General features: G+C 40.5%; 2 protein-coding genes across 3 annotated transcripts in view; both read left to right on the plus strand.

Annotated features, from left to right (window-relative positions):
* Window positions 1-14,265: 14,265 nt before the first annotated feature.
* Window positions 14,266-48,410, plus strand: LOC105883440 (interferon-induced very large GTPase 1-like). Of its 2 annotated transcripts, XM_076002218.1 has the most exons (3): window positions 14,266-14,481; window positions 38,625-38,706; window positions 40,392-48,410. In XM_076002218.1, the coding sequence occupies exon 3, from the start codon at window positions 40,394-40,396 to the stop codon at window positions 47,669-47,671; it is 7,278 nt and encodes a 2,425-aa protein (XP_075858333.1). In that variant the 5' UTR covers window positions 14,266-14,481; window positions 38,625-38,706; window positions 40,392-40,393; the 3' UTR covers window positions 47,672-48,410. The 2 variants fall into 2 exon arrangements, with proteins under 2 accessions (XP_075858333.1, XP_012641964.3); XM_012786510.3 differs by lacking the exon at window positions 38,625-38,706 and having other exon boundaries at window positions 14,267-14,481.
* Window positions 48,411-71,130: 22,720 nt separating this feature from the next.
* MRPL17 (mitochondrial ribosomal protein L17) overlaps window positions 71,131-72,089 on the plus strand; it is a 1,493-nt gene continuing 534 nt past the window's right edge. The window contains exons 1-3 of the mRNA XM_012786511.2: window positions 71,131-71,367; window positions 71,657-71,725; window positions 72,070-72,089. The exon at window positions 72,070-72,089 is cut by the window's right edge and continues 534 nt beyond it. Coding sequence (XP_012641965.1) covers window positions 71,194-71,367; window positions 71,657-71,725; window positions 72,070-72,089 — 263 coding nt within the window. The 5' untranslated portion in view covers window positions 71,131-71,193. The remainder of the gene's footprint in view (window positions 71,368-71,656; window positions 71,726-72,069) is intronic.

The following is a 72,089-nucleotide window of genomic DNA, read 5'->3' on the forward strand; positions in this document are numbered from 1 at the left end:
CTCACATTAGGGGAAAAGCTTTCAACTTTCCCCATTGAGTATGGTATTAGTGGGGGTTTATTACAGATGGCCCTTTCAAACCCACTTAATCATGGTGAATGACCCTTCCAATGTGCTGTTGAATTAAGTTTGCTAGTATTTTGCTGAGAATTTTTCCATCTATGTTCATCAGGATTATTGGCCTATAATTTTCTTCTCTTGTAGTATTCTTCTCTGGCTTTGATATCAGTGTAATACTTCCCTCTTCCTCAATTGTTTAGGAAAGTTTGACAAGGACAGTTATTACTTCTTAAATGTCTGGTAGAATTCAGCAGTGAAGCCATCTGTTTTGGGGCTTATTTTTGATGGGAGACCTTTCATTATTAATTCAATCTTCTTGCTTGTTATTGTTCAGATTTTCCATATCTCATGATTCAGGCTTCAAAGTCTTGGTAGGTTATAGGTGCCTGGGAATTTATCCATTTCTTCTAGGTTATCCAACTGTTGGTGAATAATTATTCGTAGTAATCTCTATGACCCTTTTTTTTTTATATTAGTTATAATGTGTCCTTTACCATTTCTGACTGTGTTTTATCTCCTTTTTCTTATTCTAGCTAAAGTTTTGCCTATTTAGTTTATCTTTTTAAACAGTTAACTCTTAATTTCATTGATATTTTCTATTGTTTTTCTAGGCTCTTTCATTTATTTCTGCTCTGATATTTGGTATTTCCTTCCTTCTACTAAATTTTGGCTTAGTTTGTTCTTTTTCCAGTTTCTTGAGATGTAAAATTAGGTTGTCTTCTTGAGATCTTTCTCTTTTCTGATGTAGGTATTTTGTTTTGTTTTGTTTTTGTTTTCATATTTCAGCATGTATATTAATGGGATACAAATATTTAAAGTTACATATATTGACTTTGCCCCACCTGAATTACAGCTTCAAGCGTGTCCAACCCCCAGACAGTGCACACTGCACCCATTAGGGGTGTATATACCCATCCCTTCCCCCCCTTCCATCTGCCTGACACCCAATAAATGTTATTACTATATGTGCACTTATGGGTTGATCAGTTAATATCAATCTGATGGTGAGTACATGTGGTGCTTGTTTTTCCATTCTTGGGATACTTCACTTAGTAGAATGGGCTCCAGCACTATCAGGATAATATGAGAGGTGTTGTAAACTTCCCTCTTAGCGTTTGCTGCATGCCATAAGTTTATGTATGTTGTGTGTCCATTTTTATTTGTCTCTAAATAATTTTCAATTTCCCTCTTAATTCTTTAAGAATCGTGTTGTTTAGCTTTCATGTATTTGTGAATTTTTTTTGTTCAACTCATGTATGTGTTACTTCACATAGTTATCATTTTTTGTGATGAGAGCACTTAAAATCTATTCCGTTAGCATTTTTAAAGAATACTATGTATTGTTATGAACTACAGTCACCATGTCTAACTGAAATTTTGTATTCTTTGGGGTTCGCTCACCATCCTGGAATAGCTCAGCTAGCTTCAGGTCCTGCGTGCCGGCAGAGGCTCAGGAGAAACTGTGGAATAGGGGAGGGTGGAAAGAAGTGAGGCCTGCTCCAGACTGCCAGTCTGCGGGTCTCAGACAGCCCCACCTCCACACGCAGGCTTTTGTTGAATGGGGCCACTTCAGGCCCTCCCTGGCAGCTTGACCCACAGGTAGGGAACAAACCTTTGACCCCTGCTAAAAGCACTTGTGACCTTTAAGGCAGGCTCACACAACCTACCCATGCACAGCCTCATATTCCATCAACCCCTGCTTGGTAGAGAATAAGGACTCAACTTCAAAGTCCCAGCGCCCCCCCCAAAAAAAACCTGGAGCATTAGAGTGCTTCCCTGAGGAACTAGAGCTGGTCACAGGACCAAAAAACAACATTGCAGCCTCTTCCTCCTGGCAAGGGCCACCTACTGACTAGGAGGTCAATTTGCATGCCCTTTAGCAGCATTTACTGACTCATCATACAGGATGAGGTCCATTCTCACCCACAAGCACCTACTGCCTCAGAGATCAAGCTGGTTGTGGTATTATCTAACAAAAGAAAATGCAAAGGTAAGAAGCAACAGCTGCTTCAGATGACAAGGAATCAGCAAAAGCGCTCCAAAAGAATAAAGAATTAAAGTGAAAGGATACCCCCAAAAGGGAACACCTGCTCTCTAGCAAGGGACACCAACCAAAATCAGAATATTGAAATGACACGTGAAGAATTCAGAACATGGATTATGAGGAAGCTCAATAAAATGCAAGATAATATTTAAATCCAACACAAAGAAACCACAAAAAACAATGCAGGGAATGAATGAAAAACTCACTAAATAAATACAAATACTCAAGAAAAACCAAACAGAAACTCTGCAAATGAAATATTCATTAAAGTAATTATAAAACACAGAGGGAAGCTTTAGAATAGGTTACATCAGGCAGAAGAAAGAATCTTACAGCTTGAAGTCAACACCTTTTAATTAAATAAGTTATTCACAGAGATAAATCAGAGAATAAGAGAATCAAGATAAGCCTACAAGAACTACAGAACTATTGGTTTCACCCTGTAGGTGATCCGAGAGACTGCCCTCTGCAAAGTCGGAAATCAAATACAGCAATGAACATGATTTAGGATGACAAACCCAGTAGCTAGAAAAATTAACAAAAGAGGTGATAGCCCAGAGAAAACCTCACTAAGGAATTGTCTCTCCATCCTATAGACAGAAGAAATAATCAAAGAAAGGTTAGCAAAAACATCAACATTTTCATTTTTCACTTTTCCTTAAACAGATTCTTTAGATCACCTAAAGGCTGGCCCCTCCACTGGGGGCTTGGGTTCTCTTCTTCTCGAGACACCTCTTTACTTTCGCATCATAAACCCAAGGTTTTCATTTCCAACAATTTAAATGAGGTGTGAGCTGTAGAGGCACTTCATGGGGTCTCCTTTGCTTCTTTGTTTCCACCTGAGGCAGAGGCCTGAAAGAGGCAAACTCATGCATAGTGGTTCGCACCTGACCACTCATTTGACATATTGCTTTACTCTGCTTTCTTTACTCAGTCTTATATTATCATACTCACCGCAGAGTGCTAAGAAGGATCTCTCAGAAACTATTTCTTATGGGCTTAACATATGGCCTGCATCCAAGGGCCACCTTTATCCAAAGGAGGGCAACGGGCAATACCCTATCCCACTTTCCTGCATCAATTCTAGGATGCATGCAATTTCCATTCTAGGTGTAGGACTTTGCTTACTTCCTGAGTTATCTGCAATACAAAGAGGGTCCCTTATCACTCTTGTTGGAGGAAGGGAGCCTATAAACATCTTAAGGACCTACAGGAGGATTGCCTAAGCCCAGGAGTTCAAGGTTGTAATGTGGTATGCTCATGACACTGCACTCCAGCCTGGGCAAGACAGCAAGACTCTGTCTTAAAAAAAAAAAAATTTAGGGGGGTGGAGCAAGATGGCAGACATGAAACACTGCCAGACAGAGTGTCTCTGCAGAAAAGACAGATTCTAGCAGAAATTAGAAAAAAGAAGCAAGAAGACGAGCTGGAGGAGGGGTACCTGAGACCCCAGGAGACTCCACGGGAGGAGGCTTCGGAGCAGAACTGGAAGCTGAGACCGCTGGAGCAGCCCGGAGACCAGCGGGAAGGGTAGGTGGATAAATCACCTTTCCCCTCCCCTGCATTTGGGACTGCTGGTGGGCTCCCCAGCGGGTGGAGAGACCTGCGGACACCAGCCCAGAGACAGCCGTCGCCAGCTAGCGGTGAGCCTGTAGTGGACGCAGTACCAGACTCCCAAATCCCTGTGCAACTCCGTGTGCACAGACCCAAGCCGCGCGGCAGACGCCATATTGCCTCCTTCTCCCCTCCGCCAACCCTACCTGCGGCTGCCCAGAGAGACAATGCAGCCACCAGCCGGAGGCACCTCCAGGGAACGGGACCTTCCCTTTTGGGACCCTACAGCTGACTAAGGGGAACTCAGATTGTGAGCTCCCTACCCGCCAGCCCTCCCAGGTGCTGCTGGCACGGTGTTCCCAGGAGAACGGTGCTGACTCAGAGGCTGAGAGACACAGACACAGCTTGGGCTCCCTGTGGGTGAATTGGGACCGGAACTCCTTTCCCTGGTGGGGATACCGTTTGAACTCTGGGACCCAGAGGTCGGCCCTGCAGACCAGATCCCGTGCACTGAGCTCTAGCATTGCCCGGGGCACAGAAGGGATATTTGTGAACAGCCTGCGGAGGTGTGTGTGCCTCCAGGGGCAGATCAGCGTCCTAGAGGGCAACCCTCCCACCAAAGGGAGGCTGTGTGCCCAGCCCAGGCAGCGTTTCTGCGCAGGGAACATCCCTACAGGCATCACAATCCGGGGAGGCCTGGTGACGTGTGGTCTGGCCTGCTGGCAGAGGCCCAGGAGTAGCTGTGGAGTTGGGGAGGGTGGAAAGAAGCGAGGCCCGCTCCAGACTGCTGGTCTCAGACAGCCCCACCCCCACAAGCAGACTTTCTGGCTGAGCGGGACCATTCCAGCCCCGCCCTGACAGCTTTTCCTGGAAGCAGAGAACAGAACTTTGACCCCTGCTAATGGCATTGGTGGTGCCTGAGGGCAGGCTTACCCAACCCAGCTCCACCCAGAACAAGAGCTGATAACAGGACACAAAATCAACAGCATAGCCTGTTCCTGCAAGCAAGCGCCACCTACTGACAGGGTCGGCATCCTGCACAGCTTTATCACGGCACCCACTGACTCATTATACAGGGAGTGGTCGAATCTCACCCACAGACACCACCTAACGGCTCAGAAACTAAACAAGGCGTGTGAATATCCAAACAAAAACCTAAAGGAAAGAAACAACAACTGATTGACATGGGAAGAAATCAGCGAAAGAACTCAGGAAATATGAAGAACCAAATGGAAAACACACCCCCAAAGAGGAGCACCAGCCCCCTAGAAACGGACACCAACCCAAATCAGGCAGCCAAAATGACAGAAGAGGAATTCCGTATGTGGATCATAAGAACACTCACCGAGCTGCAACAACAACTCAATAACCAACACAAAGAAACCACAAAAAGCCTCCAGGATCTGGAAAAAGAAATGGACACAATGAAGAAAAGTTTAACCGAACTCCTGGAAATGAAGAATCAATTCAAGGAACTACAAAATACAGTGGAAAGTCTCAAGAACAGGGTAGATCAAACAGAAGAAAGAATCTAAGAGCTTGAAGATAACACCCTCCAACTAAATAAAACAGACACAGAGATAGAGCAGAGAAACAAGAGAAAAGAGCAAAGCCTACAAGAGATATGGGATTATGTGAAGAAACCTAATGTGAGGGTCATAGATTTAACAGAAGGGGAAGAGGACAACACCCAAGGGTTGGACAAGCTATTTGAAGATATAATAGAGGAAAATTTCCCAGGCCTTGCTCAAAATCTCAATATACAAGTTCAAGAAGCTCAGAGGACCCCTGAGAGATTCAATGCCAACAGGAAGACGTCACGACATGCAGTCATCAGACTGACCAAAATATCAACTAAAGAGGCCCTTCTAAGAGCTGTAAGATGAAAGAAGCAAGTGACATACAAGGGAAAGCCAATTCGAATAACACCAGACTTCTCTAATGAGACTTTACAAGCAAGGAGAGACTGGGGCCCCATTCTCACTCTTCTGAAACAAAACAGTGTCCAGCCTAGAATCTTATTCCCTGCAAAACTAAGCTTAATATATGAAGGAGAAATACAGACATTCTCAGACAAGCAAAGTCTCAGAGAATTCACCAAGACAAGACCAGCCCTACGAGAAGTACTCAAAACAGTGTTACTCACTGAACAACATAATAAAAACTCACGAATATAAAAACAACCAAAACCCAAAGATTAAAGGCCAGATAATACAATGGCTCAAGAGAGAAATCATAGCAACAACATCCAACCCAACAGAATGAACAGTAATCTACCTTACCTATCAGTTCTCTCAATAAACATGAATGGCTTAAACTCTCCACTCAAGGGACATAGGCTGGCTGAATGGATAAGAAAATACAGGCCAAGTATATGCTGTCTTCAGGAAACACATCTCACCTGCAAGGATGCATATAGACTAAAAGTAAAAGGGTAGAGATCAGTATTCCAGGCAAGTGGAAGCCAAAAGAAGGCTGGCATGGCAGTTCTAATTTTAGATGATTTCGTTTTTAAACCAACAAAAGTAGTGAAAGACAAAGAGGGTCATTATATAATGGTGAAGGGCACACTTCAACAAGAAGAGATAACAATTTTAAATATATATGCACCCAACTTAGGTGCACCCAGATTCATAAAGCAAACCTTACTGGATCTAAGCAAATGGATTAACAGCAACTCCATAATCACCGGAGATTTCAACACTCAACTGACGGCACAAGATAGATCCTCCAAACAGAAAATTTATAAAGAAATAATGGACTTAAACAAAACCTTGGAACAACTGGGTCTGACTGACATCTACAGGACATTCTACCCCAAATCCACTGAATATACGTTCTTCTCATCAGCTCACGGGACATTCTCTAAGATTGAACATATCCTAGGACACAAAGTAAATCTCAAGAAATTTTTAAAAAATAGAAATCATACCATGTACCTTCTCAGATCACAGTGGAATAAAAGTAGAAATCAACCCTAACAGAAACTCACATTTCTACACAAAAACATGGAAATTAAACAACCTCCTACTAAATGATTACTTCATTAATGAAGAAATCAAGATGGAAATAAAACAATTCTAGACTCCTACACTGCTGGTGGGACTGCAAATTAATTCAACCTCTGTGGAAAGCAATATGGAGATATCTTAAAGCGATACAAGTGAATCTACCATTTGATCCAGCAATCCCATTGCTGGGCATCTACCCAAAAGATCCAATGACACTCTACAAAAATGACACCTGCACTTGAATGTTTATAGCAGCACAATTCATAATTGCAAGGCTGTGGAAACAGCCCAAGTGCCCATCAATCCAAGAATGGATTCATAAAATGTGGTATATGTATACCATGGAGTACTATTTAGCTCTAAGAAACAATGGTGATATAGCACATCTTATATTTTCCTGGTTAGAGCTGGAACCCATACTATTAAGTGAAGTTTCCCAAGAATGGAAAAACAAGCACCACATATACTCACCAGCAAATTGGTATTAACTGAACAGCACCTAAGTGGTCACATAGGTACTACAGTAATAGGGTATTGGGCAGTGGGGAGGGGAGTTGGTATATACATATATAATGAGTGAGATGTGCACATCTGGGGGATGGTCATGCTGGAGACTCAGACTTGTTGGGGGAGGGGAGGAAATGGGCATTTATTGAAACCTTAAAATCTGTACCCCCATAATATGCCGAAATAAAAAAAAAAAGAAAAAAAAATAGGAGAATAGATGATTTCTGATATTTCCATACTATGGAATATTATACAGCCCTTAAAAAGAGTGTTACAACTATGTATATTGACTTGGGAAGATTTCCATGGTGTATATTTATATTAAAGACAGATGTGGAGTGGGGTAAAAAAAAAAAAAAAAAAAAAAAGTGGAAATCCTTAAGAACAGGTTAGATCAGGCACAAAAAGAATCTCAGAGCTTGAAGAAAACACCTACCAATTAAACAAACCAGTCACAGAGACAGAGCAGAAAAATAAGAGGAACAAGCAAAGTCTTAGAGAAATATTGGATTATGTAAAGAGGCATAACATAAGAATCATAAACATCCCTGAGGGTAAAGAAGAAAATAAACAAAGGTTTGGCAATTTATTTGAGGAAATAATTCAGGAAAATTTCCCTGGCCTCTCTAGAATTCTAGAAGAACAGGTAAAAGAACCTCATTGGACCAGTGGGAGATTCATCACAAAGAGAAATACACCATGACACATAGTCATCAGAATCACCAAAATAAACAGGAAAGAGGTGCTCCTATGAGCAGTAAGGAGGTAAAACCAGCCAGTAACACACAAATGCAAACCCATCACACCAACTTCAGACTGCTCAACTGAGACCCTACAAGCTGGAAGGCATTTGGACCCGACTCTCAATCTTCTCAAACACAATAATGCCCAGCATAGAATTTTGTGCCCTGCAAAACTAAGTTTCATATAGGAGGCGGAAATAAAGTCTTTCTCAGATGACCAAACACTGAGGGAATTTGTCAATACAAGACCTACCCAACAGGAAAGACTCATAACTGCATTATTTATGGTTCTAAACCATAAACACTTACCAATATAAAATTACCCAAAAGCTAATGGTTGAATGCCAGATACCAAAATGTCTCAAGAGATAAAACAAAACAACAAAGTTCATCCCAAAGGCATAAACAGAAATCCACCCTACTTAATAATTCTTTCAATAAATGTGAATGGCTTGAACTGCCCATTGAAGACAAATAGGCTGGGCAAATGGAGAAATATACACAAGCCAAGTCACCAGGAAATACATCTAACCCACAAGGATGCATGCAGACTCAAGGTAAAAGGATGGAAAAAGATATTCCATGCTAATGGAAAACAAAAGTAGGCAGACATAGAAGTACTCATATCAAAAAACTTAGTCTTCAAATCAGTGAAAGTAATAAAAGACAAAAATGTTCATTAATAAATGGTAAAGGGAAAAATTCAAGAAGAAGACATAACAATCTTAAATATTTACACAACAAACACAAGAGCACTAAGATTTGTAAAGCTAATCCCACTTGATCTCAACAAAATGATAGAAAGCACTGCCATAATACCTAGGGACATCAATATCTCACTGACAGAACTGGAGAGATCCTCCAAATAGAAAATGAACAAAGAAATACAGTACTCAAATAGAACTCTAGAACATATGAGTCTAGCAGACATTTACAGAACATTCTACCCCAAAACCACCAAATATATATCCTTATCATCAGCTCATGGAATATTCCATAATATTGATCACATCTGGGGCCAAAAAACATGTCTCAAAAATCTTTTTTAAAAAGAAACTATATCATATGTCTTTTCAGACCACAGTGGAAAAATGAGAAAAGAAATCAAAGAGAAACACTCACCTCTATACAAAGACATGGAAACTAAATAACCTACTGCTAACAGAGACTGAGGACAAGAAGGAAATTAAGATGAAAATCAAAAGAAGCTTTGAACAAGATGATAACAGCAATACAAGTTATCAAAATCTGTGGAACACAGCTAAAGCAGTCCTGAGAGGAAAATACATAGCCATAAATACCTACATCCAAAAGAAAGATCACACACAAACAATCGAATAAATGATCTCAAAGATCTGGAAATGGGTGAGCAAACCACTACCAAACCCAGCAAAAGAAAGAAACAACCAAGATCAGAGCAGAACTAAATGAAATCAATAATAAAAGAACAATACAGAAGATTAATGAAACAAAAAGTTGGTTCTTTGGAAAGATAAACAAAATTGACATGCCTAGCACTAGATTACCCACAAAAACAGAAGAAAAGATTCCAATTAGCTCAATCAGAAATGAAAAAGGAGAAATTAAAACTGATGTGATGGAAATACAAAATATCATCTATGAATACTAAAAAAACCTTTATGCACATAAACTGCAAAATGTGGAGGAAATGGACAAATTCTCATAAACACACAGTCTCCTTAGGCTCAATCAGAAAAAAATACAATTCCTGAACAGACCAATACCAATTACTGAAATTAAAACAGCAATAAAAAACCTTCCTAAAAAGAAAAGTCCCGGACCAGATGGTTTCACACCTGAATTCTACTAGACTTAAGAGCAAGAACTGGTGCCTATCCTGCAGAAATTCTTCCATAGCATCAAGAAGGAAGCAATTCTCAACAACATATTTTACTAAGCCAACATCACCCTGATACAAAAGCCAGGAAAAGACTCAACAAGAAAAGAAAATTATAAACTGAAATCACTTAGAATACAGATGTAAAAGTTCTCAGTAAAACCCCAGCAAATCAAATTCAGCTGCTCATCAAAAAATAAATAAATAATCCATCATAACCAAGTGGGCTTCATCCCAGATATGCAGGGATAGTTCAACATATGCAAGTCTATTAATGTAATTCATCACATAAATAGAAGTACAAACAAAGACCATATGATCCTCTCAATAGACACAGAAACAATATTCAACAAAATTCAGCACCCATTTATGATAAAAATCCTTAACAAAATAGGTGTACATAGAACTTACCTCAAAATGACAAAAGCTATCTATGACAAATCCATAGTCAACATCACATTGAATGCAGAAAAATTGAAAGCATTTCTGCTGAAGACTGTACCAGACAAGGTTGCCATCTATCACCACTTCTCTTCAACATAGTTTTAGAATTCCTTAGCCATAGCAATCAGATAAAGGAAGGAAACCAAGGGCATCCAAAAGGGGGCAGAAGAGGCCAAACTTTTGCTTTTGGCAAACAATATGATCTTATATCTAGAAATCCCCAAAGATTCTACCAAGAGACTAATGGAATTAATAAGCAAGTTCAGCAAAAACATTACAAAATCAATGTACACAAATCAGTAGCATTCATAAATGCCAACAACAGTCAAACTGAGAAACAAATCAAAGACTCAATAATGTTCACAATAGCAACAAAGAAAATAAAACTCCTAGGGATACATTGAACTAAGAAGGTAAAGAACTGCTACAGGGAGAACTATGAAACACTGAAGAAGGAAATAGCAGAGGCTATAAACAGATGGAAAACCATACCACGCTCAAAGATTGGCAGAATCAACATTGTTAAAATGTCTATACTACCCATAATGATCTAAAGATTCAATACCCTCCCTATTAAAATACCAACATCATTTTTTGCACATCTGGAAAAATAATTCTATGCTTTGTATGGAAAAAGAGAAGCACTGGTATAGCCAAAACAACGTTAAGCAAAAAGAACAAATTGGGAAGTATCAATTTCCCAGACTTCAAGCTGTACCACAAGGCTATTAAAACCAAAACAGCATGGCACTGGCACAAGAATAGAAGCATACACCAAGGGAACAGGACTGAGAACCCAGATATAAAACCATTCTCATATAACCATATGATCTCATATAACCATATGCTTTTATATGCAGATAAAAGCATACACTGGGAAAAAGAATCCCTATTCAATAAATGGTGCGGGGGAAATTGGGTAGCAATATGTAGAACACTGAAATATAATCCACACCTCTCACAAAAATCAACTCATGATGGATAACAGACTTAAACCTAAGGCATAAAACCTAACAATCCTGAAAGAAAATATTGGGAAAACTCTTACAGACATCGACCTAGGCAAAGAATTTATGAATAAGACCCAAAAAGCAATCACAGCAACAACAAAAATGAGTAAATGAGACTTGATCAAATTAAAAAGCTTCTGCACAGACAAATAAACTATCATTAGAGTGAATACACAAACTACAGAATGGGATAAAATGTTTACATTTTATATATCCAACAAAGAGCTAATAACTAGAATCTATAAAGGACTCTGGAAAATCAGCAGGAAAAAAAATCTAAAAACCCCATTAAAAGCTGGCAAAGAACATGAACAGAAACTTTTCCAAAGAAGATAGACTTAAGGCCAAGAAACATATTTTTTAAATGCTCAATATCTCTAATCATCAGGGAAATGCAAATCAAAAACACAATGAGATATCACTTCAGTTTAGTGAGAATGGCTTTTATCAAAAAGTCTCAAAAGAACAAATATTGGTATGGATGTGGAGATATAGAAACACTTATACACTGCTAGTTCCACTAAACTAATACAACCTCGATGGATAGTAATATGGAGATACCTCAAAGAACTAAAAGTAGAACTATCATTCGTTCCAGCAATCCCAATAATGGGTATCTACCCAAAGGAAAAAGGACATTCTATAATAAAGACATCTACATCTAATGTTTATAGCAGCACAATTCACAATTACAAAGATGTGGAAACAACCCCCAAGTGCCCATCAATACATCAGTGGATTAACAATCGGTGGTATGTGTATGCCATGGAGTTCTACTCAGCCACAAAAAACAATGGTGAACTAACACCTTTTGTATTATCCCGGTTGCAGCTGGAGCCCATTCTACTAAGTGAACTACCACAAGAATGGAAAAGCAATCACCACATGTATGCATCATCAAATTGTTACTAACTGATCAACACTTATATGCATATATGGAAGTAACATTCATCAGGTGTCCAACAAGTCGGAGGTGTGAGAAGGGAATGGGTATATTCACATGCATTGAATGAGGTGCACAGCATCTGAGGGATGGGCACACTTATAGCTATGACTCAGATGGTGCAAAGGCAATATATGTAACCTAAACATTTGTACCCTTCTATTATTTTGAAATAAATAAATAAATATATAAACTCAATTTGTTGTAGGTTTGTCTTTTGACAAATCTGGTGATTACTTAAGGGACATGAAGGAGACTTTGGATGATCCTGAGAAGCCTTGAGTGAGAAACAGAGGAGAAGCACAGTAACTTCCTTTTGATGGTGGTGGGTGTCTTCTGTCCTCCTCAAAAAGCTTCAAGAGTCTTAAGTCCCTCTTAGGTCTGACATCTGCTCTTTTTTGGATTCAAGCTCCCCAATCCCTTTGGCTCTTTGGGATACCAAGGATTAATTTCTGCTTTGAGAGAATCATTGATTGTGAGTCACGGGTTAGTCTGTGATGTGGCAGCGTGCATGACCTGGATAAAACAAACACCACTTGTAGTCAATACTAAATTGGAACTACTTAATCAACACTTATGTGCATATATGGATGTTAAATTTAAAGGAAATCAAGTGGGTGATAAAGGAGAGGAGGAGATGGGTAAATTCACACAGAATGGGTATAATGCACACTAACTGGCTGAAGGGCACACTTATAACTTTGATTCATACTGTACAAAAGCAAATTATGTAAACAAAATCTATGTACGCCTGTAATAATCTGAAATAAAAATCTGTAATAATAAAACTACAAATCTAACTGAATAGTAAGAAAAGAAATTAATAAAGTCCTATTTTCTTTTCCTCAAATCACTTGTCCTTGTTATTCTGATGCAGCCTCAGGGACAAGGGCTAAACTTTCAGTAACATAATGAGCAATTCAAGCATGATCGTTCAGAATGAGTAAATTAGGTGAATGTAGATGGGATAAAAGTTTCTAAATGAACTTTTCATTGTTTCAAAAATCTTTGGGGGTAATATAGTCCTAAAATTGTATTTATGTCAGTCATTCATGTTTCAGTCATTTATAAGTAAGATATAATGATGAAACATTAATTGTGGAACTTAAGATAAATTTTATTTCTGGATTCTTAAATTTTATAGAAAGACAAAATAAACTCTGAATTATTTGATTCTGAACACTTCATTTTGTGGAGACTACTGTTAAGGAGTGTACTTCAGTTTCTTGGCAACTTGTAAATCCAGGCATCATGTTAAAACAGCAACATGTTAGGATGGAAAAGCATAGTTAGTGGTTACTCACGGCATGGGTAGAGAAAGATTTATTACACAGAGTTTAAGATATAAAGTAAAAATGTTTGTTTCTTCTGTTCCTGGAGGTTTAGGTATCTCTGAAACTTATAGCAGGGCATGTGTTTTGTCCCTGAGATGTGCTTTGGGCAGGAAACGAAGGCCTGGAGTTGCCCCCCTGCTCTGTACAGGAGCTTTTCAGGAACACCTGGGAAGCTATGGAACAAAATTCTAAAGGTTGTGAGCTGGGGAAATGTGAAGAGGAAGATTTACATTTCCTTCAGGCTCTTTTGTGTAAACACAGTCCCAGTAGGTTGCCTGGCAGCAGAGAGAGCAAAGAGCTCATAGCATTGATCTTTTCTGTTATTTATAATTATGAGATTAGATAGTTTCCTGTTATATCAACAAGGCTATCCATACAAAACAGGCTTCCTTTCTTTTTTTCTTTTATTTTTTTTGAGACACAGTCTCACTTTGTTGCCCAGGGTAGAGTGAGTGCTGTGGCGTCAGCCTAGCTCTCAGCATCCTCAAACTCCTGGGCTCAAGCGATCCTTCTGCCTCAGGCTGCCGAGTAGCTGGGACTACAGGCATGCGCCACTATGCCCGACTAATTTTTTCTATATATATCAGATGGCCAATTATGTTCTTTCTATTTATAGTAGAGATGGGGTCTCGCTCTTGCTCAGGCTGGTTTCGAACTCCTGACCTTGAGCGATCTGCCCACCTCAGCCTCCCAGAGTGCTAGGATTACTGGCGTGAGCTACTGAGCCCAGCCAACAGGCTTCCTTTCAATCAGCTGATTTTTTTAAAAAAGGAGAGAAAAAAAAAAGACAAAAGTGAAACCAGTTTTCTGCTTCCTGCTTTGACTGCCAATTCGGTTCTCTCTCACACATACTAAGCCAAAGCCTGGGCCGGAGCTGTGAGTCAGCAGCTGACCAGTCTCAGAGAAAGATCCTACTCCCCAAGCAGATCTCTCCACAGCAATCTGAAGACGGGAACTCAGCCTTAGGACACAGGTAGGTGAAGGAAAACTTGGGAAATGGAGAAGACAGAGAGATAATATAACAAACCCAGAAACTAAAACAGACTGATATAAATAGTCATAGGAAGCAGTCAGACAAGGTATTAAGACATGCTGAGAACACAAATATTGAAAGGTTGACTGAGCCAAAGGACAGATTTCACACTCAAGCTTTGTGGCAGCAACAAGGCTGGTTTATTCTCCATGGTGCCAGTGGGCTGAATCCAAAAAGAAAGTCAGCACAGAAGGGGGTTTTGTGAGACTTTTTATAAACAAGGATAACTGATCACCTCTCACCTGCCCCGTTCACTTCTTTGTTTCTGGGCCAACTCCTGATCCCTATTGTTGTTGTGTTCAGGCAGGTGAAGAATTGCTTCCTGCTATATCCAGTTCTTGTATGGCAGGACAGTGGATGGGCATGGGGACAGAAATATCCAAACTCTGAAGTATTTGAAAGAAGTTTATTCTGAGCAAAATTTGAGGACCATGACCCGGAGCCACTCCCAAGAACCCTTGGGCAAGAGGACTCCATGTGGTTAGTTTACAGTTTGGCTTCATACGTTTCATGGAGACAAGGTTTATAGGTAAAGTCATAAATTAATACATGGGAGGCATACATTGGTTTGGCCCCAAAATTGGGCCATCTTGAGGGGGGGGGGCTTACAGGTTATAGGTGGGTTTAAAGATTCTTTGGCTTGTAATTGGTTAAAGACATGAAGCTTTGTTTAAAGGCTTCGAATGTTTCAACATAAGGAGCTATTAACAGAGATAAGTCACTGGACATAGATTTGTTCTATAAATTGAGGAGCTGTAGGTTTGTCTTGCATGCCCCTAGGCCTGTTAATGGTTTACAAAGAATGTCCCCAAGAAGGGAGGGGAGCATAAAGCATGTCTGACCTTCTTCCTCCTGGCAGGCAATTTAGTTTTAGGATATTCCTTTGGCCGCGAGGGCGTCCATTTAGTCAGCCCATAGGGGGGTGAGCCTTAAAATTTTATTTTAATTCACAGGCAGAACAGCTGTTTGTAATAAATTCTTTTTCAAACAACCAACTCCTACAACTCTTTTGTCCCAGTCACATCCATCCTTCAGCTCTGCCCTCCTTCTTGTCGGGAGAGCTAGGGCGGGATAACCTTCTTCTCTACCAGAGAGGGAGGAGGATGGAATGCTGGCTGCTGCTCTCTGTTAGATCTACAATGTCCAGGGATTCTCCAGACTCCTGCAGCTATTATTTTACAAGCCTAAGTTTTGTGCTAACCACATTCTGTCCTATATATACTTTTCAGGTTCTCACCTGGAACAAACCTAACAAATATGAATGTGGTATCATCATTGTTCCAAAAAATGGCTGTAATCTGGGAGAAGATGGAGTTGTCAACGGAAAAAAGCCAAACTCTGTAAAATAATTTTAAAGAGATTTATTCTGAGCCAAATTTGAGGACCATGACCGGGAGCCACTGCCAAGAGGCCTTGGGCAAGTGGACTCGCTGTGGCTGGGTTACAGTTCAGTTTTATACATTTTCAGAGAGACAGTGGTTACAGGCAAAGTCACAAATCAATACATGAGAGGCATACATTGGTTTGGCCCAAAAAGGTGGGACTTCTCCAAGCGAAGGCTTACAGGTTATAGGTGAGTTTAAAGATTCTTTGGCTGGCAATTTGCTGAGAGAGTTAGACTTTATCTAGAAGACCAGAAAGGATATGCTTACTTTAAGATAAGGGTATGAGCACTCTGGGAGGTCCAGACAGGAGGACATTTTAAATTTACAATAGGCGCCTGCTAGGATGCTTGAGTTAAGATATTTTGAATTTATGATAGGCATTTGTTAGGATGTTTGAGTTAAGACAGGGGCTTCTTACCTTTTAGGTGATGTTAATGCCATACCAGAATCAGGTTGGGAAGTAAACCACCGCTTTATTTGGTTAACAAAAGCCACTTAGTAGGAATTTACTGTTTGTCAGCCTGACCCAGCTGGCCTCCTTAGGAAAGAGTTTTTAGCAAAAGAAAAAGATCAGAGTTCAGTCCTCAGAGTACATAATCTAAACAGACAAGAAACGATTTGGCAATTTGTACTTGTTAGTGTGGAAAGGACAGTAGGTGTTCATAGCCTGGGTGGAGAATGATTACTCATGCAGAAATTAAGATATAGGGGTTAAAAAGGGTTTATTTTGTCCTTATAGAGGAGGGGGGAGAGAGAGATGGAGAGAAAGAGGGACAAAGAGAAAGAGAAAAGGCAAACGGGGAAATAGAGCAAGGACCTGAGTAGCATCCCAAAGAGGAGAAGACCAAGTTGCAGCAAATAGATAACAAAAACTGCAAGGATGTCAAAGTCCCAGAGTTGATTTCCTGCATTTCTTTGGAGAAAAGATTATCACAGGAGATGTGATTCTGTGCTTAAGATATGGTTGAGGCCATAGTTCATATTCTGCTGTTGAAAATGAACTGTCTTAAAAGTTAGATTAGGTCTGAATTTGGTTTTGTATTAATGTTATTAGATAGTGGAGAACATAGGGTCCAGAAATGAGAGTTAAAAGTAGGGCCACTAGGGGCATTAGTCTAAGATCACACGTTGGAAGAAGAGTTAACAGATTTGAGTTGAGAAGGTAGAGGGACGGTAGGCAGATAGAAATGTAATAGAGTGCCCATAGTGGGGGATGGAAAGCAAGATTCTTATTATCAGGGTTTTCAGCATGGGCAAAGGACAAATCACCCACAATATAAGTTGGGCTGTGGCAGTATTTACAGATTGATACAAGAAGTATAAAGAGAAGGCGAAGGGCAATAATGAGTCATACATACCACAGCATATTATTGGAGCCTGGCGTCCATGATGGCCTGGACTTTCAGGGGGTTTGTTGTGGCTAGAAGCAGGTTTTGGAGGGTCTGTAGCTTTGAGTCCAAAGAGATGACACTAGGACAGGATTTGAAGCACAGCTGTAGTAGTGGAAGCAATGATAATTATTTATCTTTACAAGTTGAAGGGGACCCAGTTTGTCCTGGGTCCTGGGAAAGTTCTTGAGGAAAATTTAGTCTCTAGCCTGTAAGTGCTGCAGTCCCTTTCAGAAGTTGTCCAGTGAGTTTTACTGTCAGATGGGGATAAAGAAAGACTACAAGGGAACCAAATGCTTACTAGTTTCATCCCTTGAAAATGGCCCTTACAGCAGTGAATAAGGTTGGGCCAGGCAGAATTTAACAGTTTAAATTCTGGGGCTAGTAGATAAACTTTGTTATTTATTTAATATAGTTTAATATACCAGCAAGCTTAATAAATTTTTTTGGACTTCTGGTGTCTCTATTCTTAAAAGCTAGTTTGAGATTAAAAATAAACTTAGAATATTTTTTCTTGGAAAACCTGTCAAACATAATAAGTCTAAAATATTTGTTTAAATAAAATCACAGGTCACTTATAAAATAATGGCTTTTATTTCCCCAACAGTGTTAATCTTTGGAAGACTGAAAAGGCAAAGGCAATGTAAAAGCTATATTGGTGTAAACTTCTGCCCTCAAAGTTTAGTTCCATTCCAGTTAGTCAGAAACCCAACAAAGAAAATACGGGGATTATTTTGACAAAGCATAAAATTTTTGCTTCTTTTAGGCCAGTTACTGGAAAAGTAAAGAAAAACCTTCTATAGTGAGATAGTTTTAATTACAACTAAAACTTGTTATAGAATCAAAATGAGTATTCATGTAATTTTATGAGGAGTGAATTAATATTTTAGGAAAACTTTGTTTTCACCAAAGTTTTTTTAAAAATTATAGACAACTGGATCACATATAAAATTTCTTCATAAATTTTCTTTGATAAACTTTATCCCAACTTTCACATACCATCTACAAAACATGTCTAAAACTTTCTGTTATGTTCTAACTTTCCCTTTACCTAAATAATTAGTCACTTTAGGACAAAAATATTATATAAGATCCTTTTTTTGGAATATTGTTCTTCTTTTGTTTAAGCTTTCTTACCAAAAATATAGTTCCACACTCATTGTCTCTTTTTCATACTCATAAGTTATTTTCCATTCTGTTTTCAATAAAATATTTAATGTAAGTGCTTACTTGTTCTTTAAGCCAATTAATTAGAGCTCTTTTGTATATTTTGGTAGTGAAACATTACATGCATAAAACATATATGGATGCACAAAACATATATGGACACACAAACATATAGACACATAGATATTTTTAGGTGAAACAACATGTAAAGTTTTACAGTTTGAAAGTTCAGAGAATACCAAGGAAAGGAAAAAGTTACATGTAAAGTTCCAGTTAAGCGTTTTTCAGAAGTCAGAGAAAAGAAGCCATAAGATCTTTTCCTAGTGGGAAAGCTGCTGTCCTCCATGAAGATTTTCTGGCTATAGAATTATTGGTTGGCAATAGTTGGTTCCCATGCCCTTACCCCCAGCACTTACATATGTTGTCCCACTGGCTCCTGGCTTAAATGGCTTCTGGTAAGAAGTCTAGTGTCAAATGAATCATAGCTCCTTTGTGTGTTATTTATTTCTTTTCTTCTGCTGCTTTTGGAATCCTCTCTTTGTCCTTCATCTTTGAGTGCTTATTATGTGCCTTTGGATAACATTAATTGGGTTGAATGTGTTTGGTGATCCCTGATCTTCCCGTACTTGGATATCTACATCATTCTACAGGTTTGGAAAGGTTTTTTTATTACAATATTTGCTTGAATAAGCATTTTACACTTGCTGTTTTTTAACCTCCTCTGAATGCAAATAAGTCTTAGATTTGCTCTTTGAGGTCATTTTTTATATCTTATAGGCATTCTTAATTCCCTTTCATCCTTTTTCTTTTCTCTCCTGTCTATTTAATTGGGTAGGTATCTCATTGTGGGTTTTAATTTGCATTTACCTGCCGATTAGTGATGTTATGCATTTTTTTCATATTTTTTAGTCACTTATATCTTCCTCTAAGAGATGCCCTTTCATGTCATTTGCCCACATTTTAATGGGGTTTTTTTCTCTTGATAAGTTGCTTGAGTTCCTTGTAGATACTGCACATTAGTTATTTGTCAAACTCACAGTTTGCAAATATTTTCTCCCATTCTGTAGGTTGTCCACTTGCTCTGTTGATTATTTCTTTTACTGTGCAGAGATTTTAGCTCAATTAAGTTTCTTTTATCTATTTTTGTTTTTATTACATTAGGTTTTAGAGTCTTAATTATAAATTCTTTGCCTAGGCCTATGTCCAGAAGAGTTGTTCCTAGGTAGTCTTCTAGGATTTTTATTGTTTCTGGCCTTACATTTAAGTCTTTAATCCATCCTGAGTTAATTTTTGTATATGGTAAGAGATGGGGATCCAGTTTCATTCTTCAACATGTGGCTATCCAAGTTTCTCAGCTGTTAGAGCCGGAAACCGCAGGGCCGAGGGACAGAGAGACAGAGTCACCGAGGCTATAATTATCAAAAGGAGTTTTATTGTCTAGCTCAAGCTAGGGTCTAAGCCCCTAGAGCGCCAGCACAGTGGCCTCTTCTTTGGGTAGGGTCATTCCTGCCCCCCCCCCCCGTGTGCCAGTAACATCTGACCCCCACAGCGATTGGTGGGCTTCTACTGATCATGCATCTGCTCCCCACAACGATTGGTGGGCTTCTGCTGATCACGCATCTGCCCAGTCTCTTACTTTATCCTGCCCCTGATAGGCTCTAACCTGTTCCGGGTCCTAGCTGAGAGACTCTGGTTTTAGTATTTTTTGTCTTTTCTTTTTGAATCTCATAATGCCCTACAGTTAGCAAATAAGTAGCAAATAGAAGCTGAAAAATAGCTGTTAGCCTAATAGCCTAGCATCTTATATTTTCTCCTGTCTCTTGGTTTTTATGAGCATTTTTGCTCGTGTTTTGGGTCTTTTGTTTTTTTTTATTTTTAAACTGTTTTCTTTAAGACTCAACCTTTGGTACTGCTGCTGCAGTACCATTAACTGCACAGTATTTATTTGCTCCTTTATGAAGGTGACTAACCTGTTTAGAATATATGGTCTAAAGGTGAGGATGAGCATGAACACTATTAAAGGTCTTAATAAGGTAGATAGCAAGGGTAGTTAGCCACGGAGAACTGTTGAACGACAACTTAAACCATCTTTGTTGTTGCTCACTCTCTCGTTTTTGCTGTTTAACTTTCTCTCTGACCTTTGCCATGGACTCTCTAACTACCCCAGTATGGTCTGCATAGAAGCAGCACTCTTCTCTTAGGGCTGTACATAGTCCCCCTGCTGGAGGAATATTAAATCTAGCCCCCTTTGGTTCTGCAGCACTACTTTGGACAGCGAAGTTAGGGATTTTTTTTTAAACTGGGAGATGGATTATTTATTTTGGCTACATTTTGATCTATAGCGGCCCTTAAGCTGTTCAATCTCCTGTGTTACATTGCCAACGATGAGATATCTGTTTTTGCCCCTATTGCCCCCAGGCCAAAAAGAGTAGCTAGGGTTATGGCTGTGAAAGGCTTTTTTTCTTAGCTAACTTGGCATCTTCTGTGCCTTTTGTGTATGCATCATATATTGTATTTTTTTGGTGGTAAATAACCTTAGGGAATGCTAGTTCCATAATGCAGTATTCTTCTGATTTATCAAAAACAGACAGGCTAAGACATGGAGTCAGACCTGTTTTAGAGCAAATCTACCATCCATTGAGCGTCGGAACTATCTATTTTGCTCTTTTAGTCTGGTTTGCAGCCGGGTGGATTTTGGCACCTGCGCATGACTAGAGGGCACCTTTTTTATGCAGGTTTTATTGTCAGAGACTGCCTGAAGTGTTAGCCCCGGGCCTTTACAGTCTCATGTACTGGACTGGGGGGGTCTCTTCTGCTGAACGGTTAAAGGGGGCAGCTACCCCTACTGCTTTATAAAAAGGGAGTCTAATATTATAACATAACCAGCAGGCTTCTGTGTCATTGGGGTCAGTATGGTTTAATGCCTCATATGCTGCAGTCAGCATCTTCTACAAGGAATTTCTTGGGCTTTTTTCTATTTGTTGGTTTATAGGGGACTGAATAGCTAAGGAAACTTTTGTGGATGTATTATTTTTAGGGCTTGTGGTAGGCTGCCCTAAGTCTGCTCTTGCTTTTTTCCCCAGCACCTGGTTGGGTCTTACTGCTACTTGGGGAACAGGGCTAACCTTAAACTTAATCTGAAGCTTAGTGCCATGATATGGTCATTGGTAGAGATGAATTCTCTAGTATAATTTAGCGGCCTACCGAGACTCTTTTTTTCTGGCTTTAGTGAATGTTACCCTTACTAGGGTGCAGTTGGTTTGGTAAGTATTGTCGTTGGACTTATTTGGTCTTTTTTTTTTAACTGCCATATGTGCAAGGAGGCATCCCTGGCCACACAAAAGACATGTCAATGAGCCCTGGGTTTATTGATTATTTTTAGTTGCTGTCGTTAGTATCAACACAACTCTATTTAGCACAGTACAAGCTTTTTATACCACCACAAACATAAGCCTAAAATACTTAAGCTGCTAAAAGCCATTTTATTGCCAAAAGCAGTGGCAGTAGTCCACATTCCAGGACACCAGAAGGGGGACTCTCTTGAAGTCCGAGGCAACCAGGCTGCAGACGCTGAGCCAAAAAGGGCTGCGGAGAAACCCACACTAACGGATGTTCTATATTTGAGCCCCCCTGAGTGGTATGGAAAGCGAGGTACTTCACCTGTCGCCTGCAGATCTGTGCCTTTTTCCAGGAGACTTTGTATATTTTGTCAGTGAGCAATTGGAGTAGGAACCAGGTCCCCTGTTGGCATTCTCCTCTGGTTGGGCTTGCTAGAAGAAGGTTATCAATGTACTGTAGAAGTGTGAAGCAGTTTCTTCTTGTGGAAAGGAGATAAGGTTAGTGGCTAGACCTTCCCCGAATAGAGTTGGTGAATTTTTAAATCCCTGTAGTAGTCATGTCCAGGTCAGCTGGGTTTCCCTTCTAGTCTGAGGATCCTCCCACTTGAAGGCGAACAGAGGCTAGCTCTTCAGTGCGAGCCACATGCAGAAGAAAGCATCCTTTAAGTCCAGGCAGGAGAACCAGGAAGCATCAGGAGAATGAGGCCCATGAGGATCTATGGATTCAGTACCACAGGGTGGAAACTCACCTAGCCTCATTAATCAGTTGCAGGTATTGGATGGGCCAGTATCACCTCCATTGGGCTTTTTCACTGGCAGGAGGGAGAGTTCCACAGGGATTGGCACTCCACCAAAATCCCCTCCCGCTTAAGCCTATTGATGTGTTCCTGAATTCCCTCTCAAGCCTCCTTGGGGATGGGGTACTGTCGTCTCCTGGTAGGTTGGGCTCCCGGGTTCATCTCGATCAGCAGAGGTGCATATTTGTGTGCAAGACTGGGGGGGTGGGAGAGGCTGTCCTCTACCCAAATGAACGGAAAATCCTGCCAGAAGTCAGGCGGGTTCTGTTCCTCTTTGGCCTTGTTATGTAGCTTCCATTCCAATTCCCAGGACAGGATGACCACCATTATGAGAGTCTCTGGGGCGCCAAGCGTGAGGCTCACGATCCCTTTAGGGTGGAAGGTAATCGCGGCTTACAGTGTGCTCAGGAGATCTCGACTTAGGAGGGGAATGGGGCAGTCCGGTATGTATAGGAATTCATGTCTTATCTGGTGGCCTGCCATAGGGCATATTCAGGATTGGCAGAAGGGTCAAGCTACGGTAGTTCCTGTGGCTCTCACAATGGTGATTTCCCACTTTAAAGGGGAGCCACTGGAGTTGTTACCACTAAGTGTTCTGCCCCAGTGTCCACCATGAACGTTATTGGTCAGTCCCCCACTTCCATTACAACCACAGGCTCCTGGGGGCCAAGAGTCTGGGAACCCAGTGGGTCCTATCCCAAGTTGACCCCAGTGAGAACGATGAGGTCCTGGGTCTCTGGCTTCTGCTGGAAGCCCCTGGGCTGGTTCCTGTTTGGCGGTGGGTGGTTTCTTTTGTTGTTTCACGCTTCCAGTGACCCTACAATAGGTGCACTAGTCAGGCTTCAGGGTCCCCTGTCTCCTGGGTCCTCCTTCCCGTAGCAGGCCAAGTCTCTTGGCTAGGTCAGGTCTTCCGAGGGCAGAATCCAGGAGAGCAGCGCTCTGTTTCATTTTCTTGTCATTCTCCCTTTGGGGAGTCCGGTCTCAATTAACATAGACCTTCTGGGCCACTTTGATCAGCTGCATGATGTTCATTCTTACAAACCCATCACGTTTCTGGAGTTTCCGTCAGATGTCAGTATGGGACTGCCCAACAAATGTGGCATTCACCATCCACTGATTTTTGGCCGCCTCTGGGTCAAAGAGTGTGTAGACTCGGTAGGCCTCACAAAGGTGCTCATAGAATTCGCTTGGTGATTCCTCCAGCTTCTGGGTGATCAGAGCGACTTTGTTCCTGTTGGTTGGTTTTCTGCCTCCCTCATGGACCCCATGGAGGAGAGCTTCCCTATACCTTCTGTGTGCCTCTCATCCGCTGGGGTAGTTGAAATCTCAATACGGGTTGGTCTCGGGTGCTGCTCTCTATGCCCACTGTCCAAGGTACCTGCTGGAGCCTGGTCCTGGAGCCACCTCTGCATCCCAGCTATAATCCAGCATCATTCTTCCATTTTAAAAAGGGTTGAAAGGAGCTGGCGGCAGTCTTCCCAAGTGGGATGGTGGATCTGAAAGGTAGATTCCAGGAGGTCAACGAGGGCCTGAGGTTTCTCAGAGTATGGCAGGGTGTGGTGCTTCCAGTTCAGGTCAGTGGTGGACAAGGGCTGGTAGTATAGGACTGGCTGACCTGGCTGAATGGACCCATCGTCTGTTACCTGCATCGGACCTCGCACCTCATACAGGGACATCTGGAGGGCTGAAGTTGGGGCCTGAGCTGACTGTAGCTGGCGAGAGATAGGAGCATCAGCACCCAGTTAGTCTGGAACTGGCGGGGGGGGGAGACTGGCAGTGGCGGGGTGTCTGGTGGATTCAGGTTTACTTCAGGAGGTGTCACAGTAGTGTTGTAGGGTGGTGGTGGTGGATCCTCTTCAGGAGCTTCCTGATAGATGGGTTTGGACACTTTGGAGTCTCTGGTCCTTTGGGCCACAAAAATCCTGCTCTGTCCCTTATTAACACAGAACCAGACCCAAGGGAGCATGGTCTGAGCAATCTCTAGCCATGAGTCTATGTAAGGGAATTGGTCGGGGTGGTGGGAGTCCCAGTCACAATTTTACAAACTACTCGCACTGTGGGGAGGTCTAAGGTACCTGTTGTTGGCCAGTCAACCCTGAATGTGAGCCATTTGCATTCACAGAGGGTCCTAAGTCTCCTGGAGCTCAGTGTGATGCCATAGTCTCCTGTGAAACTCTTCTTTAAGTTCCCTTACATGCATTTAAGGACTGTAGGCTTAGATTCTATGCTACCCATCCTAGTCCCTTGAATGGTGTCACAACTTAATAGAAAAGGGAGGGGTTTCTCTCAGGTGTTAACCTGGCTGCATCTGCCATGGAAACTTATGTGCATATTGGTGAAGATGTACCCAAATAAAGCCTAGGCCTGGTCACTCCCTTTAGGGGAGTGAATCACCGTTGTGCTGTAGGACCTCACCACAGAACCGCAAGAGAGGACCCACTCAAGTTCCCTAGCTGTAGCCGTAGAACCACAGTCACTCTTCACTCACTCATTCAGACAGGCAGAGGTTACACATTCCCACCCTGGGAATTCCCTGCACTCAGGAGGTGATCAAGCTCCTCTTCCAACATCTGACGGGCCTGACTCACACAGGTCCCGGGACACTACCTGGTCTGATGCCTCCAGACCTGATTTGACTTATCCGTCCCTCCAGCCTGTCCGGGTGAGTTCCGGACCCCACAAATGACGGGAGCTCCTGAGAAGCAAAGATATTCTGCAAAATGGCTGTTGGTGCCAGTTTGATTCTGTCGCTGATGTCCCGCCGGTCACTGCACCTGTCCCCAAACCAGTAGCTTTAAGGGTCTAGCACAGTCAGTTTTCCCGGTCAGGGAACCAAAATATTAGAGTAAGTGTTACAGCAGGTGGTCCTGAGGACAAACCAAGCGGCACACGGAGAGTGGGAGAATCAAAGTTTATTCTCTGGCGGGCTCAGAGGGGTTTTGCCAACAAATTCTGAGCCCCATCTATCTGATTTTTTCCACTTTTATTAATTTAGGATGGTCAAAGGGGTGGAATATCAGGTGACTAATGCCTGCCAGGTAATAGGTTAGTATTATGTTGATGCACCAGGTAATAGGTTCAATGTTATGCTGATATGGTTCTTCCATGAGGGGTGAGGGTCTCTGGTGGCTGATGCACCGCAAGTAATAGATGGGGGTTTTCCTGAACAGTATGTCTATGGTTTTATTTCTGGGTAGTTCTCTATACTGTTCCATTGATCTATGTGTCAACTTTTATTCCAGTACCATACGGTTTGGGTTACTATTGCCTTATAGTATAATTTGAAGTCACGTAATGTGGTGCCTCCAGTTTTGTTCTTTTGCTTGGGATTGCTTTGGTTATTTGTGTTATTTTTCATTCCATATGAATTTTAGAATAGTTTTTTTCTGATTCTGTGAGAAATGGAATTTGTATTTTAATAGGAATTGCATTAAATCTGCAGATTACTTTGGAAATTATGGCCATTTTAACAATATTGATTCTTGAGCATGAGCATGATTGAGCAATATTGATCCATGAGCATGGGATATTTTTCCATTTGTAGCATCTATGATAGCTTTTAGCAACGATTTGTAGTTCTCCTTCTGGAGATATTTTACCTCCTTGGTTAAATGTATTCCCAGGTATATTTTTTTTGCAGCTATTGTAAATGAGATTGAGTTCTTGATTTTGCTTCTCAACTTGGTCATTGTTGGTGTATAGAAATGCTATTGATTTTTGTGAATTAATTTTATATCCTAAGACTTTTGCTGAATTCATTTGTCAAATCTAGAATTTCTTTTAGAGGAGTCCTTAGGGTTTTGTAGGTATAAAAATCATATCATCAGTAAATAGAAATAATGTAATTTCTTCTTTTTCAATTTGGATGACTTTTATTTCTTTTCCTTGCCTAATCGCTCTGGCTAGGACTTACAGTAGTACTATGTTGATTAGAAGTGATGAAAGTGGGCATCCTTGCCTTGTTTGCATTCTCAGGGAGAATGCTTTCAACTTTTCCCCATTCAATATGATGTTGGCTGTAGGGTTTTTATATGCAGCATTTATTATTTTGAGGTATGTTTCTTCTATGCCAAGTCTCTTGAGGGTTTTCAGCATGAAGTGATGCTGTATTTTGTCAAATTGTTTTTCTGCATCTATTGAGATGATCATTTGGTTTGTGTTTTTAATTTGATTTATGTGGTGAATCACATTTATTGACTTCCATATGTTGAACCATCCTTGCATCTCTAGGATAAAACCACTGGATCATAGTGTAGTATCCTTTTGATGTGCCGTTGGATTCAGTTTACTAAGTATTTTCTTGCATATTTTTACATCTAAGTTCATCAATGATTTTGGTCTGTAGTTTCATTTTTTTGTACATCTTTTCCCGGCTTTGGTGTAGGGGTGATACTGGCATCATAGAATGAGTTAGGGAGTATTCCAGCCTTCTTAGTCTTTTGGAACACTTCTGATAGGAATGGAAACAGTTCTTTGTGCATCTGGTAGAATTCAGCTGCAAATCCATCTGGGCCTGACTATATATATATATATATATATATATATATATATATATAAAAATATATGATATATATGTATATATAAAAATATAATATATATTATATATAAATATATAATATATATTTATATAAATAAATATATTTATTTAAATATATTTAAATATACTTAATAAATATATTTATAATATTTAATATTATATAATTAAATATATGATATTTATAATATTTATTAAATATATTTAATAAACAAATAAATATTAAATATATTTAAATATATATTTATATATCATATAAATATATATTTATATATCATATAAATATATATTTATATATCATATAAATATATATTTATATATCATATAAATATATATTTATATATGTAATTCTCCTATTCTGTAAAAGGTAACAAAATATACAGAACAAAACTTTCCCTTTTAAAACTAATGTTCCAAGCCCACGTTATCACTTATAAACACTACACTCTAGAGCTGATCATTAATTAGGTTTAAGTCCAACAATTTATTCTTCTGTTAAGCAAAACTCAAGAAACATTTGTAAAAGTTTGTCCAAGCATGTCCTCCTGCAGAGCTCACGCGCTGTGCACACTGGCTCTGCCACCCCCGACACAGGCTGATGGAGGAGGGAAATAATTTGTGTGTGTGAGTGCTTCACATGCAATCTTAAATATATAAAGATGGATCCTTCATAGAAATCAAAAAATCAATTTGAATTCATTTCAAATACAGAAAAAGTATGGCACAGATTTAAGCCACGATGTGGTTTTCTTTAATGATACTGGATCTTGTATCACACAGGCCAGCGTGAAGTTTGTTACCCATACTTCATAGGCACTTTCCTTAATTTGAGGAGTCCTACTCGAAGCACAATACAGAAAGTCATTCAATAATAATCATAAAAATCAGGCCTGCTTGGCACTATGATACAATTGTAGAAAATACACCAGGGAAGCTTCCCCTGGATCCCAGCTCAGAATATTTCTGCCAGGATAAATGCTTTCTTTTTAAAAGAGGTGGGATGTGATAGAGGGGGTCCGCTAGATTTGCAGTACTAAAGATACAAACATGACAAGGCTGGCAGTGGCCCTCAAAGCAGCGTGCTGTGAAGTGCCCCACTGCCCTTGGTCCTGGCCGTTACATGGGCCTGACCTTTTATGTTGTTTTTCTTGGGAGATTTTTTATTACAGATTCAACCTTGCTACTTACTATTGATCTATTCAAGAGTTTATTTCTTCCTGGTTCAATGTTGGGAGATTGTATGTTTTCAGGAATTCATTTATTTCCTCTGGATTTCTAATTAATGGTTTGTGAGCAGACAGTCTCTGATGATATTTTGTATTTCTCTGGTCTAAGTTGTAATGTCTGCTTTTTCATTTCTGATGGTGATTTTTTGGATCTTCTCTCCTCTTACCCTGGTTAGTCTAACTAGGGATCATCAATTTTGGTTTACTTTTTGAAAAACCAACTTTTCATTTTGTTAATCCTTTGTGTTTTTGTCTCTATTTCATTTAGTTCTGCACTGATCTTTCCTATTTCTTTTCTTCTGCTAACTGTGCATATGATATATTCTTGTTTTTTGAGTTACTCGAGGTGCAACGTTAGTTGTTAATTTGTGATCTTTCTTCTTTTTTGGCATTTAATGCTATAAAATTGTCTCTTAACAGTTAACAATGGCCTCTTAACCGTTTTAAAGGAGACTAGCATGGATAGAAGGGAAAGAGATGCTTTTCATCAAGGCAATGGAAGAATGACCCCAAATCATTTCAAGATTATGGGTGCTACTCCTTTCATCACAGGCCCAGAGTGCCAAGGCCTGGGAAACAGAACAATGTCAAAAGAGGGGCCTCGGCATTTGCTGCCCTGTGCTGCCTCAAGTCTCTGCTCCCACATTCTAGTACAGTGTTCCTCAGTCATCCCAGCTGTGGCTCAAGCAGGCCCAGGTGGGGCTTAGACAGTTGATCTGAGAAGTACAGGCTGTTAACCTAGGCAGCATCCACACAGTGCCGATTCTACAGGCGCTCAGAGTGCAAGACCTTCAGAGGCATAGCTACCTCCACCTAGATGTTAAAATATGCCCTGAAGAGCCTCAGGACCCAGGCAGTGAACTGCCACTGGGGCAGGGCCACACAGAGAGACCCCACTAGGGCAATGCCTAGTCGAACCAGGGGAGTGGGATCAATGCAGACAGTCTCCACTAGGGCAATGCCCAGAGAACCCATAGGGACAGGACTACCACAGAGTCTCTCACTAGGGCAATGCCCAGCAGAACCATGTGGACAGAGGCGCCCCTGAGACTCCAAAATTATAGAGCCTGCAGAGTGCAATTCCAGCCTGAGAGAGCTGCAGGCACCCAACTTCAATCTCTGAGAGTTTCTGTGTGGGCTGCACCTAGCAAAGCCAGGGGGGCCCTCCAGGCATTTAGGGGCTCAACCCCCACCTAGTATGTCTAGAAGGTAGGGTATGGATTCAAAGAACATTATTCTCAAGGCTCAAGGTTTAATGTTGTTTGTTTTATTGGATTTTGGACTTCCTTGGAACCTGTGTTACCCCTTTCATCTTGTCTATTGCTCACTTTTGGAATGGGGTTGTCGATATTTTGCATGTCCCACCAATGGGACGCTACCCTTCTGAATGATCAGTGCCTTATAAAAGAGCTGGAGGGAATAGATCTATTTTTGGTCTTTTGCCTCTCTGCCTTCTGCCAGGTAGGGATGCCTCAACAAAATACCATCTTTGAAGCAGAGATCAGGCCCTCATGAGACACTGAACCTACTGGTGCCTTGATCTTGAATTTGCCATCCTCTAGAATTGTGAGCAATAAGGTTCTATTATTTATAAATTATCGAGTATTGGATATTTTGTGGTAGCAGAACAAATGGACTATGACAGTTGCATAATCAAGCATTTTTATTATTTCATTCTCCTTCTGTTAGTTTCGCAGTTATACATTTTTTTTATTATTCTATTTAGAGGCTACATTATAAATTGCAGCATGCATTCTTGACTTTAAAAGGTTACAAAAGTCAATTTTTGGGGGACAGAGTCTCTCTCTTGCCTAGGTTACAGTGCCATGGCATCAACCTAGCTCACAGCAACCTAAAACTACTGGGCTCAAGCGATCCTCCTGCCTCAGCCTCCCAGGTAGCTGGGACTATAGGCATGTGCCACCGTGCATGGCTAATTTTTTCTTCTATTTTTTATAGTAGTTTGACTAATTTCTTTCTATTTATTGTTTTTTTTAATTTCGGCATATTATGAGGGTACAGATTTTAAGGTTTCAATAAAAGCCCATTGGCCCCTCCCCCCTCAAGTCTGAGTTTCCAGCATGACCATCCCCCAGATGGTGCATCTCACTCATTATGTATGTAAATACCCACCCCCCCCCAACGTGCCCAATACCCTATTACTGTAGTACCTATGTGTCCACTTAGGTGCTGCTCAGTTAATACCAGTTTACTGGTGAGTATATGTGGTGCTTGTTTTTCCATTCTTGGGAAACTTCACTTAGTAGTATGGGTTCCAGCTCTAAACAGGAAAATATAAGATGTGCTATATCACCGTTGTTTCTTAGAGCTGAATAGTACTCCATGGTATACATATACCACATTTTGTTAATCCATTCTTGGATTGATGGGCACTTGGGCTGTTTCCACAGCCTTGCAATTATGAATTGTGCTGCTATAAACATTCAAGTGCAGGTGTCTTTTTTGTAGAGTGTCATTGGATCTTTCGGGTAGATGCCCAGCAATGGGATTGCTGGATCAAATGGTAGATTCACTTGTATCGCTTTAAGGTATCTCCATATTGCTTTCCACAAAGGTTGAACTAGTTTGCAGTCCCACCAGCAGTGTAGGAGTGTTCCTCTCTCTCCGCATCCATGCCAGCATTTATTGTTTGGAGACTTTTTGATAAAGGCCATTCTAACTGGAGTTAAGTGATATCTCATTGTGGTTTTGATTAGCACTTCCCCAATGATTAGAGATGTTGAGCATTTTTTCATTTGTTTGTTGGCCATTCCTCTGTCTTCTTTAGAAAAGTTTCTGTTCAAGTCCTTTGCCCACTTTTTAATAAGGTTATTTGATTTTTATTGCTGATTTTTGTGAGTTCTAAGTATATTCTAGTTATCAGCCCCTTATCAGATGAGTAGGATGCAAAAATTTTCTCCCATTCTGTAGGTTGTCTGTTTACTTTCATGACTATATCTTTGGTTATGCAGAAGCTTTTTAATTTGATCATGTCCCATTTATTTATTTTTGTTGCTGCTGTGATTGCCTTTGGGGACTTCTTCATAAACTCTTTGCTTAGGCCGATGTCTAGGAGAGTGTTTCCAACGTTTTCCTCTAGAATTCTAATAGTTTCATACCTTAGGTTTAAGTCTGCTACCCAGCATGAATTGATTTAGTGAGAGGTGAAAGGTGTGGGTCCTGTTTTAGCCTCCTACAGGTGGCTATCCAGTTTTCCCAGCACCATTCATTGAAAAGGGATTCTTTTCCCCAGCGTATGTTTTTGTCTGCTTTGTCAAAGATGAGATGGCTATAAGAGGATGGTTTTATATCAGGATTCTCACATCTGCTCCACTGGTCAATATTCCTATTTTTGTGCCAATACCATATTGATTTAATTACTGCTGCTTTGTAGTGTAGTATGATATCTGACATATTAATGCCTCCCATATTGTTTTTGTTGCCTAGAATTGCTTTTGATATTCGGGGTCTTCTTTGGTTCCATACGAAGCGTAAATTTATTTTCTCTATACCTGTGAAGAATGCTGATGGGATTTTAATAGGTATTGCATTGAATCTGTAGATCAGTTTGGGTAGTATAGACATTTTAATGATGTTGAGTCTGCCGATCCACGAGCATGGTATGGATTTCCATCTGTTTACATCCTCTGCTATTTCCTTCCTCAGTGTTTCATAGTTCTCCCTGTAGAGGTCTTTTACCTCCTTGGTTAAGTATATTCCTAGGTACTTTAATTTCTGTGTTGCTATTGTGAAGGGGATTGAGTCTTTAATTTGGTTCTCAATTAGATTGTTGTTGGTGTATATGAATGCCTCTGATTTCTGTGTATTGATTTTGTATCCTGAGACTTTACTAAATTCATTGATCAGTTCCAGGAGTTTCCTGGTTGAATCTTTGGGGTTTTGTAAATATAATATCATATCATCAGCAAACAGTGAAAGTTTGATCTCTTCTGTCCCTATTTGGATATCTTTAATTTCATTTCCCTGTCTGATTGCGGTAGCCAAGACTTCCAGCACTACGTTGAATAGAAGTGGAGATAGTGGGCAGCCTTGTCTGGTTCCAGTTCTAAGTGGGAAAGCTTTCAATTTTTCCCCATTCAATATGATGTTGGCTATAGGTCTGTCATATAGGACTTGTATCATTTTTAGGTATGTCCCTTCTATGCCTATTTTCTTAAGTGTTCGTATCATGAAAGGGTGTTGAATTTTGTCAAAAGCTTTTTCTGCATCTATTGAAAGAATCATGTGGTCTTTGTTTTTGCTTCTGTTTATGTGGTGAATTGCATTTATAGATTTACATATGTTGAACATCCCTGCATCCCTGGGATGAAGCCCACTTGGTCGTGATGGATAATTTTTTTGATAAGCATCTGGATTCGGTTAGCTAAGATTTTGTGGAAAATTTTTTCATTCATTAGGGATATTGGTCTGTAGTTTTCTTTTTTTGTTGCTTCCTTTCCTGGTTTTGGTATCAGAGTAATATTTGCTTCATAAAAGGTGTCGGGGAGGTTTCCGTTCTTCTCGATGTTGTGGAATAGTTTCTGTAAGATAGGTACTAGTTCTTCTTTGTAAGTGTGGTAAAATTCGGGTGAGAAACCATCTGGACTGGGACTTTTCTTTTTAGGGAGATTTTAATTGCTGTTTCTATTTCAGCTGTTGAGATTGGTCTGTTCAGGGAATCTATTTCTTCCTGGTTGAGCCTAGGGAGGCTGTGTGTTTCTAGAAATTTGTCCATTTCCTCCACATTTTCCAGTTTGTGTGCATAAAGATTTTTGTAGTATTCATAAATTATATCTTGTAACTCTTTGGGATCAGTTGTGATATCTCCTTTTTGGTTCCTGATGGAACTTATTAGAGATTTCTCTTTTCTGTTTTTTGTTAGCGTAGCCAATGGTTTGTCAATTTTGTTTATTTTTTCAAAGAACCAACTTTTTGTTTTATTAATCTCCTGAATAGCTTCCCTGTTTTCAATTTCGTTTAGTTCTGATTTGATCTTGTTGATTTCACTTCTTTTTTTTTTTTTTTTTTTTTTTTTTTGGCATATTATGGGGGTACAGATTTTAAGGTTTCAATAAATGCCCATTTCCCCCCCTCCCCCCAAAAGTCTGAGTCTCCATCATGACCATCCCCCAGATGGTGCACATCTCACTCATTATGTATGTATATACCCGCCCCCCTCCCCCCTCCCACCTCCCCAATACCCTATTACTGTAGCACCTGTGTGTCCACTTAGGTGCTACTCAGTTAATACCAGTTTGCTGGAGAATATATCTGGTGCTTGTTTTTCCATTCTTGGGATACTTCACTTAGTAGTATGGGTTCCAGCTCTAAACAGGAAAATATAAGATGTGCTATATCACCGTTGTTTCTTAGAGCTGAATAGTACTCCATGGTATACATATACCACATTTTATTAATCCATTCTTGGATTGATGGGCACTTGGGCTGTTTCCACAGCCTTGCAATTATGAATTGTGCTGCTATAAACATTCGAGTGCAGGTGTCTTTTTTGAAGAGTGTCACTGGATCATTTGGGTAGATGCCCAGCAATGGGATTGCTGGATCAAATGGTATATTCACTTGTATCGCTTTAAGGTATCTCCATATTGCTTTCCACAGAGGTTGAACTAGTTTGCAGTTCCACCAGCAGTGTAGGAGTGTTCCTCTCTCTCCACAACCACGCCAGCATTTGTTATTTGGAGACTTTTTGATAAAGGCCATTCTCACTGGAGTTAAGTGATATCTCATTGTAGTTTTGATTTGCATTTCCCTGATGATTAGGGATGGTGAGCATTTTTTCATATGTTTGTTGGCCATTCTTCTGTCTTCTTTAGAAAAGTTTCTGTTCATGTCCTTTGCCCACTTTTTAATAGGGTTATTTGATTTTTTCTTGCTGATTTTCGTGAGTTCTAAGTATATTCTAGTTATCAGTCCTTTATCGGATACATAGGATGCAAAAATTTTCTCCCATTCTGTAGGTTGTCTGTTTACTTTCATGACTGTTTCTTTGGCTGTGCAGAAGCTTTGTAGTTTCATCATGTCCCATTTATTTATTTTTGTTGCAGCTTTGATTGCCTTTGGGGATTTCTTCATAAACTCTTCTGCTTGGTTTGGGGTTGGTCTGTTCTTCTTTTTCTAGCTCGTTGAGTCATTTCGTTAGATTGTCTATTTGTGACCTTTTTGACTTTTGGTTATAAGCATTTATGGAGATAAACTTTCCTCTCAGAAACACTTTAGCTGTGTCCCAGAGGAGTTGAAAACTTGTCTCTCCATTGTCATTTTCTTCATAGAATTTTTTATTTCCATCTTGATTTCTTCATTTATGAAGTAATCATTTAGTAGAAGGTTGTTTAATTTCCACGTTTTTGTGTAGAAATGTGAGTTTCTGTTGGGGTTGATTTCTACTTTTATTCCACTGTGATCTGAGAAGATACATGGTATGATTTCTAGTTTTTAAAATTTCTTGAGATTTACTTTGTGTCCTAGGATATGGTCAATCTTAGAGAATGTCCCGTGTGCTGATGAGAAGAACATATATTCAGTGGATTTTGGGTAGAATGTCCTGTAAATGTCAGTCAGACCCAATTGTTCTAGAGTTTTGTTTAAGTCCATTATTTCTTTATTAATTTTCTGTTTGGAGGATCTGTCTCGTTCCGTCAGTGGGGTGTTGAAATCTCCGGTGATTATGGAGTTGCTGTTAATCCATTTGCTTAGATCCAGTAAGGTTTGCTTTATGAAACTGGGTGCACCTAAGTTGGATGCATATATATTTAAAATTCTTATCTCTTCTTGTTGAAGTGTGCCCTTCACCATTACATAATGACCCTCTTTGTCTTTCACTACTTTTGTTGGTTTAAAAACTAAATCGTCCAAAATTAGAACTGCCACGCCAGCCTTCTTTTGGCTTCTACCCTCCTGGAATACTGATCTCCACCCTTTTACTTATAGTCTATATGCATCCTTGCAGGTTAGATGTGTTTCCTGAAGACAGTATATACTTGGCCTGTATTTTCTTATCCATTCAGCCAGCCTATGTCCCTTGAGTGGAGAGTTTAAGCCATTCACATTTATTGAGAGAACTGATAGGTAAGGTAGATTACTGTTCATTCTGTTGGGTTCGATGTTGTTGCTTTGATTTCTCTCTTGAGCCATTGTATTATCTGGCCTTTAGTCTTTGGGCTTTGGTTGTTTTTATATTCGTGAGTTTTTATTATGGTATTCCGTGTGTAACACTGTTTTGAGTACTTCTTGTAGGGCTGGTCTTGTCTTGGTGAATTCTCTGAGCCTTTGCTTGTCTGGGAATGTCTTTATTTCTCCTTCATAGATGAAGCTTAGTTTTGCAGGGAATAAGATCCTAGGCTGGGCATTGTTTTGTTTCAAAAGAGTAAGAATGGGGCCCCAGTCTCTCCTTGCTTGTAAAGTCTCATTAGAGAAGTCTGGTGTTATTCAAATTGGCTTTCCCTTGTAGGTTACTTGCTTCTTTCGTCTTACAGCTCTTAGAAGGGCCTCTTTAGTTGATACTTTGGTCAGTGTGATGACTGCATGTCATGATGTCTTCCTGTTTGCATTGAATCTCCCAGGGGTCCTCTGAGCTTCTTGAACTTGTATATCAAGATTTTGAGCAAGGCCTGGGAAATTTTCCTCTATTATATCTTCAAATAGTTTGTCCAACCCTTGAGTGTTGTCTTCTTCCCCTTCTGGTAATCCTATGACCCTCACATTAGGTTTCTTCACATAATCCCACATCTCTTTTAGGCTTTGCTCTTTTCTCTTGTTTCTCTGCTCTATCTCTGTGTCTGTTTTATTTAGTTGGAGGGTGTTATCTTCAATCTCTGAGATTCTTTCTTCTGTTTGATCTACCCTGTTCTTGAGACTTTCCACTGTATTTTGTAGTTCCCTGAATTGATTCTTCATTTTCAGGAGTTCGGTTAAACTTTTCTTCATTGTGTCTATTTCTTTAGTGAACTTTGGTTCTAGGTCCTGGAGGCTTTTTGTGTTTTCTTTGTGTTGGTTATTGAGTTGTTCTTGCAGGTTGGTGAGTTTTCTTATGATCCACATACGAAATTCCTCTTCTGTCATTTTGGTTGCCTGATTTTGGTTAGTGTCCGTTTCTAGAGGGCTGGTGCTCCTCTTTGGGGGCGTGTTTTCCATTTGGTTCTTCATATTTCCGGAGTTCCTTTGCTGATTTCTTCCCATGTCGATCAGTTGTTGTTTCTTTTCTTTAGGTTTTTGTTTGGGTATTCAAACGCCTCGTTTAGTTTCTGAGCTGATAGGTGGTGTCTGTGGGTGAGATTCGACCACTCCCTGTATAATGAGTCAGTAGGTGCCGTGAAAAGGCTGTGCAGGATGTCCTCCCTGCCAGTAGATTGCGCTTGCTTGCAGGAACAGGCTACACTGTTGTTTTTGTGTCCTGTTATCAGCTCTTGTTCCTGTAGAGAGGCACTCTAATGCCTCAGGTGGTCAGTGGGGCCCTGGGACTTCTAAATGTGTCCTTTTCTCCCCCTCAGTGAGGGCTGGTCTAGGAGAGAGTCTGGGCGGAGCTGGGTTGGGTAAGCCTGCCCTCAGGCACCATCAATGCTGTTAGCAGGGGTCAAAGTTCTGTTCTCTGCTTCCAGGCAAAGCTGTCAGGGAGGGGCTGGAATGGCCCCGCTCAGCCAGAAAGTCTGCATGTGGGGGTGGGGCTGTCTGAGACTCGCAGTCTGGAGAGGGCCTCGCTTCTTTCCACCCTCCCCAACTCCGTGGCTACTCCTGGGCCTCTGCCAGCAGGCCAGACCTCACGCCACCAGGCCTCCCCAGTCTGCGATGCTGGCGGGGAGGTTCCCCGCACAGGAACACCCCATGCAGGGTGGGCATATGGCCTCCTTTTGGAAGGAGGGTTGCCCTCTAGCATGCTGATCTGCCCCTGAAGGCACACACACCTCAGTAGGCTGTTCACATATAGGCCTTCTGTGCCACAGGCAATGCGAGACCTCGGTACACGGGATCTGGTCTGCAGGTCTGATCTCTGGGCCCCAGAGTTCAAACTATATCCCCACCAGGGAGAGGAGTGCCAGTCCCAAATCACCCACAGGGAGCCCAAGCTGGGTCTATGTCTCTCAGCCTCAGGGTCTGCACCATTCTCCTGGGATCACCGTGCCAGCAGCACCTGGGAGGGCTGGCGGGCAGGGAGCTCACAGTCTGAGTTCCCCTTAGTCAGCTGTAGGGTCCCAAAAGGGAAAGTCCCATTCCCTGGAGGTGTCTCCGGCTGGTGGCTATATTGTCTCTTTGGGCAGCCGCGGGTAGGGTCAGGGGAGGGGAGGAGGAGGCAATATGGCGCCTGCCGCGGGGCTCGGGTCTGTGCACACGGACGTGCCCCGAGGGATTTGGGAACCTGGTGCCGTGTCCGCTACAGGCTTACTGCTTGCTAGCGGCTGCCATGTCTGGGCTGGTGTCCCCAGGTCTCTCCACCCGCTGGGGAGCCCACTAGCAATCCCAGATGCAGGGAGGGGAAAGGTGACTGATCCACCTACCCTTCCCACTGGCCTCCGAGCTGCTCCAGTGGTCTCAGCTTCCAGTTCTCCTCCACAACCTCCTCCCGTGGAGTCTCCCGTGGTCTCAGGTACCCCTCCTTCCGGCCCTCGTCCACTGTATGCACGTCTTCTTGCTTCTTTTTTCTAATTTCTGCTAGAATCTGTCTTTTCTGCAGAGGCACTCTGTCTGGTGGTGTTTCTCATCCGCCATCTTGATCCCGAGAGCCTAATTTCTTTCTATTTATACTAGAGATGGGGTCTCACTCTTGCTTCGACTGATCTTGAACTACTGAGCTCAAGCAATCCTCCCACCTTGGCCTCCAGAGTGCTAGGATTACAGGCAGGAGCCACCACACCCCGCCCCAAAGTCAATTTTTATTTTGATCTTCCTCTTGAATACAGCAAGGGCCTAGAAAAACTTTCTATCCATTTGGCCACTCTCTCCAACTTGTATGCAATTGTTATCACAGATTTTAAACCTCAATTTTTTATGTGCTCATTTAGATACATCAATATATTTATCTCTCTTGTTGTTCATCATGTCTTCCTGGCCTTCTACTGACCTTCCACTGATGACATTTTCCTTCTCCTAAAGAGGGCCCTTTAGTGGTTTCCTTAATTTGCATTTTCTAATGACATATACTCTCAATTTTGGTTTTAAATGTCCTTTTTCCACCATAATTCCTTAAGGGTATTTCATATTATATAGAATTCTTGTTTGTCACTTTTTTTCTTTCAGAGCATTAAAGATTCCACTCCTCTGTTTTCTGGCTCTCACTGGAAATGTTGAGAAGTTAGCTCTGTCTGTTATGTTTTTGAAGGTAAGCTTTGTTCTTCTTTGGATGATTTGTTGTCTTGTTTGTTTGTTTTGTTTTTCTGCAATTTTACTTTGATATGTCTGAGTGTCAATTTTACTTGTCTTTTCTGATGTTTTTCATGGTCTTAAATTTTGTCTTTAATTTGTAATGGAAAATTTGCAGCAATTATTGCATAAAATTGTTTACTTCGTCTATGAGATATTCTGCATTAACTGGTGCACTCTTTGAGGCTTTAAATTTTTTTTCTTAAAAAATAATGTAGCTGTTTCATATGTCTTCAGCTGGAAAGATTGGTCTGAGTTGCTCAGTCTGCCATTAAAGTGTAGGCTAAAATTTAAGAGGCATTGGAGAAAATGGAAATCACAAGATAAATAACTATAGGATGGTGCCTTAGTTTGTTTTATGTTGTCATAACAAAATACCTGAGACTGAGTAATTTATAATAACCAAAACATATTGGCTCATGGTTCTGGAGGATGGAAGTCCAATATAAAGGCACCAGCATCTGACAAGGTCCTTCATGCTGCATGATCACATGGCAGAAGGCAGAAGAGTAAAGGATCAAAAGAGGGACAAACTCAAACTTTTATACTAGCATTAATACCACCTCTGAAAGCAAAGTCCTCATGGCCTAATCACCTTTCAAAGATCCCACCACTTAATGCTGTTGAGCGGTAATTAAATTACAACATGAGTCTTGGAAGGAATAAGCATTCAAACTATAGAAAATAGATTGATATTATAGCGCTCTAATAGACATGATGAAGGCAAAATTGAGGGAAACTGATAGGGGGTAAAAAAAAGAAGTAAAATTGAAGAGATATTTAAAAGGGTAAATTGAAAAAACATGATATACCAAATTCACATTAGGAAGAAGAAGGATGAATAGGATGCCCATTGATCTGGAAGTATGGTTGTGCCATTCAGTAGGACACGAATTATAGGAGGAAGGGAAGCTTGAATAATATACAAAGTTGAAACACATGAAATTTCATCTCAATTGCTGTCCAAGCATATGTCCTTAAGGCAGATGGATGGAAAACATAGCATAATGAAACACTGGATACAGGACAGCTTTTGGGTCTACAGAAACAGATGTAGATAGCATCACTATATTCAAGTAATGGAAAGATGATATTAATGAGGAGGAAAAAAAAGTAAGAAGTGAGTGATAAGCACAAACCAGGTTAGAGGTATATTTAAAAGGACAGGAGAGCAAATACATATCATGAAATGACCTAAGAAGAAGTGATCAAAAGATAGGAAGGGAACCAGGCAACACAGGTTTCAAAGAAACTAATAGAGGAAAGACAATCAATGGTGGCATCACTCTTGTTTTAAAAATAAATATAAAGCTATCAAACTCATGCATATTTTCAAATTCAATCTCACAACTTAATGCTTGCCATGCAACTGATCCTGTGTAAGGAGAAGTGCCAAAATCAGGCTATTAGGTTACAACTCACCCTGACAACTGAAAAGGCGATCCATGTTGAGAACACCCACAATAATGCCTTGCACACACAAAAAAGGTGTTAACAAAAAATATATGTTGGAACAATTAAAGTAGGGGAATGAGAAAGCCTTGGACACTTGCATTATGAGTATTCTCACTGATCTGCCACGTGGCTGACACTATCTAAGGTCAAAACACAGTCACGCTAACTTAGTGTCTGTTTTTCACACAGCCATGGCCACAACAGAAGACAACCCTGCTGAGCCTGTCCCTAGAGACAAAAGGAGTCAAGATCTCCAAGAGATGCTGAAAGAAGTAGGCCTGAATGGGGAGTACTGGCTTCCTAAGCTTCAGGAAGACCTTGGTGTGACCTGTCCGCAGGCCTTACAACACATAGAAGAAAAAGACCTTCAGAAGCTCAAGTCCCATGCAAAATATCCATGGGAGGAAAGGGCCCTGGAAAAGTTTCTGAACCTGGCACACTCAAATAATCTGTCAGAGTTACAGAAGTCTCGGATCGAGAAGACAAAGAAACAGCAAGAGCAGGCAGCACAAGCACTGAAGGAGCTGAAGGACTTGATGTCACAAGGAAAGCAGAGAAACAAAGAAGCAGTAATGAGCAAAGAAGCAGAGCTGAGGGAAGCAATGGACATCCCCAAAGAGTACTGGCCATCTTCTAAAACACCCCTAAAAGAAGTCATAGACAATATGCAGAAACAACTTGAACTCACAATGCTGGAACTATCCCAGCGGCAAAACCTCCCAGATAAAGATTTGGTGAGCTGGGCATCTGGAGGGCTTGCCCTCCAGGGAATTTACAAAACCACTGACCAAGGGGGTCTGATAGAGAAGAAAGACAAGCTACTCAGAGTCCCCAAGGACTTCTCCCTCTTTGGTCCTAGGCAGAGCATACGGATGGAAACAGTAGAATTTACATCTTCAGAAGAAGAATCCATGTTCACTCAGAAAATAGAGAAGGGGGAATTTAGTGCAATTATGTTAGGCAAGGGTGAAGGTGGGGGATTTAGTCTTGAAGCTGGTTTTGATCACAGCAAACATTCTGAATCCAAGAAAACTCAACGAACACATTCTGAGCATTCTTATTTCTGCTCAACCAAGTTCAGCTACATCCCCCTGGCCTCCTGCCACTTTCCCATTGATCAGCTCCAGTTGTCCAAGGCTGCTCTGCAGGAATTAAAAGACATTGAAGACCTTCTGGATCAGAAAGCACACTCAGATAGATCCTCCTTACTGAGACACAGGGCTGAAAGCTTCTTCCACAGGTTTGGCTCTCATGCTAACCAAGGCCCTCTGCACTTGGGAGGCATCTACTGGTGGAAAGCCGTTTCAAAGGGTTTCCACAATGAGGAGTTGAAGGAAGTGAAACAACAGTCAGCAAAGGCCCTGGATAATTTCATAAGGGGTAGTGTCAGCACACTTATAGTGAAAGGTGCTGGAGGTGTCAATGTGTCATACTCTGATTCAAACACATCCTCTGAGACAAAAACTTCCCAAAATCTCCAAGCTAATGTCCAATTATCTGTGGCCCAAACAGGTGGCCCACCAGAAGCAAATGGCTTTGTCCAGTGGAGAGCTGGCCTCATTGCCAGCAATCAAACCTGGTTTGTCATTGACCAGGGACTTCAGCTGGTACCCATTTGGGACATCATTCTCCACAGCCACAGAAGTGATTTTAAGTATCCTCGTCAGGTGGCTGACTGTCTGAAATGCCACTACACTGCTATGATTAGCCATACAACCCACATCCAGGCTGAAGAGGAATTGCTAACTGGTAGGAAGGAGGCTAGGGCTTTCCTAGAGGATGTGAAATATTGGAAGGTATCTGATCCTGAAGATCAGCTTAAAAAATTGATAAATTTCATGCAAACATTGAGTCAAAAACTGGACAGCTATGACCCTTGGATTAACATATGCCTCACAGATTGCAATCTACAGGATTTTCTAGTAGAGATTGTCAACTTTTGCAAAGAGAATTCCAATTATAAAACTAAATTTATTAAATCTCAGCTGTCAGTCCTTCTGGATCCTCATATATACAGAGTAGCAGACTTCCCTCAGGCTCACACCCTCATGCAGTGGATCCATGAGTCAGAGTCAGAGCAAGAGCAAGTCAACATTTCTCAATGTTCAGACTTAATTAAAATCTTAAAAGAAGCCAAGAATGACCTCATGGAAGCAAAGGTCAAATCTGAGTCCCCAGAAACAGTGGAGAAATCTCAAAGAGAGGCCACTTATAAAGTCAGCAGGGCTCTCCACTGCTTCTTGAATAACCTCCAAGAAACAGACCAGCCAGACACACAGCTCTTGCTGCTTTCCATTGCAGCTGGTGCAGGATATCATGTGGAAAACAATACTTTCCAGTATCTCCTGGGGTGTGATGAGTTAAACTTCCTCCTGGATGAAATTCAAACTGCACAGAATAAATACCAGGAGCTCAAAAATATTTCCAGTTACAGGGCTGAAGCATTCCTGGTGCTCACAGGTCTGACAGCCACAGCTGGAGTCACAGCTGTATCTGCAAAAGAGAAAACACAACGCATGGCATTAATAAGATGTCACATGGGAAACTCATTCTCTAAAGAAGTTGAACATGTTCTCACCAAACCTGGAGCAGATCATGATTGGGAAAACCTCGAGAAAGACTTACAATTGCTTATTGATGGAGATTATGAAGGTGCCATCTCTTCTTTGCAAGTAGAGGAGGTGAGAAAACTATTGCAGAGTCTCTTCCATGGAAAGAAACAGCCCCATAAACCACATAATAATGAAAATAAGAAACGAGAGGTGATTGATAATGGAGCCTTCCTAGACTTACTCCAGCGTCTAGGCCTAGAACATGACTACCCAAAAAGGATGAGCAAAGCTAACTTCCATCTGATCTACAAGACTTCTGTGTACAAATCCCAACCCAGCTCTGAACAGGATCTTCCCTTCTATTTCCTGCAGAAGCTAATGATGCTAGATTATAAACTGAGATACCTTGTCTTCAAAGATGACAGAAACACAGAACACGAAGTCTATTCAAGTGCCTCTAATCAGGAAAATGAGGCATTTGATCCATTTGAAGACAGTGATAGTCCCACTACGCCTTCAGACACTAACCCTAGAACCCACATTCACCCAATGGATATTCAGATGGCAATTTTTCACTGTGCAGATGATTTTGCCAGACAATATATTTTGGGCAAACTCTCCATTTGTCAGTTTGCCCTCCCTCTTGTGGTGCCTAATCCCTGCACTTCTCAAATTGAATTTTCTCTCTGGTCTCTCAGACAAATTAGAAGAAGTTGGCAGCAAGGGAAGAGGAGCAGTTACAAAAATAAGCAGATGTGTCGCGTCTCTACCCCTATTGTGTCCTTTATTAGAGTTGGAAATGGCTTCTCTGCTTCCAAATCTCAGATCATGAACTGTCTTCTCAGTAAACATAAACATGATGTGTTTTTTCACCGACACTGCAGAGGAAGCAACAAAGACTGTCTTTTGATGGGAGGCTTGGTGGAAATGTGTTGGTTCTGTCCTGGAGGGGACAATGAGGACAGACTTAATGATGAGGACAGACTTAACAATGATGAGGACAGACTTGACAACTGTGTGACTTTCATGAATCTTCATGGAGATGCAAAGGAACATGAGCGGCAGCTCACTTTCCTGAAGGAGGTCTCTTCTCTCATTGTGGTCCTCATGTCTGCTTCTGATAAAAATGAAGAAAACCAAAAAATTGTCCGTGACATGAGCCGGTCATCAATACCTTTGATCTGCTTGCTTGATGACAAAGAAAAAACCACAGCCAAAACTCCCAGCAAAAACGTGAAAATTGGCATCAGGAATAGAAATGCAGCAGAATTAACAGAAGAGCTCACAACCACAATCAGACGTTTGCTAGAGCTCTCGGACAGTACTCTCAGCTTAGAGGACTGTTCCCGAATTGCTCGTGAGCAAGGATTCTTTATTGATGAAGACCAGAGAGATTGCAAGGAAGCCAAAGAAAAGGCACAGAGTTTAATGGCTCTTCTGAGAGAAATGAATTTGCCTCAGGTGAAGGAAAACTTACTACCCCTTCAGGGACAACTGTGGCATCGCTGGTGTAAGAAGGACAAAGAACTCTATCGTCTGACAGAAAAGGGAAATCGGAGCATTGAACAACACAAGAGTGAGATTGAGACAGAGAAGCAAAACATACGGCACGAACAGCTGACTAAAGCTGTTTCTCTCAATAATGTAATGCAATCTTTCCTTCAAATTCTCCATGAACATTTGGAAACTGACACCAAACTCTACTTCTTGCAGTGGCTGAGTGTGTTTTTAGACGATCTGACTGCAGATCACTTGGAAAAACTTTATGAGAAGCAAAGCTCTTCTTTGTCACTGGCACAAACACAAAAGAAGGCGGCACCTAGCAGCAACTCTCTGAAATCCCACCAAAATCAAATAGAAGCCATCTCCAAAGAGATTAGTGACTGTACCTTGGGAATTTGGCAATTTCTCAGAGAATCTGGCCAGATTTATGAAGCTCTAGAGGAATCTTCCTTCCCAAAAGATAACCTTCTTCTCTCCCTTCCCCAAATTGCTGCAGACCTGATGCTATCTGGCATTCCCATTGAGCTGATGGATGGAGATGCTTCTTATGTGCCCTTGAAGTGGATAGCAGCTGTTTTTGACAAGGTCTCTGAGGAACTTGGAAACAAACGGGTGTTTGTTCTCTCTATTCTTGGCGTGCAGAGCTCAGGGAAGTCCACACTGCTAAATGCCCTTTTTGGGCTGCAGTTCACTGTCGGTGCAGGGAGGTGTACCCGGGGGGCCTACATGCAGCTCCTCAAGGTGGAGAAGACATTCACAGAGGAACTTGGCTTTGACTTTATGCTTGTTGTGGACACAGAAGGACTTCGATCCCCACAATTCAGCAACAAATCCCAGAATAGGGACAATGAGTTGGCAACCTTTGTCATTGGACTTGCAAACATGACTGTGATCAATATTTTTGGGGAGAATCCATCAGAGATGCAGGATATCCTACAAATAGTTGTCCAAGCCTTTCTGAGGATGAAACAGGTAAAAATCTTTCCAACTTGCCTCTTTGTCCACCAGAATGTGGAAGACATCACAGCTAAATACCAAACTATGGAAGGACGAATGTCGCTACAGCAGAGACTAGATGAAATGGCAGCAATAGCTGCTAAACAAGAACAGTGCTCAGACATAACCTGCTTCAGTGATGTCATTAAGTTTGATGTCAACACTCACGTCTACTACTTTGCTCATCTCTGGGATGGTAATCCCCCAATGGCCCCTCCCAATCCGCGCTATAGCCACAATGTCCAGGAACTGAAAGGTAAAATTCTTATGACTGCTGAACAGGAATCCAGGGGAAATATCATGAAGATATCAGATGTAAAATTCCGAGTCCAAGATTTGTGGAGAGCCTTGCTGAACGAGAACTTCATTTTCAATTTCAGGAACACCCGAGAAGTCATGGCCATGAGCAAACTGGAAACCAGCTATAACCAGTGGACCTGGGAGCTGAGGAGTCACATGCTGGGATTGCAGAACGAGCTGACCAACCAGATTCAGAATGGAAAAATTCACACATTCAAATCAAGCACACTTGAGGCCACAGTTACAGAAAAATATAAAGCTATCGAGCAAGAACTGGAAAAATATTTCAGTGAAAACCCAGAGAGTGAAATACTGGTTCAGTGGAAACCAAACTTTAAACGTGAGCTAAAAAGCCTTCAAGACAGACTTATTTCAGAGAATGAAAGAAAAGCCAATGAACTGATTAGTTTTAAAAACCGTCAAGAAAGGCTGGATAAGAAAAAGACAGAGTATGAAAATGAATTATTGGAAAAGAGCCGAAAGTTGGCTTTAACTGTAAAAGGTAGAGAATTGAGTGAGGAAGAGTTACATGAGAAATTCTATGAACTTTGGGCGAGATGGGTCTGTGAGGTGTCCCCAATTCTACCTCAAGGCACAGAGCCTGACCCTGATCGGGATTGTGAAAACATCCTTTTCCGCCATTTCAAAAAGGAGATAAACAAACCAAAAACTTCTGGAGAAAAGTTTCAAATCAATTTTGATGAACATGTCAAAATGAATGAGAACAACACAGCATTAGAGGTCTGTGATAAAGAGTCCATTAATGGGATTACTGACTCCATTGTTTCAAAATGTATTGAAACTATTAACAACATTTGCAAGCAACAGTGTGATTATGATGAAAGTTATTTCCATGAAATCCTAAGAATAATAGAGGAGGAAGTGAAATCTGCATCTACTGATAAAGTATATACATTTACAAGTAAATATACCATGGATTTATCTTCGTGTTTATTCCAAAAAGCATCAGAGAATTTCAAGCAAATGCACAGGGAATTTAAGACAGCAAATGATCCTAAACAATATTTGGAAAGCAAGAAAGATGACTTCTTCATGAGTTTTAAGATCTCCTCCCAAGGAGCAACGTCCATAAAAACATTTGTTGATTGTCTGTGGCAGAAGCTCACTCATGCTGTCTCTACCACCGTACGGAAAAAAATGACCATTAGCATTGCTGGGGACATGCGAACTACCTGCCCTGCATTCAATGGAAACAGAGCTAACCTGGAGAAACACATTCTCATCTCTCTGGCAGAAGAGGAGAACTTTGATAATTATTGGCAATACCTTCATAATCCAAAATCATTTTTTAAGAGTTACATTGAAAACCATATTAAAAGATATTGTTCAGACAAAGGGAATGAACAACTAAAGACTCTTTTACAAAGAACGTTAGACGGCATCAAGAGTATCATCGTCTCTTCCATTCATGAATCCACAGCAGTAGCTAAAGATAAAAGCAGCACTGTGTCTGAGTGGTTGGATTTGTTCTGCGATTGCCTGGGAAGCAACTTGATCTTTCCACGAAAAGACTTGAAAAACATTGAACACCAGGAGATAAAAGATATTGAGTTTCTCAAAGAAGCCATGAGTACAGCTTTGATTCCTGCAATGAAAGGAGTAGAACAAAATTGTTCAGGTATGCTTGCAGAAGAACTGGTTCCTGAAATAGAGAAAATCCTCTCTGAACATCTCAGTGGCTGCTGGAAGCAATGTCCTCTCTGTAAAGCAATTTGTACAAACACTATTCCTGAACATGATGGAGACCACAGTGCTCCCTTCCACCGTCCTCAGGCTGTCCATGGGTGGTATAAAGATACAACAGATCAGTTTATTATTGATTACTGTACTAGTTCTGTGGCAAGCACGCATGGAATTATTTTGAAAGATAATCAGAAAACCTTATACAGGAACTATCGGCAGGCAGGAGGAGATTATGTCAAATGGAGTATTACCCCAGATGTATCCACCCCGCCATATTGGAAATGGTTTATCTCTAACTTCAGATCAAAGCTAGAAGAAAAATATCACAAAAAATTTGAAGGTAGAGGTAAAATCCCTGATGCATGGACAAAAATCACAAAGCAGAACGTGCTTGATGACTTGAAAAGACAATAATACTCGATGACCACAAAAGAGCCTCTGTATCTGAACAAAAGAATCACAGTACCTGAACAATCCTGAAACAACTCCTCTTTACAATTAAAACCTTCATGATTTGCATTTTTAAAATGAAATGGGAAAAAAATAAATCAATTAACATTTCAAGAGTTGAAGAGTTCCTGTGAATGATCTTCATTTCTCCCTGCCACAATTCCTTCTGGTTTAAAAACAAATTACTATATATATGATAAAATCAGATAAACTACATTTTAAAACACCTTCTTCATATTTTAAACTATTTTTCTGGATACCATATTTTTATTTTAAAATATATTATGTCTCAGAGAAAGTCATTTTAACACAGGAAAATCAAAATCATTGCAGCCTGTTACAAATTTCTATAGAATAACTGTATCAATATTTCAACCAACATATAGGTTTTGGCTGGAAGATACAAATTGACTTTTTAATTTTTTAAGGAAATTTTTCCCTCTCTGAAGTTTTGAGGGAAATTTAGTAACTCTTCAACATAAAATCATTTATAGAAAGTTCATGATTCCCAAGCATAGCCATATTTAGACATACTTTGTTCTAGGAAAGAATAAACCAGATACTTGACCAGAATACAGCCTTCATCAATTCAGGAAACATCAAGCAAATATAAGAAATAGAAATCAAAATAGAAAGTAACCTGTGAGTAGGATAAAGAGATTTAAAAAGGCAATAAATGTGGAAATACATTTTTGGTAAGAAAGGATCTTGTATGGAATTTTTTCTTTTTTTGTCCTTAGATGACTGGTTATTTAGGAAATGGGAATGTAGGACAAAACAGAAAGTTTTAGGCATATTTTGAAGATGGTCTGTGCAGTTTGGGATAAAGTTTATAAAAGGAATTTATGAAGGAAATTAGTATGTGATCCAGCTGACTATAATTAAAAAGAAAATTTGTTTAAAACAAAGTTTTCTTAAAATATTTATTCACTCTTAATGAAATTCCATGATGCACTCATTTTGATCCTACCACTGGGTAAAGACATTTCTATTCTTCTCCCAAAATCAATAACACCCCCACCAACACCAACACCCCCAAAAGACAGCCATAGGTCTCATGCTGGTGGGAGACATGATGCTCTTTAGTTTGGCAGAATAGGCAGGAGGAATTGCATACAATGTACTCACAGCCAGAAATATCACTACTTTTATGGCTGTAGTGGCCCAAGACACAGGAGAAAACTTTAAACTCCTTCTAGCTGTGCTTAATTCATTAGCTGCCATGGTAAGAGATAATAGGATAGCACTGGATTATCTGTTACATTCAGAATGGGGAGTTTGTGCGATTGCAAAAACCTCATGCCGTTTCTATCTAAACACTACAGGACAGGTAGAAGAAAGGACATAACGGATTCTGGAAAATGCACAGTAGCTAAAAAAGTTCTCTGAAAAGGACATAGCAGATTCAGTTTGGAACTCTATCAAATCTGTCCTCTCAAAATGACCTGGCTAATACCCTTCTTAGGATCCCTAATAATGATGATACTAACTCACCTCTTCAGCTCCTATCTATTACAACTTCTTCTGTGTTTTCTTAAAAACAGTATTTAAGCCATCACCCACAAATCAATCAGAGAGATCTTCATGATGGAACAAGCCCTTCCACACCTCCAACTCAATACCCAATTCTGACTTCGCCGTTTATCAACAGGAAGTAGTAAAAAAAACAATGATGCCCACTTCCCAATCATTCTACTATTTAATTTTTACCCTTTCCCATACTTTGCCATCCTGTTTCTTCTGGTCTTTTTTTTTTTTTTTTTTTTTTTGGCATATTATGGGGGTAAAAATTTTAAGGTTTCAAAAAATTCGAGTAGCACCTAAGTGGACACATAGGTGCTACAGTAATAGGGTATTGGGCAGGTGGGAGGGGGGAGGGGGGCGGGTATATACATACATAGTGAGTGAGATGTGCACCATCTGGGGGATGGTCATGATGGAGACTCAGACTTTTGGGGGGAGGGGGGGAAATGGGCATTTATTGAAACCTTAAAATCTGTACCCCCATAATATACCAAAATAAAAAAATAATTAAAAAATAAAAAAAGAAATAAAAGCTCAAAAAAAAAATAAAATCCCTTTCCTCCCTCCCCCGACAAGTCTGAGTTTCCAGCATGACCACCCCCAGATGGTGCACATCTCACTCATTATGTATGTGTATACTCACCCCCCACCCCCCTCCCACTTGCCCAATACCCTATTACTGTAGTACCTATGTGTCCACTTAGGTGTTGCTCAGTTAATACCAGTTTGCTGGTGAGTATATGTGGTGCTTGTTTTTCCATTCTTGGGATACTTCACTTAGTAGTATGGGTTCCAGCTCTAACCAGGAATGTATAAGATGTGCTATATCACCATTGTTTCTTAGAGCTGAATAGTACTCCATGGTGTACATATACCACATTTTATGAATCCATTCTTGGATTGATGGGCACTTAAGCTGTTTCCACAGCCTTGCAATTATGAATTGTGCTGCTATAAACATTCGAGTGCAGGTGTCTTTTTTGTAGAGTGTCATTCATCCAGTTTATTGTATGTATATAATAAAAAGGGTGGAATTCTGGCTTGCTCAAGGTGGGAACCCAGAAAGTACGTATAGAACACAATGCAGTTAATGGAAAACTTAGATAGTGATCATAAGGACTATGAAACAATAGCTGCAGGAGTCTCAAAAGTGCAGAGACTGTAAATCTAACTCTGAACAGAGTGTTGCAGCAATGTCAGCAAGAACCCGTTACTGCTCAGAACAACTCACCCTCTCCCAACTTCCATTCAAACTTTCTATAAAACCCAAGGCTCTCTCCTTCCTGACTTGGATGCTATATTCAGCCTCCACCCTTCTGCACCCAGATGCTCAAATAAACAGCATTTTGCCTCACATGAGGCTTCATGTGTCTCCCTCTCAGCTCCAGACCTAACAAAATGGTCATTACCAGAAGCTGGGGTGGGGAAAGGGGGAAATGTCAAAGGCTACAGTGGGAGAAGAGGCAAGGAGATGAAAGTAATTCAAGATGAAGAAGCGGACGTAAGTCAAGTGCTGAGAGTTAGGGAATGCCAGCTTGCAGTTTTAGTTAAGAGCACAAACTCAGAAGTTGGACTGCTTAGTTGCTCATAGGGTCTCCACTATTTCCTAGCCATAAGACGGTGGATAAGTTAGTTGACCTGGCTCTGCTGCATTTCCTTCATCTATAAAATGGTGCCATCTCATGGTGGAGGTATGAGGATAACTTGAAATAATATATTTGTCTGGCACATGGTATGTGTTCTGATAATGTTAGAAAGTACTAGTAGCAACAGCAGCAGCAGCAAGAGCAGCAAAAGCCATGTTGATAGAAGTAATTACAGTAGTTATTAACATTATTATTATTGCCATGATATTATACTGAAACATAGATATGCCTACAGTCCATTCTCAATTGTAAGTTCCTGAAAGAAGGGGGTCCAAGTTCTATATTTTGACCCAAGTAGTCACTACAAATGTGCTTGCTTTATTGTTTCCTGTATCTGTATTTTATTTGCTTGAAATAGGACTTTAAAAATCAAGCATAATTTAAAATGTAAACCTCAAAAAGGAGCTAAGGAATAGAGGGAAGAAAGGGTGCTAGGCCAGAGAAGAATTAGAGTATTGTTGGGTTCCTTTGCAACAGCTATCTAATAGCCCCCAAATTCAGTATTATTTTTAATGCAACCAAAGGTGCTTGCATTTAGTCCAAACTGGAAAAGATGTCAACCAGGGCATGTACTCCTGGAACAACCTCCCTAACAGTTTAGTTATCTTTGGTGCTTTCCCTTTGAACCCTGGGAACAATCATGTTTATCTTGTAGTTCACATCGTGATTCCCATCAACTCCTCTGGGAAGACACAGAAATGTGCCACCCAGATCCTCCTTCAAGGAAGCACTTGCTGCCCAGTTGAGAGGGGAGTGAAGTAAGCAGCCAGTCTTCAGCTGTCAGATCTTCACAATCTGCCTCAATTGCAGAGGGCCTCTTCACTCAAGGTCATACCTTCCTGGGACATCCTGTATGCAGAGACTGGGCGAGATGGAATATAAAGACAGACCCAGACATGTTAGCCTGACTCAGGATGTTCTGTGGGTCTTCATTTGCTCCAGAACTCCCTACCTGGCTCAGGAGAGTTTGTGAGGCCTGCATCACCGTGCCATTTCTTTGTCTGCCAATTCCTACTTCTACCCCCTTTCTTGCACAGGTGTTGATCCCTAATAAAAACCTTGTACCCCAAGCTCCATCTCAGCATCTGCTTCTTAAGAAACCAATCTGCAACACCCTTCAAGGCCTTGGTAAGGATTGATACATCCAGATAGCTTCAAACAATGAGGTTGTGGATAATAAAGAAACAGTGCAGGCTGGGTGAAATGGCTCATGCCTGTAATCCTACCACTCTGGGAGGCCGAGGCAGGAGCATCGCTCAAGGTCAGGAGTTTGAGACCACCCTGAGCAAGAGAGAGACAATGTCTCTACTAAAAAAAAAAAAATAGAAAGAAATTAGCTGGACAACTGAAAATATATAGAAAATATTAGCCAGGCATAGTGGGGCATGCCTGTAGTCCCAGCTACTTGGGTGGCTGAAACAAGAGGATTGCTTGAGTCCAGGAGTATGAGGTTGCTGTGAGCTAGGCTGATGCCATGGCACTCTACCCAGGCAGCAGAGCAAGACTCTGTCTCAAAAAATACATAAATAAATAAATAAGAAACAGTACAAAAAGGAAATAAGGACTCCACTTTCCAATACACATGGGAAGAGAGCAGCATGATTACAAAGGGTGAGAGAAGGCAGGCCTTCCAGAAGTGACCAGCAGGCAGGAGCGAGCAGTGGCCCACAGCCCTGTTGAGAGCAGTAGAGAAGAACATGCAACAGAGCTGCTAGTTGGGCAACTCATTAGTGAGTGATCATTAGGAAACAGAAAACTAGTAGAAGAAAAAAAAAAAAAGAAATAAAACTCATGAACAGAATAGATGTTTTTTCCACATATCCTTGGAACTTAGGATAGAAGGAGTGGAGTCATGGAAGGAGGCCTAGGCCTTGCAAATGCATTCCTTACAAGGAGTAAGATGGAGGTAATAGTTAAATTGAACCAAAACAAGGAGCCTTGCCTTGGTCCTATATGCTCCAGTCTGGAATTGTTCCTGCCAGAGCGAAATCTTTATCATCCTATGTACTGAGGAGGCACCCATGGGTGCAAGGAGAGAATACCCTCTTCTATCTGCCAGGTTAAATCTATAAAGTTTACCCAAAGCCTTCCTGCCTCAGCACCTACTTATTCTGGGTCTCTGCAGTCCCAGGAAGGCTGGAAAATGGGAATCATAATATAGATTTACAGATGCAGAATGTCAGCCTCAAGAGCAGGTACTGGTCTTTGTAGGAGCATCATAGACTCTCCCAACCATAGAACTTCCCTTGCCTTTCCCATGCCTACCATTCTAACCATAGCTATCCTTCTTATGGCCCTCCCTCTTAATTCTGAGGCCCTAGTTCAATCCTCTGGCTTCTGGCTGAAGCTACATGGAAGTTGCAGGCCCTCCTTTTACCACCAGGTGGTGGAAAAGTGCCTTATCAGGATAAAAAATTCTGCAATTTCTCAACATTGGCACTGTTAACATTTAGGGTGAGATAATTTATTGTGGGGAAGTGTCCAGCACATGGTAGGATGCTTAGCTGCATCTCTGGCCTCTACCCACGAGATGCTAGTAGGACTCCCCACAGTCATGGCAACCAAAAATGTCTCCAGACATTGCCAAATGTCCCTGAGACACTGGGCTTGCCCCAGCTGAGAACCATATGCATCATGACCCTAAAGTTCGAATACGAGAGGGAAATAAAATCAAATTTTGATGGATTTTTTTCAAAAAGCTTTGTTGTTTTCTTCTGATGAAATACTTGTGTTCAATTTAAAAAGTTCTAAACTTTGGGAAAACGAGGTGGCTCTAGTGGAGTCACACATGCCTAGGGAGAGCCAAGCATGCTGTGCCCTGCACTGCCCAGACTAGCAGACAATATAGTCAGGATGGCTAAAGGTGACCCCCAAAACACAGACATTTTTAAAGGGCAAGATGTCTGCTTCTGCCTTCTTTGTGCCGACATGCAGAGAAGAACATAAGAAGAAAAACCTAGAGGTCTCTGTCAAGTTTGCAGACTTTCCTAAGAAGTGCTCTGAAAGGTAGAAGACATTACCTGGGGAAGAAAAGTTAAATTTGATGAAATGGTAAATGTGTATGCATTCCACTATGATCAAGAAATGAGGCCAGGCATGGTGGCTCAGGCCTGTAATCCTAGCATTCTGGGAGGCCTAGGCAGGCGGATTACTCGAGGTCAGGAGTTTAAAACCAGCCTGAGCAAGAGCAAGACCCCATCTCTACTATAAATACAAAGAAATTAATTGGCCAACTAATATATATAGAAAACATTAGCCGGGCATGGTGGTGCATGCCTGTAGTCCCAGCTACTCGGGAGGCTGAGGTGAGAAGGATTGCTTGAGCCCAGGAGTTTGAGGTTGCTGTGAGCTAGACTGACACCACAGCACTCACTTTAGCCTGGGCAACAAAGCGAGACTCTGTCTCAAAAAAAAAAAAGAAAGAAAAGAAATGAAGGATTGGCTCTTCCTCTTCCTCTCAAGCCGCCTTAAGTGATCTGTGAAAATGGTCCACTACTCACTGGACCCAGAAAACCCCACAAACCCATTCAAGTCAAGAGGTTCAAATCTTCATGTTCACTTCAAGAACACTCCTGAAACTGCCCAGGCGATCATGGGCAGGCATACACTAAAAGCCACCAAGTATCTGAAAATTGGTAGATGTGCCCAGACCAAACAGTGGGGCTGGACACAGGGTGGGTGGCCCAAAAAGAGTGCTGAATTTTTGCTGCACATGCTTAAAGATGCAGAGAGTAATGCTGGACTTAGGGTTTCGATGTAGATGCTCTGGTCATTGAGCACAGGCGGGTGAACAAAGCACCCAAGGTGCATCGCCGAACTGACAGAGCTTGTGGTCAGATTACTCCCTACAGGAGCTCCCCCTGCCACATTGAGATGATCCTCACTGAAAAGGAACAAACTGTTCCACAACCTGAAGAGGAGGTTGCACAGAAGAAAAAGATATCCCGCAAGAAACTGAAGAAACAAAAACTTATGGCATGGGAATAGATGCAACATAAAATAAATGCAAATAACAGTAAAAGGAAAAAAAAAAGAAGAAGAAGAAGAAGAAAAAGAAAAAAAGAGAAATGAAGAAGATTATAGACCAACTCAGGGAGGCAAGAAGAAGGGCTCTAATGCCTCCCAAAAAACACCAACTGGATTCTTCCAAGTCTGTTCAGAATCTTGTCCAAGATCAAACCCACTAACCCTGGCATCTCTATTGAAGTTGTGGAATAACTTGAAGTGACAGTGAAAGGCAGCCTGACATCACAGAGGCAGTGAAGCTGAACAAATATATGAGAAAACTGTTGCCGACTCTAAGTTGAAAGGAAAGTCTGATGTCCTAAAATGTCCCACTAAGGTTGCACTGGAAAAGCTGGAAGAGAAAGAGGAGGAAAGAGAGAAGGAGGGAGGGAGGAGAAGGACAGGAGGGGAAGAAGAGTGGAGGGGAAGGGGGAACTGTTTGTCTCCGTGTCCATACCTTAGAGAGGGGAATGTCACAATTGACACATCTCTTATTCGAGAAATGTCTATTGCTCTCATTTAGGTTTAATTACAAAATTTGATCAGGATCATATTGTAGTCTCAAAGTGCTCTAGAAATTGTTAGTGGTTTACATGAAGTGGCCATGGGTGTCTGGAGCACCCTGAAACTGTACCAAAGTTGTCCATATTTCCAAACAGTTTTTTAAAATGAAAAGGCACTCTCCTGTTCACTTCACTCTGTGCACTTTGCTTTTGGTGTCAGAGGGCATTTAAAGATGTTCTAGAATTTATTTTTTTAATTTGTAAGGCTTTGTTAACTATATGGTTATTGGCTACAAATCCTGAGTTATCAAACTATAGGTATGCTACATGCTTATAGTTTGTACAAAGAACAAAACCACCAAGACAAACTCCTGATGCTGTTGCTTGAGGCTGTGGGGAGAAATGCCTCCCGGGGAGGGGCTGTAGCTCTAGGTGTGCCCTGTGAGCCAGACCTGTCCACCCTGTGGGGGCATCCATTTAGCTTCAGATTGTCCTGTTTTTGTATGTAGTGACATAGCTTTCTGCTGCCACTCGTAGCTATGGACAAAGAGCAAGCAGGGGTTCCACTGGCATGAGGAATTTGGATTTTTTTTTTAGTTAAGGGCTGTAGTTTTTAAACTGTTTCTGTGAAAAATTGTACAACTCCTCGTTGTCAGCAAAGAGCCACTGCACCAATGAAAGTTCAAGAACTTTCTGTATTTAAACAAGTTTGCAATGCTCTGTTAATTATTTTGTATGTATAGAATGCTAAAATGTTTTTGAAGTTAAATAAACAGTATTCCATTTTTAAAACCATTCTCTATTGGAACAGTCTAAACTTCTGACTGACAGCAGTCTTAGCGGTGAAACAATCCCCACTCCACTGTGTTTGGAGCCTAGCCTCCCTATAAGTGTGGTAACCTCTCTTTTACTCGACATGGCCAGCTTGCTTAGGGCTGCGGTGAGGGAGAGGGCTATTTGAAGCTACTGTGTGATTCTGTTTGTGTCCGAATACCGTTAAGATAAAGTCTAAACTATGGAATGTAGGAGCTGAGATAAGGACACAGACAAACTTCAGCAGCTTTCAGAGGAGCAGGAAGGGGTACAGTTAGGATTAAGATGGTGGAGGTTTAACATTTTTGCCTCCCTCCACCCCCATTTGTGGGGCCAAGTGCATTGTTAAACAGCCAAAACATCTTTCAGAGTGTATGTCAAAAATTCAGACCTTATTTTTCCTCTTCGCACTCCCACGCCCACAACACATATAATGGAATGTTACTTGTTGTGCTCAACCTTTGAGGAGGACTTAAGCCGCTGTTATGTTTCCTGGACCCCAAGGAGGGTGGGTGGGGTGGGGTGGTAGGGGACAATATTCAATTTTTGCTTCTGCTTTTCTCCTTCAAACACCAGGCACCCCAAGGGAGATTGTGGGCTCCCTCTTTGGTCACTTGAGCTAAGCTATAAGTCAGGCTGATGCAATCAACCATTTCTAAGCACTAAATGTATTATGGATAGTACAGTGATCTACTTATGATTTGAACTCATTTATCAGAAATGTAGGTTATTGTTCAATGTTTTTAAACTTGAAGGAGTTTGGTTTGTGTTTAGGTGGCTGTATTAGTGAATGGTGTATCATTTTGTCCAGATTGGACTGAGGGGAGATGGCCACAGTGGCAAGTGGTGGTATGAGTGCCATTCTGAAGTCTGATATGAACATACATCTCTACTGCCTGTAGTAATGAAGGATGCAGTACTATGTTTGGGGAAAGTGTTAGTATTGTCCACCATTAATACTTGGATGTATGTTTGAGGCTATGAAGCACATGGGAGTGTTTTTGTGGTATTATATAATATTAAGAGAAAGCAGGCTTTACTTAAAATATACAATGTGGAACTTTCTGTGTCTGGTGGCAATATTCTCTCCACCCCGTCAGGTGGAGATGGGTACAGGTCATGTCATGGTCACAGCTCAATCTCTGTGTACGCAGAGCCATTTCATCTCACATCAGAACTGTTTTCCTAAATGTGTTTTCTCTAGTTCTTCTAGAAAATAACCACTAATTGGAAAACTCTTGGTTGTGAGATTTGCCCAGACATCTTGTCTTTGAATTGTTTCAGTCATGCCCTTGTTACTTGGCATTCTAGACTAAAGCTTCTTCTTCCCAGTACATGATGTACCATGCCAAGATTTTGCAGCTGTGCCCAGCCTTATGGAAGAGAAACTCAACTTGTGGCCACACAGGAGTGGTTTCTGGCTAAGTGCTGCTCCTCTATCTCATTGTAACTAGACATACCAACCAGAGAAAGCCATAGACTGGAAGGAGGTGACCCTCCACTCGGCCTATTAGCTGCTTGCAGCAAGACCACTGCTCTTAAGGTTTTCACACCACCACAAGATTGCTCCTCTAATGGAGTGACGCCTTGTAGCTTCTACGAGATACTGTAAGTGGCATGATGTTACCACGTAAGGCTTAGGTTTAGCTTGATTTGTGGGCCCATTGTACGTGTTCTTGCAGTGCCAACTTTTTGCTTTTTTTTTTTTATATCAAAACAATAGTACTTGTTTCCTCTAACCACTTATTCTTCCAAACTCCTCTCCCCATTCTTGAATGGCATTTTATCCTTTGGAAAGAACAAGGCTATTGTGTAGTAACTATTGTCTGGGTCTCTTGTGTGTCTGTCCTTGTTGCAAATGTATTTGGGGACATCAAATGCATTAATTTTCTATAATGAAGTTCCTTAATCAATCTTCTCCCCCCCAAAATGTTGACAAACATAAAAAAGGAAATTAAAAACAAAATTTCACCAGATTAAGTTCTCAAACATTTTAAAGACCATCCATCCAGATATGTGGACACTTAATTAAATATGTACACTTTTGCATACATGGCAATGTTTATTGTATATGCTCTCCTGTAATCTCCTTTTCCACTCAAAATCTACTGTTAACATCTTTCTAGGTCAACAAATATTAGTATAGTTTAATAATTAATTTTAATATCTACATAACCTTTGCCTATAACTAACCAGGTCTCTACTGGCAGGCAAAAAGTTTCCTAAATTTTCACTATTATAAATAACATTGCAATTAAAATATTTGAATATACATCTTTACGGAGCTTAACACTGATATTTTCTCACACACAACATTTCCTGTGTATTGACAATTTTGCCAGGACCCAGGAATTCAGTGAGTGAATTAGACATAGATCTTTGAAAGGTGTACACAAACTTTTGGAAAGAATATGAACAGAGAACAGAATAAAATATGATTAAGTGGCATGGAAATGCTGGTGGAAATATTTGCAAAAGATGGAGGGATAACTGATTGGAGGAAGTCAGCTATGTCTTCACAGACATGGGCCTAGAAAGAGGCAGGATAAAAGTTAGCCTCAGCTCCTCCTTCTAGAACTATAGTACTTATAGCAAGCGTTTATTTAAATGCCTATTTCCCCTGCTTTCTGTGTTCAGGCCAGGACCAGATTTTCCTTCTTTATGTGTCCTTTATTGACTACAGGGTCTTACACCCTCAGTAAAGTTTTGCTGAATAGGGGTATTTAACTATACCTTTCCTTCCTAAAGAGTATTCTCCAAAAGAGAAAGAAGGGAGAATCACATAGGAGAAAGAGGACTAAGGATTCAAGTTCAAATGCCATCCAACTTCCCGAAATCAAAGACAGATCAGGAGACAGGGATAGGAAAGAGAGGAGAGAGGAAGAGAGAAAGGCAAGTCGATGTGCACTTCTGTGATGCTCTCTTTCCTCTTCTGAAAATCTTAGCCCAAACAGAAATCTCAATGATTTCGCAGAAGGGAATTGGGGATGAATTCTAAGGCTTGCACTGCAATGTAGATGATGTACAGAAACAGGTTACTCTCTTTACTTTCATCTATAATCTGATATCCTTCCCAAATCCCCATCCACTGGTTAGCAGGAGAAAAACATTAACTAAGGGTTCAATCTAGTTGAACTTATCTGACAGTTTTATTTATCTGACAATTTAAACATACTTTTAAGAAGTATTCAGTCTCCACTGGATAAAATAATGCTTGATCACTCAGAGACCCAATCCTTCCCTTGCTTCTCCCCTCAATGTCTGGTGGAAAGAGTGTGCTTTATGTAATTGTGTAATATGTGTGTAAAATGTGTAAATTGTGTAAAATGTGTAATATGTGCTTTATGTAATTATGTAGTATGTGCTTTATGTAATCCTGGCTCTGAGAAGGGACTCTAGCCTCAGGCTGGTGTTTTATGTTGTGTCAGCTCCATCTGCTGGTCTCTGGAGCACTGTCCTTTCTCCATCTGGTTGAGCGTTCTGCAGGACACCACTGCTGCACTGGTCAGTTAACATGGGGTCTGTCCTTTGGTCAGGACAATGTTCCTCAGTTGCTCATGCTGTACCAACGATTTGAGTCTGCTAGCTGCAGAGAACTGAGTTTGCTTCACATCCTCCACCCCACCAAATGGTCCAGCAGTCTAACCACCTTAAGGTTGAGTCCATTCACTCTGCTACAGGCCTACCCACCTGCTTTCAATTGACTATCCACACCACATAAAATCTCAGGGCATCTTTGTAAAGTAAAGCCCCAGGGCCTCCCTCTACCCAACCATGATGTGCTATGTTTCTGTGAGTGAATTCTATAGTTCTGCAGTCCCCAAACCCTCGGACTGGACCAGTACGGGTCCATGGCCTATTAGGAACGGGGCCACACAGCAGGAGGTGAACGGCAGGCAAGCGAGCAAAGTTTCATTTGTATTTACAGCTGCTCCCCAAGGCTGGCATCACTGCCTGGGCTCTGACTCCTGTCAGATAAGCAGGGCGTTAGAATCTCATAGGACACAAACCCTACTGTAAACTGTGCATGTGCAAGATCTAGGTTGTGTGCTTAGGAGAATTTGTCTGAAACCACCCCCTGCCTCCAGTCCATGGAAAAATTGTCTTCCATGAAACTGGTCCCTGGTGCCAAAAAGGTTGGGGACCGCTGCTACAGTTGATATATAGCATAATCCATTTGGGATGTCAAACGACTAGCATTACCTCAGTCTTATTTCTACTTTTCCTTTGTAAAGAATTCTAACCCCATCTGGACAAATTAATGCCTCAGATGGACTAAAGAGAAACCCTAATCATGATATCTTCATCCCCAATTTTGTTGTCTGATGAGTACAAAGCCTATGCTTTGTTCACTTAACCTCCAGGCCTTTGGTCTGGAAAGACTGAGGCTTGAAGATAAGCAGGAGAAAGACTAGAAGAAAACTGCCTGGTCACACAACATTCTACTGGTCTTGAATTCTCACAGACAGCAACACATTTATTTATTTCTAAAGTTCCTTCATCATAATTATGAATCAGACATTGTGGAAGCTTGACCATTCATTTGATACACATTCACAAAGTACCTATTTTGGGCACTCTGACAGACACAATGTATAACCCACTATGTATGTGACTTTCCTATTCCTGCTATAAAAACTTAATACAAATTTGATGGCTTAAAACAACAGATTTATCTTACAGATCTGGAGGTCAAAATCCAAAATTACATCTTAGGGGGCTAAAAACAAAGGTACTGGTAGGGCTTTATTCCTTCTAAAGTCTCTAGGGGAAATCCATTTCTTTGCCATTTATTGCTTCTAGAAACTGCCTGCATTCCTAGACTGATGGCTCCTTTCCATCTTCAAAGCCAGCAATGGCCTGTCAAGGTTTTTGTGGTGCCATTCTACCTCTGACCCTACTGCCTCACTCTTGTCATTACACTGGGCCCTTGTAAGTACATTGGGCCTGCCTGGATAATGTCCTCATTTCTGAAATTGATAATTTATCACATTTACAAAGTCCTTTTTGCCATATAAGATAATATATTTACAGGTTCTGGGGATTAGGATGTGGACAATTTTGGCAGTCCTTTATTTATCAGTGTCACACTGAAAGAAAGAATAACTCTCAATGAGTCAGACAGCTATAAAAGATGAGCTAATCTTTTTTTTAACTTTTTAAAACCAAAATATAACAGTTACACTAAAAAAAAAAAAATTACAGAGATTGTACATGTACAGCTCAATGAATCTATCACAAAACAAACATACTACAGTAACGATCACCTAGGTCAAAGTATACAACATTACCAACACCGGACAACTTATTCCTTCTGCCTTCTCACCACTCTACCCTCTCTCTACTTCCCAAAGGCAGTTTAACACCATGGACTAGTTCTGTTTTTGAACAGGCAGTTGGATACAATATATGTTTTGTGCCTGAATTCCTTCATTCTACACTATATTTTAAGATATATCCAAGTTACTATGTGGAGCTATATTAGCTCATTTTTATTGTTGTATAGTATTCCATTATATGACCATCTCACATTTATTTTTCCATTATGTTTATGAACATTTGTGTTGTTTCCAGCTTGGGAGTGTTTTAAATATTATTTCTACCAGCATTTTTGCATATGTATTTGGTGTTACCAAACACCATGAACATTACCATAAACATACATTGCCGTTGCTAAGAGTAGAATTGCTGGGTTATAGCATATACACATTTGCAACTCCAGTAGAGAATACCAACCAGTTTTTAAAAAGTGTCTATACCAATTTAGGCCCTTATCAGCAATGTATGAGAATTCCAGTTAATTCTCATACTCACCAACACTTAGTTTTATCAGTCTTTTTAATTTTGGCCATGCTGGAGTATACAGTACTATGTCAATACAGCTCTGATATGCAGGTCCCCAATTAATAACAAAGTTATGCATTTTTCATGCTTTATTGACTATTTGGATAAAGTGTCTGCTCAAATCTTTTGCCTTTTTTCATTTTGTATTGATTTTATAAGAGTTCTTTACATATTCTGTATGCAAGCCTTTTCTCAGTTATAACTGCTGTAAACATGGCTTCTGCCACAAAACGTGTATATAAATTAGAAATTTAAATTTCACCTGATTTCTTATGGGTTCAGATATCATTCCAGTTTTTAGTACACAATTAAGAAAAACAACGAATTTCACAAGCTTGTGATAAATAATTCTTAAACACAAAGAGTAAAACTTTTAGCAGGGTGTGGTAGCTGGATCTTGTAATGCCAGCTACTCGGCAGGCTGAGGCAGGAGGACTGCTTGAGCCCAGGAGGTTGCAGTGAGCCAAGATCACACCACTGCTCTCCAGCCTGGGAGTCAGAGCGAGTGTCTGGAAAAAGAAAAAAAGAGTAAAGTTTGTATTAAAATACAACTCCAAAAGATGTGGATAGGGCAAATTTTTTAAATTAGTTCACTTATCTTTAGATGAATAAAATGCCCAATGCTAAAATGTGACTGGGTTCCATGAGGAGTAACAGCAAAAAGAAAAGATACCAGATCACTTGGAAGTACAGGGTTAAAAACTGTATTAATCATTTTTGTTGAATACATTGTTTATACTATTAACAACTTAATCAAGTAAAACTAATCTTCTTAAGAAAACTCTTAAATAGATGGTAGGAATGAATAAATGACTAGAGAATTAGTGGAAAGTGACAAGTAAAGACTTTAGCCAAGGTTAAAAAGAATCTATATTTACATGACCCAAACCTTTATCAAAAGCTAATGAAAGAAATTTATAGTATGCAAGTTTACCTGTATAAAGCTGGTATTTTTTAAAAAAAGAAAATGTTTTTCCCTTGCATCTAAATAAATGTTTATGACTAGCTTACTTCCAACAATATATATATTGCCTTTCCTCTTATATGCAACATTAAACTGTTGGAATAAACATAACATTTTCTCTTAATTTTTGAAATATGAAATATGCAACTGAGACCTAAGTGAATGAAAATATTCATTAAACTTTTTCTCATTACTGAAATTAATGAAAATGCACAGAAGATACACATTGTAAAAGATTTTATTTCCCAGCATTTTTATAAATCTTGAATATTCTAATTCTAAAATAGATAAGAGTACATGATGTTGCCATTAATTTGTCATGTGGATGAAATTAGACAGTATCACCTTCAATATTTCTTACTAATAATCTATGATTTTCTTAATAGGACTCTCTTTTAGGAAAAATTCTTTGTTTTAACAATTTTCAAGAGTTAAAAGAGATGAAGTCATCAAAGAAAAATTACTATTTTCTTGCTCTCTTTACTACAATATATCTGATTTCAGTATATTCTATCATGAGCCAAAAATATCATTTCTTTTTATTTGTTTCCACAAGATTCAGGAGAGACAAAAATATCATTTCTAATGCCACATTTAACCCTTAAAAGAATAAGCATGGAAAAGAAGGTTTCACATATACCTATTTTCCTTTTTAAGGAGAAAGTAAGAGGAGTTTATTCATCTGCCAGCAAAGGAGGAGGTTGGCAGACTCCCATCTCAGAATACCAACATCCTGTTTTTGAGCAGAAGTACAGAGCTTTTAAAGGTTCTGATCAATCCTACAGTCCCATCTTTGGCTAAGACAATCTCGTGACCTCCACCCGGGCAATTCCCCTGAGCCATTTCCTGTGGCACAAAGAAGAAAGGACATGTCCCTGCACCTCCTGACCACTGGCCTGAGGCAGGGATGTAGGTTTTAGTTCTCAAAAAGGTGAGGGGTTTTTGAAGACACAGAAAATATTTTTACCCCTTTCCATCCCATTCTCTCTGTTACCTATTCCCCACTGTCAATTTTACCCTTCTATATCTATGGGAAAAGGGGTGACATAATCATTGTGCTAATTCCTGCTGAACTGGGGCGATGTTTTAGATGGAAGGCTTATACTTATGTATGTCACTGTAAAGCTTTGGCACTGTATTTGCAACAATAGATTACCAGGTGGAAAAAATCTGTAACCAACAACTAGTGAGGTCTGACAAGGTAAAATGGACTATTGCCTTGTACACAATGAGCTGGGTAAGAGAAGAAACATGGGACCTCTGTGTGCAGACCTATTAGTTGCACTCAGTAGGTGATCTGAGAGACTGAGTTCTATAAATTTAGCAATCATATACAGAAATACTTGCACCAAACATTTAAGATGACAAACCCAGCAGCAAGACAGATCAACAAAAGAGGCAATAGCCTGAAGAAATCCTAAGGAGTTGTCACTCTATCTTATAGACAAAATGAATAATCAAAGGTTAGCAAAAATTTTCATTTTTCCCTTCTCTTTAAACAAAGACTTTTCAGATTCCCTTAAAGGTTGGCCCATCCACCAGGGGCTTGGAACCTCTTCTTCCATGGGGTACCTCTTTACTTCAGTATCATGGACACAAGGTTTTCATTTCTGACAACTTCAATGAGGCATGAATTAGTAGAGGCACTTCATAGGGTCCCTTCCACTTCTCTTACATCAATATTTTTATTTTTTCCTTTGTTTGACCCCTTGGACTTTTCATTCAGAACAAATGAATGGCTTGCTTTCTTAACATATGAAAGGGGTCAGTGGGAAAGGGGAGGTAGGAAAGAACAAAAATGCTATCTCTACTAGAGACATATTCCCAAACAGATCAATTTTGGAAAAGAGGTGTATGGAAGTTGAAGACCTGGAATAAATTACTGTAAAACTATCCATACAAATGTATCTCCTAGAAAGTCATTGTGTACCCCCAGGGGTATGCATACTTCAGTTTGAAGATAGCTTTCCTAGAATATAAGCCCTATGAATGTAGGGACTTGGTATGGTTTTTTTATTGTTTGTGTGAGATATTTTCTGTTTGCCTCCCCATATATACTTGCCATCCTTCTGTGTCCTGAAACTGGGCTACGTCGCCTTCTGGTTTCTGCATAAGTGAGGCTACAGGGAAGTACCAGAAATGATCCAAAGGAGAAAGGAGAGTGAGTTCTGATTCCCCCAGGGCACTTCTCACACTTCCTTCCCTTCCCACGCATTGCTGCTACATACAGCTACCCTGTCCAGCTTCCCCTTCCCCAAGGAATTGCTTCCCACCCTTCCTTGCTGCTTCAGGCCTAAAGGTGGTAATGGCTCCAACCTTGCTACCCCAATGCTCTGCACAATTGTTTTTGTTAGCTTTCCTAAATCCAAACCACATCTTACATAATTTGAATGTGTCATCTGTTTCCTATGGGGATCCTGCAAGTATTCGATATTTGTCAAATGAATAAATGAATGCCCACCTCTTCTAAGTCACCATCTTTTTATCTGTATTACCGCAAATGTTTTCTTAACTGGTTTCCCTGACCCTACTCTTGCTCCCTCCACCCATTTTCCACAGCTTAAGCTCAAGAGATATAGTTATGTATTACTTAATGACAAGGATATGTTCTGAGAAATGCAAATGTTCTGACAAAATGCATGCATCATTTTGTCATTGCGCAGACATTATAGAGAGCACTTACATAAACCTAGATGGTATAGCCTACTATACACCTAAGCTCTATGGTATAGCCTATTCCTCCTAGGCTACAAATCTGTAGAACATGTTATTGTACTGAATGCTGTAGGCAACTATAACACAACGGCAAGTATTTGTGTATCTAAACATATCTCAACATAGAAAAGGTACCATAAAAATATAGTATTTTAATTTTATGGGACCACCTTTGTCCATGCGGTCTGTTACTGACCAAAACATCATTATGTAGCCCAAGACTGTATTTAAAGTGCAAATCTGATCATGCTCCTATTTATCTTTAGGTCTCAGCTTAGACATCACTTCCTCAGAGAAGCCTTTCTTGAGATACTAAACTACACAGCTTAAATTTCCTTTACTATATATTCCCACAAAAATCTATATTGTCCCCAAATATATAAACCTACTTATACAAACCTGTTAATGTTTAACTCCTCATTAGAGTTGTATAACTTATAAGAACAGTGTCCAGTGAATGCCCAATGGCTAGTCCAGTGCTTGGTGCATAGTAAGTTTCAACGTACTTATTGAATAAATGAAAGAAATGGGTAGGGTAGAGGTACTGACTTTAAACTCATTAGCTGAGCTACATTTAAATTCAAATGGAAAGAGATGAACTGCAAGATCTCTTGGAAAGAGATAAACTGCAAACCTCTTTTCACTTTTTCCACAGGGGCTTTCCTCAGTTTCCTCACCTGCACCATAACTCAAGTGTTCTTAACCTGGAGGTCACAGACACCCAAGGAGTCAATGAATAATTCAGGAGGTCCATGAACTTGGATAGAAAAAAATATACATTTATTTTCATTGAACTGTGGCTGAGACGTAACATTTTCTTTGATTTGTATGTAAGCAGCAAACCACAATAGTATTAGTAGCAGTAATTCTTCTCCAGCAGAAATCATCCATATGTTTGTATCATATTAGAATTGTTGTATATACCTCAAAATATCATTATGTTCACCATTATTTTTAAAAATTATAGCATTTATTAAACCCACTACTAGATCTTGTTATTTAATGAATTAGCAAAACAACAGATATTATTATGTCAGCAATTTGGAGATTTTTAAAAAAATATTTCAATAACAACATAATTGGTTTCCTTTGTAATCCTCTGCATTTTATTTAATGCATTTAAAAACATCAGAAAACTAGGATTGGTCAGTCTTGGTTAAGAAGCACAAAAAAAATGGTTAAGAAACCTTGGACTAGAATATCAGCAAGGCTTCTCACAAATGGATCCAGTTTATAGCTATTGTCTCCTTGGATGTATCTGTTGTCCAATTTGTATCTGGCTCAAAATAGATTAAGTTGGGGATAAAGAAAAGAAACAATTTCTACTGTTGAAGAAAAATATCAGCTAGGTGAGAGAAAGGACCCAAAGCAAAAGCAAATCAGATGTTTTAGAAACAGTACAGTCAGTCACATGTCTGAGTTCAGGCTCATAGGAAGAAGTGAGCTGGAGAGATCTTTTTAATAAATTAGACCCAGGAGTGAAAAGACATAGAGAAGAGACATACCACCCAGAGGTACAACTAGTGAGATATTTGGCATTGAGGTATGATGAAAGTTGGCTGACAAGCGATATGCTTACTCGCACAATAAATTCTCAATAAATATCTAGCAAATGAAAGAGAAAATAGAGTATAAATAATTGTTCTAAGCAGAGGTGGTGAAATCATCAAAAAAATACACACAAAAAAAATCAAAATTCTCTTAAGTTTTTTTGCTTTTGTTTTTTGCTTTTTCCAAACTTGTATTCAAAGACTTAGAAAAGGGCAGTGCTAGCATGGGGGTGGAGGTAAGGAAAGAGTAGATGGGATGCATGAGTCAGAGTCCTTCTCTGACCTTGAAGGACCTTATAATTTTAGCCACAGGCAGTTCATCTCACTAATAATACAAGGAAATGAGGCAAGGGAAAAGAACACTACATGAATAAGCCAAGTTGGACTCAGCTAGCCACCATTTCCAGAATGAAACATCATTATGGAGGGTTATACTGATTTTATCCAAACTCCATGTCCTTCTGGTGCCCTAGACCACTTCAACTTTAGTTGCATATAGATCAGGAGCTTATTTCATAAATTCAGTTGTTTACAAGGTTTCTTGTTTCCATTTGGAATGTTTTAACTTGTTGTTATACTTAATATCCTAGTGACTCTGATGTAAAAAAAAAAAAAAAAAAACTTCACTTTTAACTGAGTCTAATATGAGGACCATTCCATTAGATACTAGAGATAGGCTATGTCTTTGTCCTATCCCTCCCAAAACACTGGATTCAGAGATGGTTGAAAACCCTGACGTAAGAGGGAGTAAAATGTATGTGGGGTGTGTGTGTGTGTGTTTGTGTGTGTGTGTCCAGTCCCTACGATACTTCTATACATTCAGGATTCTAGGGATAGAACCACAAGTTGGTTCAGGGTTCAAGCAACAGTTTCTTGCTACCATCAACACTAAATCCCTGATTGAACACTTGCAGAGCTCCCACTACTGGCTTCCAGAACACTGCTCATAGAGGCTTCCACAGACTAGGATGCAGGGATGCAGGCATTTAGCAGTTCTCTGCAGTGGTGAGGGCAGATCTAATCCTCTTCTCCCAAAAGAAGTTATGGACAAAAATTATTCTAAAGGCTAGGATCTTTCTTTTTCAACTGCCTCCCAAAATATTGACTGGGACCACTTTCCTCACTCCTGCCAGACTGACTATGTCACTACCAACACTTCTTCAGGGCTCAACCTGGACTCTCATCAGTTACTCCCAGTCCTGACTCAACCAGAATATTCAGATTCTGAGCACCTTCCCTGGGGGCTCAAGTGGATACTCAGAGCCAATGGGTACCAAGTAGTGGGAAGTAAGAGCAGCATGGCTTGGGTGCAGGAATAGGGGGTAAATTGTCTGTAAAGAATTTTAAAATTATAAAAAAAAAAAAAAAAAGTCAGTCTGATTTTAATTATCACTGTGTACATAATTCTAGACAAAGTTAGTGATACAATAACCCTCACCAAAAATTATTTTGTTGATCTAAGTCCTAAACAATTGCTATAGTTACTGCTGAGTTATAATAATATCTATGTAGGCTTCAATTTATCACTTTTTTAAACTTATGCATTAAAAAATATTTAATTCTACATAGAAGTTAACTTGGAGAACTACCAATTACACAAACTCTGCCACACATATTACTTTGCACATAAATTCGTAAGAGTTTAATTATCTTTCAAGTTCACTTCAGGTGCATTTCATGACTCCAATCCCTGTGGTACAATATATTCCTGCTTTTAGAACAGTAGATTTAAAACAATCATAGTCATATGGGATTTTTCTTTTATGAGTTTTTTTTTAATTAATGTGAAGTTTCAGATGTGGCCAATTGAATACAGAAATATCCACAAACAGCCAGAATAAGGCCTGAGCAACATAGAAATCAGTAAAACATCAAGGTTTAGAATTGTTCCTTGAATATCAGCCCACAGAGATTGTGGAGAAAGCCAGCAACTGCACAAAAACAAAATGTAAAGAAATTGGCATACAAAAATAATCAAATTTTGAAGACTGCCAGAAGACACAAGAGATGATGATCTTGTATTGCCAGAGAAAGTCAAAAAGACAATGTTTGTGCTACAATTGTTTTCACCAAGTAGACACACCTTCTAAAACAATGGATCAAATAATGTCACTGTCAATGTTCATTTTCTCTTGACTTTTGCAGAAGAAGATCTTCACAAGTTTTTAGCAATAGAAATTTATGATGAATTTTCTGGTAAAGATATCTTAGTGAAATTTTTCAATTGGGAAGACAATTGAAAGCTGCAAGAATTATTCCCAAAGAAACAAGACAGAGATGGTATTATAATTTCTATAATTTACTGTGAAGTGTGATTTGTATAAATCTCTGCCAACATAATCATATGTTTAATACTTTTCCTATTTGTATATCTGTTGCTTCATAAGAAGAAACTTTTCAAAATTAAAATTAACAAAGAATTGTTCTTCGGCTACCTATAAGCTAAGACAGAGTGACAAATCTATATTAATTCACTCCTCACATGTTCATGTCCACTGAACATGAACATGTGAGGAGTGAATTAATTTCCTAAGGATGCCATAACAAAGTATTACAAACTGTGATACTTAAAACAATAGAAATTTATTGTCTCAAGGCTCAGGAACTGAGAAGTAAGGAATCAATGTGTCAGCAACAGGGTCATGCTGTCTGAGGGATCTGGAAAACAATATGTTCTATGCCTTTCTCTTAGCTGCAGGTGTTTCCCAGCAATCTTTGGTGTTCATTCACTAACTTGCAACTGCATAAACCCCATCTCTGCTTTCAAGGTCACATGACATTAACCCTGTGTGTCTCTTCACACTCATTTTTTTTATAAGGACACCAGTCATTCTGGATTAGGCATCCAATAACTACTCCAATATGACTCCATCTTAACTAATTACATCTGCAATGACCCTATTTCCGAATTAGGCCACAGGTTACTCCAGGTTAGGACTGGATATAGCTTTTGGCTGGGAGGGGATATAATTCAACTACTAACAAGGACCAATTTTGACAGTCGTTGTAAATTTGCAGGCATTAAGGCTCAACAACAAAATATAATGCCATTGTTCATTACTTTAACATATAAATGTGTAGGTACGTTTTCCCTTTTTTTCAAAATAAATAAACCTATGCAGGGGATGGGTATATACAAACATAATGAATGCGATGCGCACAAACTGGGGGATGGACGCGCTTGAAGCTCTGACTCGAAGGGGGAGGGGGAAGGACAATATAGGTAACCTTAACATTTGTACCCCATAATATGCTGGAAAAATAAATAAATAATAAAAATAAATAAATACACTGATGCAATTTAAGACTATTAATCCATTAGTTTTCCTTTTAGCGCTGTCATTTTTTCTTTAACTGGAATGATTACTTCAAAAGAAAGTTTTCACTATCTGGGTTTCCTTTCTGGCCATAGTTATTATTCATTTCACCACCACTACTGAAAATCACTGTTAAGACTGATGCGCGCAGGCGCCCGCCACGCCAGCCAGCCACTGCTCCGGCCGCGCAGGGCGGTCAGCCTGCAGGACCCCGACCCCTCCGGCGCCTTTCCCCACAGAGACTCACTTTCCCAGCAGGCTCTGCGGCGCACATTCCCATAGCCCTAAACGCTACAAGTCGCCTGACACAGCACAGGAGAAACCCGACAGCCCGCTTATCCCACACTAGGGGGCGCCTCGTTCTCCGGCCAGTCACAGCGCTCGTGGCGCCTTAAGCCGGCCCAGCTTGCCGCCTCTACAAAAGGTCAACACATCTGTTCTCCGCCCTCCCTAGATTGCCAACGAGGCAGGCTCCGATGCTCCTGCGCAAACACGTCCACCACGCACCGGCCTACAGCGCATGCGTCCTCCGAAATTGGCTCCGCCCGGTCCCTCCTCCCGAGTTTCCAGTTCCGGCCTCCAAGGGGCGGGCAGAAGCTGCAAACATGCGGCTGTCGGTCGCCTGCGCCATCTCTCATGGCCGCGTCTTTCGCCGTATGGGCCTTGGTCCCGAGTCCCGCATCCACCTGTTGCGGAACTTGCTCACGGGACTGGTGCGGCACGAACGCATCGAGGCGTCATGGGCGCGCGTGGACGAGATGAGGGGCTACGCCGAGAAGGTGAGGAGCGGGGCCCTCTTGTCACCGCGGGGGTCTGGCCTGAGGGGGCGGGGTCCCGCTGCCTGTGGAAAGGGAGTGGGACCGCACTAGTAAACTCTTCCCCAAGTCTGAATCCCTTAGTACCCCGAGCTGAGTCCACTCCTCCGGCACCTCAAGTGGAAGACTGGTTAGGGCTGCGGAGTAAGAGAGGGCTTAGATTAAGTGAATGAATTGCCGTCCAGCATTAGAGAAATTAGATTGGCGCCCTGCTTCTTGCTCGGGTTGGATCCTCGGTATTTTGTCCTCACAGCTCATCGACTATGGGAAGCTGGGAGACACCAACGAACGAGCCATGCGCATGGCTGACTTCTGGCTCACGGTGAGTGGTCTCTCTGCCTTCCAAATCACACCCTTTGCTCCCTCTGGAGGACGGGGTTGTTGGAGGAGGGAAACTGGGTGGAATTAAGCTAGGTTGCTCACTTATGACCAGTGTTAGGAACTAAACTACAAACGTAATCTTAAATTATTTGAACTATATGTGAATATGCCTCTGCACAACTGCCTGTAAATGACCCCTTTATGTAACTTTGACTCCACCAGATTGGGGACTGGGGAAGGTCTGTGTACATGTGTGTGGATCTTACCTTTGGGAGTGGTTGAAAGTTAAATGCCTCTGCACTTGCGCTTGACTCTGCTGTCTCTTGGATAATTCTCTCCCTCTAGGAGAAGGACTTGATCCCAAA

The sequence above is a fragment of the Microcebus murinus genome, chromosome 4, assembly GCF_040939455.1.
Source record: "Microcebus murinus isolate Inina chromosome 4, M.murinus_Inina_mat1.0, whole genome shotgun sequence".
Classification (NCBI taxonomy): Eukaryota; Metazoa; Chordata; class Mammalia; order Primates; family Cheirogaleidae; genus Microcebus; species Microcebus murinus.

Bases quoted from the DNA above. Each gene is read 5' to 3' on its own strand.
- LOC105883440 (XM_076002218.1), top strand. From the start codon at position 40,394: ATGGCCACAACAGAAGACAACCCTGCTGAGCCTGTCCCTAGAGACAAA.